The sequence below is a fragment of the Lithobates pipiens genome, unplaced genomic scaffold (genome assembly GCF_037356315.1).
Source record: "Lithobates pipiens isolate NorthernLeopardFrog02 unplaced genomic scaffold, aLitPip1_a1.2 Scaffold_16, whole genome shotgun sequence".
Classification (NCBI taxonomy): domain Eukaryota; kingdom Metazoa; phylum Chordata; class Amphibia; order Anura; family Ranidae; genus Lithobates; species Lithobates pipiens.
The window spans coordinates 546,157,232-546,216,196 of NW_027507748.1; the positions used below are offsets into that span (position 1 = coordinate 546,157,232).

Genomic DNA, 58,965 nt, shown 5'->3' on the forward strand with positions numbered 1-58,965 from the left:
ACACCATGTGCATCTTCAAAATTTGGCTTTTACTAATTCCTAAAAAAAGTGTTTTTAATAAGGCAACAACAATTGAGAAAATGGTTGTATTTTGAAGAATGTTTAAATTCTCCCCAACACATCAATCATGTTCTTCATTTGTTGCTCCATAAAATTTAGCTTGTTTCTTATGATGTCGATTTCACGATTCCATGTCATGATGTCCTGGATTAGTAGTTGTGCACTTGCATATGTGAAATGTTGAGTTGGTGTTCCACAACCAGCAAATCACCTAAAAAATTTAGGAAAAACGTCTTATAAATATGCAGGCATACATATATTACCTGAAGCTGGGGTGTCAGACACTCACCTGTTGTGGTGACAAGTTTGTGAAGTTCCTCCACCTCTCCTTCCTCCAGATCCTCTGGGTGTGGTGTTTGGAGTTCCCCTTCTTTCTCAGGTGGGGGATTCCTGGTGTTCTCTGTTGAGAGGTGTCCTCCCAGTCTTTGGTCCCCTATGAGAAGGAAACAAAAGGTATACTTTAGCACACAGATATTTAGGCATGACCAAATGTACTTAACCTGTATCTGCCCAAAACATTGTATTTAATGAGCAAACAATGTTTCCTACGACCGATTACTATACCCACTAATCTGAAACTTGCCATTTTAAAATGACCTACAGTAAAGAATATCACATGGCGCAGCATGCAAGTAATAATAAAGAATTGTGACACCTAACAACTACTTACTTTTTCTAAGCACTCTCTTGATCCTCCTATACTGATCCAGCTCCCTCAGTTTCAGGTCTGACCAACGTTTCCTTATTTGCTCCTTTGTTCGTCGTACCCAAAATTGGTGTGCAGAGACTCTTCACAACTTTCGTCATTATTTTGGCCTTTCTCACATTGGGGTTGGTGTACGGTCCATTATTGCCATCATAGTCGTTCCTCCTCAAGATGTCCACCATCTCAAGAAAGGACATATTTGTAGCCTTAAATTGTCGCCTCCGGGATCGGGACGTTTCGGCCTCAGGGCTTTCCTCCTCCTCGTTACTCCAATCACACACCTGCTGTGTCTCTGCTATGTCACTCCTACTGCGCGCTGAAGAGAAGGGGCGGGGAATACACTAGAAAGAACGTCAGGGGCGGAGGCGACGCATGCGCAATGTATATAAAAAGTTAAATGCTTGTGTCGCACGTACGATCGTTGTGCTGAGGAAGGAGGACGAACATTCTAACGAAGGTAAAATCTTAACTTTGGTACATCAGTACCCTATACTGCTTCAAGATTGTGAGGCCTATATCAGGATAAGATTATGAGAGTTTAGGCTGACATTGGTGTTCTTGTGTATTGTCTTTACAGAAAATATGAATCACTTTAAGGACCCACAATTTATGGCCAGTTTCACTGACAAGCAGTGGCGGCCCGTCCATAGGGGGCGCCCGGGCGCCGCCCCCCCTGTGTGGTAAAAAAAAAAAAAAAAATGTAAAAAAAAAAAAAAAAGTTTTAAAACTGGCCCTTTAAAAAAAAAAAAAAAGTTCTTTAAGGAAGTGCTCGAGCGCCGGTCACACTGCACGCCGGGAAACGCCACGCCAATGCAATCATGAGATTGCAGGCGTGGCGCTTCATTTGCGGGCGTTTAGCCCGCCTCAGGGCGCTTTCTGAAGCGCTGAGTAGCTTCCGCCCGGCGCTGTAGTATGTGTTACTACGGCCGGGCGGGCAGTTTGATTGACATCTGAGTTGACTCAGATGTCACTTCCTGTCTTCTCTCTCCCATCTCACCTGAGAGAGGAAACAGGAAGTAAGACGAGTAGAGCGGTGTGAGGAGCGGCTGCGGAGAGCACACAGTCAGGTAAGTGGTGTGTGTGTGTGTCAGTGTGTGTGTGTCAGTGTGTGTCAGTCAAGGAATAGGTGGCCTCTCCCATGTGGCAGTGCTTAGATCTGTAGGGACAATCACCAGGTCCAAACCCTGTCATATCAGCCAGCACTGGAGTTTAGACAACCCAGGATGCTCTATTAGGGAGGTGGAGAAGTTGCGTAGATCAGTAAGTGTAAAAGCCTGGGGCATAGGCTATCTGCTGAGGTTGATTGGGCAAAGTGACAGTGTCTCATTTAATGTCTTCTAATTAATACCTTTGTGCTAGGCTTCTGCACTAGCCTTCTGTAATCTCATGGACTGCAGAATTCTGAAAGAGAGAATAAGAGGCAGTACTGCAATGGGGGTGGGGGTGTTCAGCCCAACTCTACTAAGGACTGGTAAGCTGCAATAAATAAATTGTTTGTTCTGGGTTTAGATATCCTTTAATGGCTTATATTCAGGGATGGTAACAGATTTGCTTAAGACTATAGAAAAGGCAGAATACTCTAACAATGAAATAATAATATCTAACTGTTACAATGTGATGCCAGAACACCCACGCAGATAAATCAGATGTAATAACGGGGCCTTTAACTATGTAAATTCATACTATAATCTTGGAAATTTCTGGGTGTGGCTTATGAGAAGTGGGAGGGGCCAACCGTGGATGGGCGGGGTCTTGCGCCCCCCCATCCTAAAACTTCACCAGCCGCCACTGCTGACAAGTACAGGGAGATGTGGAATTTGTGGAAGGTGAAACACAGTTTATATTATAATAAACAAGCTAGGAAGTCAACGCTGGAGAAACTTCTTGAATTTGTGAAGACTCGGGTCCCCGATGCAACCATCCAGTTCTTGGAAAAGAAAATTGGGATCTTGAGGAACATGTATAAGTAGGAGAATAATAAGATCCAGAAATCACTCCGATCAGGAGCATCAGCAGAGAATGTGTATATCACCAGGCTGTGCTACTTCAACAAACTGCAGTTTCTGGATGACCAGACTGAAGCCAGGGAATCACTTTTGACCCTTCCCTGCAGCCTTCCCTCCACCCTTCCCTCAACCCCAGCAGAGGCTGATGAGGAACAACCTGGGCCTTCCATCCTGGAAGAAGTGGATGCACCCAGCTGGAGCCAGGTATATTATTTTTAGATATATTTATTGTCCTAATATTAATGATGTGAACTAGATGTGATAATTGCTTAAAAATGAAGGATTTTATCAAAAAAATCTAAAAATGCTGGTGGTCAGAATGATAGTCATGAGCTGAAAATTGTGTGTGATTGATGAAGCAAAAACTAAAACTATGTTCCTTTTTTATACACAGGATGAGCTCAGCCAGGAGAAGGGTCTGGAATGTGGCAGTCAGGAGGAGGCCGTGCCCAGTGTCCGCCAGGAGGTGGGCGGGTCCAGTGTCCGCCAGGAGGAGGCCACGCCCAGTGGCAGCCAGGAGGTGAGTGGGCCCAGTAGGAACCTCACCCAATCACAGGTGTCTCCCCTCTGCCTTACCACCAAAAGGCCCAGGAAGGGGACGATGATGGAGGAGGCAGCACTGGGCCTCATTAGGGAAGCAAGTGATGTCCTCAGGAGCCCCCCCCAATGCTGAAGAGACCTATGGCTGCTATCTAGCCACCAGGTTGCTAGAATAGGGGAAGGGCCCAAGCCTCCTCTGTAAGGGAATTATTTTTCAGGCCCTTCAGAAGGGGTTGTGGGGCCAGCCGACTAAGAACAGCCACATATATGAGCAAGCCCATCCTCCTCCTGCCACAAGTCCACCACCAGAGGCACAGCCTCCAAGGAAGGCTGCAGGGAAGGGTGCAGGGAAGGCTGCAGGGAAATGTGGAGGGAAGACTGCAGCGAAGAGAAGAAAGTGATGACCTGAGTTCAGTCTGGTCTGACAGAAGACGTAGGCTGGTGTAGTACCACAGCATGGGGACAGATATGTCATCTGCTGTTGGTCCTAATCTCTGGGATTCCTGGACCAGATTGGGCTCCAAATTATATGGACTCCTCAAGCTTCCAATTTTCTTTTCCACAGACTTGATGTGTGCCCTGGGGGCCAAAAGGCTTCGCAAATTCCAAAAGTTTCTCCAGCATTGCCTTCCCCTTTATTTTGTTACCCAGAATAAATGGATATTTTATTTTCAGAAAATACTTTCCTCTGTGTTTTTCTACAAAAAGGACAGTTAGTTTGTGAGAAGGCAGGTACATTTCAAAAAGACAATGTCAAATTAACAAGGGACACCAACCTTGTTGAGGTTAATAAAAAATACTAGATGATAATGTTATTTTGGTAACTTGACACTCAAAAAAAAATTATATGGAGATCACTAGAAAATAATTTTTACTTAATCCTAAAAAACATCTTGATGAAATACAAAACAATAAAAGATGACTATAAAAAATAATTGTAAACATTATTGTGGAGATCTGGCTTTTAAATAATACAATATTATCCATGAGATCAGAATAAATAAGGAAGAAAGAAGTTTGTGAGAACTCTGTGTGAATATGAGCAGCAAAACAACTTCATTCTTCTAGTATTATAAAGAAGAAAAGAATGTGCTGCTTTAAAAGATCACAGAATTAGCAGTGTGAGGAATGTGCTAGCTCCAATACGAACGCTTCCATCTCGTACTTTCTTCAGAGCATGCGTCGTTTTTGGTCCGTTGGAACAGCATACAGACGAGCGGTTTTCCTGATAGGAATTAGTTTCCTCAGAAATATTTAGAACATATTCTATTTCTAGGTCCATCATAATTAAGAAAAAAAAAAAAACAGTCCGATGAGGCATACACACGATCGGAATATATGATGAAAAGCTTCCGTCTGACTTTTTCTGTCGGACATTCCGCTCGTGTAAACGTGGTATAAAGCCCCATATACGCTATAAGATTTTCTGCTGATTTTTGTCTTCAGATTTACCAAAACCATGTAGTGCAATGGCCTGCCTGATTGCATACACATTGAAACTCCTAAGGTTTGACCTCATATAATATGGTTTTGGTAAATTTGAAGGAAAAAATCAACAGAAAATCTGATAGCGTGTATGGGGCCTGAGAGAGGGGGCTTTTTGCTTGAATGGGGAGGACTGTTTCCTGGGAGATCTCTTTTATCGGGGCTTGTTCTGGTCATCTCTGCTGCTTACCGGAGCTATCGTTAGTGGCAGTGAGGTTTGTGTCCTTCCTCCTGACAGACATAAAGCTGAGTAAGGGAACGCTGCCCCCCACTCGGCTCCATAACATTGAATGGCAGAAGCGACGCCAAACACCACTTCCGCCTAATGGTCTTAAAGGGGAAATATATATAGTATTCAGCGGCTGGCCCAGGCTGGTAGAAAGGGTTAAATGTTACAAGCTCAGTTTCTGGCTTTTGCTCCTAACCAGCCCACCTGTGCTATAAAAAAGGGGACGGCTGAGGTCCAAGGGTTCCTGGGTTACAGTGGGTTTCATATTACCTGTGAGGGGAATTGTTTGGTGTCCCTAAAGATACTGAGGTTTTTCGCAAGACATCCAGCCATGGACAATGCCATTATGGACTCTCCTCTCACTGAGGTATGCCTAGACCACTACAATATTCTAGTTAGAGATAGGGGAAGGATGTTGACAATATTGAACTGTTCTGCCATGTTTCATCAGCAAAAGTTACATTAACCATTATGAGCCTGGTCTGAAGATATTCAAATAGGTTCATGTGGGTACTGGCGTAAAAAGAACCAAGGTCTGTAAAGCTCTATGGGGTATGAAGTAACACCACTACAAAGGGTTAACAAGACGAGGAGAGGAGAGTAGCTGCTATGGGTAACCGAGGGAAGAATCAAGCTACAAGCAACCAATTGTTAGGAGTGGTACCTGGTAAGGTGACAGGTCCTCTGGTTTTGAGAGGGTTGCTGTCTGGCTCCCTCCCTAGTGGTTGGTATCTAATAGCAACCCGATCCGAACACGCGTTACAGAGATCTATGCTGTGATCACGAGGTACAGGAAGAAAGGAATTAAAGGGGTTGTAAACCCTCAAGGTTTTTCACCTTAATGCAGTCTATGCATTAAGGTGAAAAACCTCCTGAGCCCCCCTTTTACTTACCTGAACCTGGTCTTTCCAGCAATGGGGACGAGCACACCAGCTTCAGCCGGTTTCTCGGGTCCTGATTGGATATATTGATAGCAGTGCAGCCATTGGCTCCCGCTACTGTCAATCAAATCCAATGACATGGGAGCTGGGGGGCTGGGCCGAGTCCTGCTCTCTGTGTCAATGGGCACAGCAACAGGACACAAGAGTGTGCCCGCATGGCTGTCCCGAGGGAGAACGGCACTCGAGAAGAGGAACAGGCAGGAGCGCCGTTGAGGGACCCTAGAAAAGGCAGATCTGTTGGACTCTGTGCAAAACCAATGGCACAGAGGAGGGAAGTATGACATGTATGTTTTTTTTTTTAATGAACCTTTACATATCCTTTAGACCCCTTTCACACTGGGTCGTTTTCCAGGCGCTATTGCGCTAAAAAAAGCACCTGCAAACCGACCTGAAACAGCCGCTGCTGTCTCTTCAGTGTGAACGTCCTGAGGACTTTCACACTGGAGCGGTGAGCTGGCAGGACAGTAAAAAAAAGTCCTGCTAGCAGCATCTTTGGAGCAGTGTATACACCGCTCCTGCCCATTGAAATGGGGCAGCGCAGCTATACCGCCAGCAAAGTGCCTCTGCAGAGGTGCATTGCGGTGGTTTTTAATTCTTTTTCAGCCACTAGCGGGGGGTAGAACCCTCTGCTAGTGGCCAAATAGCACCGCAAATCCGACGGTAAAGCGCCGTGTGAATGGGGCCTTAGTGATCACGCATGAGGTCTGCACTAGACAGGACCCCATTGTAACAGAGGTATGGTGGACTAGTGGAGTGGGCGCAGGATCTGCACTTCCCTCCTAATGCAACATACAAGATACAGTGTGTAGTGACATAGGACAAGTCACTTTTCAGAGGAACTCTGCACTTTATTACTGCACACAGTGAAGGCTGAACTCTAACTTGGGGAACTGCGTTAATGTTAGATTCTTCACATGACCGCAGTCTCCACCTGGTCCCGGACATTGATGAGCACGCTCTGCGTTGAGGGTTCACCCACATGCATGGGCGCTGATGACCCAACCCACAATTAGAGATTCAATCCAGTGGTGGCTGATGCTCATCACAATTAGAGATACAATTCAGGGGCGGCAAACAAACGCCAAATCAGCCACCCCCCCCAAGCCCACCACTTTTTTTAAGCCAATTAGAGCCTTCAAAACCCCATTGAAATCCATGTAGATTAGGGGGGCGGACGCATAGATGGGGGTGGTGCCTGTGTGCCCCCCTATGGATGGGCCGCAACTGATGCAATCGATCATTTACAATCCCAGAATTACAAGTGTATCCTAACTATTGATTGAAGTACAATTCCCTGTGTATTGCATATTGATTGTGGCTTGTCAACTATAGATAGATTATTTCTTAGAAGAGATCAATTGGAAAACCACCCTATTCAAATCTAAAAAAACAAAGCACCCTAACTAAAAGAACTTCAGGACTGGATACATAGATGGAGCTGCTAGTGATGGAATGCACAGTATAGATGTACACAGCGCCATCTGCAGGGTTATGTCGTACATAGCAGGCACGGAGTACAGCGCATGTTCAGTACAGGGAAGCGCTGTCTGTCTAGGAGGGGGCGTACACTCCATTGGGCTCACTATAGAGGAAGTCCTCCCCTCCTCGGTCAGGTTCTATCATGCTTTCCCGGCTACTGAAGGAACATCAGGCTAAGCAGAATGAGCGGAAGGAGCTGCAAGGTACGAGAAACCGCCTATATCATCCATAGCAGGGCCTCGGTACAGTCCCACACTGCACAGCGCCTTCACTATAGAGGGACAGGAGGGCGACTCGGGGTTTGCAGGACTCTGATTGGTGGATTCTCCTGTCAGTAACTGCTGTGTTGCCGGAAGTGGAAGTGGAAGTAGAATATTAGAGAACAGGAATGATGAATGTAAATAGTGGTTGTCACCCCTCCCTGTACTCCACTCATTACTTCTCAGCTAACATTGTATGTGTGTGTGTGTGTGTGTGTGTGTGTGTGTGTTGGTGCTACTTCATGTACATGCTCTAGACCTGGAGCTGCAGTGACAGCAACATTGATGGCTCCTCTGCTGTGACTCCATAATAACAAAGAGGGAGAGCAAACCTTACCAGATCCCCAAAACATACCTTGGCTGTAGAGTGGCCATTGCTTTGGACGCCAAAGCTGCTGATCTGGAATAAGGGTGTTGCAGATCCATTTAAACTGAGCAGTGGGCTCTAAGCTTATACCCGCACCAGCCACTTTATTAGGTACACCTTGCTAGTACCGGCCTGGGCCCCCCTTTTACATTCAGAACTGTCTTAAAGGGGTTGTAAATCCTCAAGGTTCTTTACCCTAAGGTATTCTATGCATGAAGGTGAAAAACCTTCTGTCACTCAGCATTAGGGATGAGCTCCGGCGTGTTCGACACACTCCACGTGCAGAGCCCGCCAGGAAGTCGGCACGGCACTGCGCTAATCACAGGCAGTGAGACATTTCCCGATCTCTGCAGCCGCACATTGTGCCAACAGGTTCTGCACATGGGGTGTACGAACACACCCGAGCCCATCCTTACTAAGCAACCCGAACCCCTGTTCTACTTACCTGAGCCCTGTGTTTCTCACAACGGGAATGAGCACACCAGGTCTGGCCAGTGTCTCATGTCCTGATTGGATAGATTGATAGCAGTGCAGCCATTGTCTCCTGCTGCTGTCAGTCAAATCCAATGACGCAGAATCCTGCTTTTCTGTGTCAATAGACGCAGAAGCAGGACACGGGGGCACGCCCCCAGGGGTGTCCCGGAGGCATAGTGCTTCTCCGATGGGGCACTCGAGAAGAGGAGGAGCCAGGAGGTACCCTGGAAGAGCAGAATCAGGGCACTTTTCAGGGTGAAAAACCAACCGCACAGAGGAGGTAAGTATTTTTATTTTTTTTGTAAACTCTGAACCTTCACAACCACTTTAACCACTTCAGCCCCGAACCATTTTGCTGGTCAAAGACCAGACCACTTTTTGCGATTCGACACTGCGTCGCTTTAACTGACAATTGCGCGGTCATGCGACGTGGCTCCCAAACAAAATTGACATCCTTTTTTTTCCCATAAATCGAGCTTTCTTTTGGTGGTATTTATCACCCCTGCAGTTTTTATTTTTTGCGCTATAAACAAAAATAGAGCGTCAATTTTGAAAAAAACGCATTATTTTTAACTTTTTGTTATAATAAATATCCCCAAAAATATATATAAAAATTTTTTTTCCCTCAGTTTAGGCCAATACGTATTCTTCTACATATTTTTGGTTAAAAAAAAACGCAATAAGCGATCATTGATTGGTTTGCGCAAAAGTTATAGCGTTTACAAAATAGAGCATAGTTTTATGGCATTTTTATTAATACATTTTTTCTCAAGTCATCTTCCAGGACGGCACACCTGAGAGATGAGAGGCTCCTCCCTACAGGAAACACAATCAATCGACAGCTGTTTTAAGTCCCCACCCTTCCCCTTGATCCTCAGTTTTTTGATTGTGTTTCTCCCTACACAGCGAAACTGTTTGTTTTTTCCAAATGACCCGAAGCCTGGGGCTGGTGGTCTCCCCCTGGGAGCCGGACCACAAGCCTGGGAAGCCTCTGGGTCTGGTAGGATATTCTTGTCCTTCCTGGGGGGTTCCCCTATCTTTTCCTCAGGTCGGGCAGCAGAAATTGGAAGAGCCCCCCTGAGAGCTGAAGGACCCTGGGTACAGTGGTGTACCCAGAACTTCAGGGGCCATTATCCTGTCTCCCCCTCCTTACCTGTACAGGTGGCTGTTCAGACGGGGGTGCTGGCCATCGGTTCTTTCCAGGGGGATCTTGTCCCCGACTCCTGGGTCCCCGGTAGCTCGCGTGGGCTGCCGGAGAGGGCGTGGCAACAAGCACCGCGTCATTTTCAAACTTCGGGAAAATGGCAGCGGCGTTCTTACCCAGGAGGGAAGGCTGTGAGTCAGTAGGAGCAGGCGCCCACATCCTCCTTTCTCTAGAGCGAGGAGGCACCAGTTTACTACGGTGGATGTCTGCCTTAACCACCTCAGACATGAAGATGGGAATGAGGAATGGAAGGCATTGCCCCCCCCCCCCCCCCATGTATATAGACTGACTGGTACAGTGCAGGACACAGCCTAACCTGGCACCTCCCTATGGGGACAGCAGTTGGGGGGGGGGAGCACTTTGGCGGCTATCCTCCTTGCGTGTGGACCATAAGGATGGAAAAGCAAGCCCGCTGGCTGTGGCAAAAAGAGGAAGACGACAACGGTGAGTACTTTACTTTCCTTTTGCCGTGGGAATTTAGCTGCAAAATCCCCAATTCCAGCCAGAGGGTTCCTGGGCATTTGAGATCTCACCTGGGGTCTGGATTCAAATGGCCCTTAAGCTTCTGCTAAAAACACCAGCTGCAGCCCCTCTTACATCAGAGAAGCTGTATGGTGGACAGGTGGTGCAGAGGAACGAGTGTGCCTAAACCACTTCAGATGAGAAAGAGGTAGGTAGGCCATTGCTCCCCCTTCCCCGTGTATATACTGACTGGTGCAGTGCAGAACTTGGGGTCGGGATACAAATAGCGCAGACGCCACTGCTAAAACCACCAGCCACAGCTCCCTCTTACAGCAGAGACACTGTGGTTATCGCAGCAGTAGGTTGCCAGCCTCTCCCTACATGCCCAGTTGTGGTACATTTAGTAGGGATGAATATAGCGTACAGAGGGGACCTGGTAGATACAAAGTTACTTACAGGCCAGGTATACCACTGAACAGGTTAATAATTGGGCAGTGGTTGGTGGATTCAGAAGCTCCCCTGGTCAGCAGGTGCACTAGGTTACCGGCCCTATTAGCCCAGCTGCTAGGAATCTGAAGTTGCTTCACAATGTTTAAAAGCTGACCTAACATTCAAGGATGGGCAGAGACCAAGCTTCTGTGTGGCACAGTAGGGGTTCCCTTGTCACAGATCCTCCTTTTGGGGGTTGCCTGCTATAGTTAACTTTCATAAGCTCCAACCTCCCACTCCACCTTTACACTGTGTTTATATTATAGTGTAGGAGGTTAGAAGAAACTTTTTTTTTTTTTTTATTGGTTTGGGCTATAATCCATTCAGTGGCAGATCTAAAGGTGATTCACCATAGATCGCTCCCTACATCCTTTTAATTGAGGATTTTCTGTGCAAACCTATGCAAGAGCTACATAATTGATTGTTTGAAGCCTGCAAATAGCTATTTACCTCCCAGGCTAAACTGGTAACCACTTCTTCTAGAGAGGTCTTAAATTGGTCTCTAGGGCTGGGCTCATTGAGACTTTAGTTGCTAATCAGCACCACCTGGATATGTGCTGGCTAGCGTTTGCTCAGTCTATGGAGGTAAGGTAGGACAACAACTACTAATAGTAGGGTGTCCAACCATTTTAGGATCTGTTCCTTCTCTGGTGGTGAAGGTTTAGTATCTACAGCCCAGGCTATGCCTATGAAATAAATTGCCAGTTGGTTATTTCATAAAGGGATAGACCATGACTCCTCATTGGCTGCACACCAGTAGACCTCAGTAGTGAAGGTTTGTGCTTGCTGGGATGTTTTTGTGGCACAGCAGAAATACACATTGAGATTTGTGACATCTCTGCTTAATAAGGACTATATTGCTGTACATCAGAAATGCACTGCACTGAAGCTTGTTTGCTGTCCTTTATATACTAAAGGTACTGCTTTGTTTGGCTACAGATCAGAAAAATACAACAGTGAAGGTGGTCTGTACTTTCTGGTTTTGTGTTGCACAGCAGAAATGCACATCATTGTGTCTGGTGACATCTCTGCTCATAATGGTTATATTGCTGCACATCAGACATACACAAGATTGAGGTCTGTCTGTGGGGCTTTGTGTCCTGTTTTACTGCCTTGTTGGTTACTTATCAGAAAGGCAGCAGTGAAGTCTGATGGTCCTGATTTGCGTGGCGCTGTGCTGATTCAGACAGTGCTATTAACAGCAATGGCTGCCGAGTTTAAACATGCGATTTGACATGTTGAGTCGCATGACAAATCATTTCAATATGGATGTGCTATCTCTATTCATAGTGTTTTATTGTTGCACATCAGATTTGTACAGCATTAAGGTCTGTGAGGTTTTTGTGTCCTGTATTACTGCCTTATCAGAAAGGCAGCAGTGAAAATTGATGGTTCGAATTTGTTGGGCTACATAGTAGAAATACAAATTGAACCCCTGCCAGGTGTAGTACATATACTGCCTTTGGTAATCCGTGTAGCACCACAAGGTGGTGTTGTGCTGATTTTAGCCAATGCGATTTGACATGTTGAGTCGCAAGGCCAAATCGCTTCAATATGCATGTGCTATCTCTATTCAGAATTGTTATATTGTTGCACATCAGACATATACAAGATTGAAGGTTGTCTGTCCTTTTATGTCTTGCATATACTGCCTTATTGGCTGCATATCAGAAAGGACACAGCAGTGAAGATTGCTTGTCTTTTTCTGATTTTGTTTTTGCTGCTCAGCTGAGAGACACATTGAGGATGGTGGCCTCTCTGCTCAGTATTGGTATATTACTACACATCAGACATACACAAAGATTGAATGTTTGTGTCCTGTATGTCCTATATTTACTGCCTTATCGTTTGTATATCAGGCTAAGCAGTGTTTCTCATGGATCTACCTTTCTGCATCTTAGGGATACACAGCAGGGGTTTGTTGGCTGCAATCCTCCAGGGAGTCACAGCATTGGGGACCCCTTACTTGTTCGACCTGAAAATTGCTATTTGTTTTTTTTTTTTCCCTGCGACCTGTGTAATCTTGAGGTCTGTGGATCCAGGAATCAGGGACTGCTGGTGTCGCACAGACACAAATGGTACCCATTGGAAGCCATAGTATATGACTTCTCATGCGTCTTGCAGTCCCAAGTCGCAGGTTGGGTCGCACGGGTGTGGGAACCCTAAACTTATCTGTCCCTTCTGATTGAGGTTTTGCTACACAGCAGGAATACTCATCATGGCGTTATTGTTTTATTTTGCAGCGGACCAGAAAGATTGCAGCTGTAAAGGCTATCTGTCTTTTTCCTCAGTGTCTGCTTTTATGTTGTTGCACAGCAGAAATACTCAAGATTGAAGCTTGTTGGTGCTTTCTGTTTCAGAAAAACACAATGCTGCAGGTTGCTCGTGTCCTTTCTCAGTGTTGGTTCTATCTGAACTACACTACAGAAGTGCATGACAGAAAGGATTGTCTTGTGTTCCATATTTTTCCCTGTGGCATAGCAGAAATGCACAACACGGGAGTTGGTGTTCATATTAATCTTATAACTGTATTTGGTGGTTTGTCAGAAATACACAACATAGAAGTTTGGGTCTTTCTGTCTTTATAGCCTTGTTTTGCTGTACATAGGTAAAGCACAACAGTAAAGGGGGTTCCTGTCCTTTCCGTATTTATATATCAGTTATGACCTAGCTAGCTGCACTAAAGAAATACGCAGCATTTAGGGTTTGCTTGAGTCTTAATGTTTTTACGTCTTGGCAGCACATCAGAAAACCAGACTATGAGGACTGTTTGTCTACGTTGAGGTTCAGATTTGGGTCTCTTCCCATATTTGATATATTGGTTTAGCTAGTCACACTCAGGCACACAACATTGTTGTCTATGCTTGTGTCCTTTCTGTCTAAATCTATTGTGCCGTGCCCACAATCTATGATCATTTTATTTGTGATATTAATAATGCATGTATCACCTTTTGTATTTCAGCCTTCTTTTCCATGGAGGGGCCAGGAGTTCGGGCTGCAGCTGCCACATGTCAGAAAACCTTGACCACTTGCATTCAGGGATGCCAGAACCATTTCCTAGGGTTGAAGCCCTGTAGGGTTATGGGACACTGGAGGAAGGGGATAATGAATCGCCCTGTTTAGTAAGAACTTGGAGAGTTCTGTTCAGAGGAGTATTAGGGCCTGAGGATGAAGTATAAAGATGTATACCCGATCGAATAGGTTTCGGCTCGGTGCATGGCCTTCATTTTGCCCTTTTAGCAAAACTAGACATAGCAATATGGGTAGTCTACTCCTGCTAGGGACTTTAATCTCCTGAAGAAGGCTCTCAGGCGTAAGTAAGGACATAGATTGGGCATGCCTTAAACCCAGGGTTCAAGCTTCTGTTAATCTATTTTCCCTTAAGTAGGCTTCCCTTTAGTCTTTTGCTGACATAAAGATAAAAGGGAAGCAGTTTTATTTCCCTCAACAGGATAGTGTTAAGACAGGCCCTCTTATTGATTAATGTAGTGTCCTTGTCTTACACAGGTCTCTTATTTATCTTTTTAGTGGTTCTAAGTAGCACCTACAGGCATAATAGGCCATGGTTGTTAGATGTGTGAGATAGGCAACATTGCTAACCTACAAGTTTAACATGTTTTCTGATTCCATTTTTAAGAGCCCATTTCACCTAGATACTGCATCTGAAGCGGAAAAGGCAGGAACATCTGTGGAGCAGACCTGCAGATCAGCCGCATGATCCAGCTAAGATGCCTTCATCAAGCATATGAGCGTATGGAATGGAGGTAAAGCTCACTGCAGAGCCAAGGTTCGCCAAGAGGGTTTTGCAGTGGCCCCACCCTAAGGTAGGCCTGAGGTACTTGTTTATCCTCTCAGGTGTGCCGTCCTGGAAGATGACTTGAGAAAAGTACCAGTTACTTACCGGTAACTGTCTTTCTGGGAAATCTTCCAGGACGGCAGGCCTACTTCCCGCCCGTTGGAGGAGGGAAAATTCTAGAACACTAGAAGGTGAGTACCTATGAGGAATGATTTCCCTTGTGAACCTGGTTCAGGAGTTACTTCTCTACAAACTGAGGATCAAGGGGAAGGGTGGGGACTTAAAACAGCTGTCGATTGATTGTGTTTCCTGTAGGGAGGAGCCTCTCATCTCTCAGGTGTGCCGTCCTGGAAGATTTCCCAGAAAGACAGTTACCGGTAAGTAACTGGTACTTTTTTACTAGTAATGGCGGCGATCAGCGATTTTTTTTTTTTTTTTTTTTTTTTTTTGCAACATTATGGCAGACACATCGGACATTTTTGACACATTTTTGGGACCATTGTTATTTATACAGCAATCACTGCTATATAAATGCAGTGATTCCTGTGTAAATGACACTGGCAGTGAAGGGGTTAACCAGTGGGTGGCAGTGTAGGGGTTAAGTGTTCCTAGGGGTGTGTTACTAACTGTGGGGGGCTGGGCTTTCATTTAGTGAGCAGAGATCAGCGTCACTAGTTGCTAGGCAGAACCGGGAAATGCTGTTTACAATGGCATTTCTCCGTTCAGCCGCCCCGTGAGACAATCGCGGGTATGCCCGCGGCGGTGCACTCGCGATGGCAGAGCGGCAAATTTAAAGGGACGTACAGGTATGCCCGTTTGCCTGCCCGTGCCTTTCTGCCGCCGTACAACGGCGTGCGCCGGTCAGGAACCGGTTAAGTCTTCGTAGCATAAATTCAACAAGGTGTTGGAAAACTTCCTCCAGAAATTTTGGTTAATATCGACATGATAGCATCACGCAGTTGCTGTAGATTTGTTGGCTGCACATCAATGATACAAATCTCCCATTCCACCACATCCCAAAGGTGCTCTATTGGATTGAGATCTGGTGACTCTGGAGGTAATTGGAGTACAGTGATCTCATTTTCATGTTCAAGAACCCAGTGGTGAGATGATCTGGGCTTTGTGACATGGTGCATTATCCTGCTGGAAGGAGTCATCAGAAGATGGGTACACTGTAGTCATAAAGTCAAAAACTGACACTCACTGGATAATTTCTCTTTTTTTCGGACCATTCTCTGTAAACCCTAGAGATGGTTGTGTGTGAAAATCCCAGTAGATCAGCAGTTTTTGAAATACTCAGAGCAGTCCATGTGGCACCAACAACCATGCCATGTTCAAAGTCACTTAAATCCTGTTTTGACAGACAGATCTGTATGTATTTAATTATGTAATAAACTTTTTTTATGCTTTATCTTGGACTCATTTGCTGCAATTCAAAACCCCTCTAGGGAAATTTCTATAGTCTATATGCTAGTCACTTAAAGTGGAGGGCCACCCTGAAAAAAAAAAAAAAAATACATAAAAAATGTGAAAAAAATCAGAAAAAAAAATGAAGAAAATTATTTTTTTTAACTTACCATAAATGCCTGTTGCTAGGCACATCGTCCTAATTTGCCTCTTCCTCCTCCGCGGAGATCTTCTGTCTTCTCTCTCTTCTCTCCTCCGTGCGGCGTCTTCTGGGTAATGGGTCGCACTGTGTTCTGGGAACTGTGTGTCCCAGAACACAGCACGCACCATTCACAAAGTGCTGCGCGACTCGTGCATGCGCAGTAGGAAATGGGCAGTGAAGCCGCAAGGCTCCACTGCCTGTTTCCCTTAGCCAAAATGGCGGCTCCGGGATCCGAGAGCCGAGGGACGGGTCAGCCTCGGGCGGCCGACATCGCGGGCGCCCTGGACAGGTAAGTGTGCTTATTAAAAGTCAGCAGCTACAGTGTTTGCAGCTGCTCACTTTTAAATTTTTATTTTTTTTTAAAACCGGCCCTCCTCTTTAAATCCTTTCTTCCCCATTCTGATGATCTTCAGCAGGACATCTTCACCACGTCGAGTAGCTACCATGTGATGGGAGCTTTGTGTTAATAGTTTGGAGATGGCCCCTTTTCTGTGCCAACATGGCCACACACCAGTGCACAAATAAGGTCCATAAAGACAAGGATGAGTGAGTTTGGGGTGGAGGAACTTGACTGGCCTGCACAGAGTCCTGACCTCAAACCGATAGAGCAACCTTGGGATGAATTAGAGCAGAGATTGTGAGCCAAGCCTTCTCGTCCATTATCCAGTAAAAAGAAAATCGAATTTCTTCATAAATTTATGCCAACATGTATTCTGCTACATATTTTTGGTAAAAAAATCCCAATAAGTGTATATTGCTCGGTTTGCGCAAAAATGATAGCGTCTACAAAATAGTGGATAGATTTACTTGTAATGGAGGTGATCAGCGATTTTAAGTGGGACTGTGACACTGCGGCGGACAAATCGGGCACCTAGCTGACACTTTTTTTTTTTTTTTTTTTTGGGAACCAGTGACATTGGTGATCAGTGCTAAAAATATACACTGACGCTGTATAAATGACACTGGCAGGGAGGAGGTTAACATCAGGGGCGATGAAAGGGTTATCTGTGTTCCCTCAGTGTGTTTCTAATTGTGTGGGGGGATGGGCTCACTGTATGGACACTCTGATCCGTGTTCCTGATTATTAGGGACACTAGATCAGAGTGTCCATGCCTGACAGCACGGCGGTCTGCTTGTTTACATCGTCAGACCACTGTTCTGTCTCTGCGGGGAGCAATCCGCGCCCCCTAGTGGCTATTGCCAAAATCGCGTACAGGTACGTTATTTTGTGCAATAGAGCCACCTTGCCGCAGTATATGTACAGCAGGCAGTTGGGAAGTGGTTACATGTCTCTGGCCATATTTTGCATAACAATATTTTGTATAACAATTGCAGACAAGCAATTTATGTAGTGAATGAACCATGAATTTAAACTATGTATTATGGGATTTTTTAACAGAAAAAAAAAGAAGGGAAGCCATTGCAGCAGCTACAACTCTGACTGAAGCTTTGGTAGACCATCTAAATGTAGGGTGAGTAAATGTTTTATTTTTTTATTATTATTATTATTATTGAGAGCTTCAAATCAAACAAATGTCAGAATGATGGCTATACATTTCATGATACTTCACGTGCAAAATACGCATGCATGTGTAGACACACCTCCTATATACAATAAACACCTTTGCTATAGGTAACCTCCACCCGTTAGCCAAGCAAACAAAAAGCGCTTGCACTAAATCATGTGCTTCCTAACTGGGAGCTGTGGAATTTTAGCAGCTGTATTAAAAGGCTTTAAATGTAAAAATAAAGCCACTACAAAACTTCAAAAGAACATCTACGAGGTAAATGAATGAATCAATTCACCCATAGAAAAAACAGCGCATATTACTCTATAAAAGAAAAGTTGTTCTGGTGCGATCTCTTATTCTACGGAGAACATATATGTATACTCAAATTATATATAAATAAATCATACAAAATTGTTATATAAATAAATCATACAAAATTGTTATTGTCCGTAATAGCTATCAATATGTCCAGTTTATGCTATATACTCAAGGTAATAGATAATTTGGTTTCAGTTCTTTTCTTACTGGGACTACCTTGAGTATATAGCATAAACTGGACATATTGATAGCTATTACGGACAATAACAATTTTGTATGATTTATTTATATAACAATTTTGTATGATTTATTTATATATAATTTGAGTATACATATATGTTCTCCGTAGAATAAGAGATCGCACCAGAACAACTTTTCTTTTATAGAGTAATATGCGCTGTTTTGTCTATGGGTGAATTGATTCATTCATTTACCTCGTAGATGTTCTTTTGAAGTTTTGTAGTGGCTTTATTTTTACACCTCCTATATACACTATTGTGTAAAAGTTTTAAGTAGGCGTGAATATGCTTTCAGAAATAGAAGTGATTGTAGTTTATTTAACAAAATGGAAAGTAAAGGAACAGAAGAGAAGTCTAAATCCAAATCAATATTTGCTGTGACCACGCTTTGCCTTCAAAACAGCATCAATTCTTCTAGGTACACTTGCACATAGTTTTTGAAGCAACTCGGCTGGTAGGTTGTTCCAAACATCTTGGAGAACTAATCGCAGATCTTCTGTGGGGTCATTGTCAGACAGGCGCTTAATGTGGATTAGTGGCCCTGGTGCTTTGAGCAGCTTGCAGCGGCACTGTCATTCTGCCTCAGAGCCCCCATCATTATACAGAGGACTAGGCACTCTACCAACAACCCCCAGTCACCTCTCTTTCCGCTCTCAGTGCATCCATCCCCTAAACCTAATATCTCAAACTGCATCAATCATAGTGCATCCCTCTCTTGCTCGCCTCCAAACTCTCACTCCACTGTGTCCATCACCTATTGACTGACAGGCACGCCTGTGCCCACCGATGTAGTCTCGCCCATGCCCACCAATGCAGCCTGCCCAACTGCGTCCATCATGCAGGGGAACAGAGGAGAGGATGAGTCTGGATGATGAGAGTGCCGAGGAACATCGCAGCTTTCATCTCAATTCCCGTGTGTTCCCGCCGTTCAGCGCCACATATAGCCTCGCCCCCTGGCCGGGGAACTTTGATGCACATCACTCATGATTGGAGGGGTGATCTATCTATCAAAGTCCTGGGACCAGGGGACGGGGCTGTGTGTGACAGCGAGTGTGGGGAACATACTGCTATTGAAATGAAGACAAAAGCAGGAATTTTGGGGCAAATTTCAGCCTTGGCTGTCTTTTTTTATTTTTTTATTTTTTTTCAGCGACCCCTGGCGTCTCGCTCATTAGTGAGTACCTTCGTTCAGGGGGTACGACATGTAGTCCCTCCGGTGTGTCCACTGTTACCCCCATGGGATTTGAACCTGGTGTTATTGACGCTTCAAAAACCGCCATTTGAAAATATTCGGAACTGGCGGCTTTGTCTTGCAAGTTGCCCTATCTGGTTATCCACAAGGATAAGGTGGTGTTGCGTCTGCAACCGTCTTTTCTACCAAAGGTGGTCTCGGCTTTTCATATCAATGAGGACATTGTATTACCATCTGTGTCCTAAGCTGAAGCACCCTAAGGAGGTGGCCCTTCACGCTCTGGACCTGGGCTCTGAAGGTGTATTTGTCTGCCACAGCTCCCTTTTCGGAAGTCGGACTCACTGTTTGTTTTCGGTGGCTGGTCCCAAGAAAGGCATGGCGGTCTCGTCGGCCACCATTTCCAGGAAATTAGACACATTGTAGTACAAGCCTATGCCTTGAAGGGGCAGGTGCCCCCCTTTCCGGTCACGGCCCACTCCACAAGGGCAATCAGAACGTCTTGGGCCTTCCGACACGAAGCGTCTGTCACTCAGGTGTGTAAGGCGGCAACCTGTTCGTCTGTCCATACGTTTACCAAGTTCTACAAGGTAGACGTCAGTGCATCGGCTGATACCTGTTTTGGTCGCAAAGTTTTGCAGGAGGCCGTATAGTTGCAATTGAATATGCAATCTATATATCCTTTTGCCTGATTTTCCGAAAAAACATAGTACCGTTTAGTTAATGCGCTGTTGCATTACATTCCGCAGTTTTTGATGCGGTTATGGATAGTCACTCCTATTGAGGGTACCCTGGTTTTTTGTGGTGTTTTTTTCCATGCACTGTTGTTGTTTGTGGGTAAAGTTTCACTAGTTCCCACTTGCCATGGTGGATGAAGTTTCTATGCTGTTTTTCCCACCCATCGTTTGGCGCTGCTTGGGGACGTCCCAATGGCTAAAAGAGTAGCTGTGTTGGTCGGTGAATATAACAGAAAATAGGATTTTTGTGCTCTTAAAATCCTTTTCTCTGTGATTCACAGACCGACACAGCACCCACCCCTTCTTTTTATCTTTACGTTATACTGCTTATTGACATACTGAGGTCTGCCTGGGTCTGCCTGGCAGACTGGAGGGTTGTTGCCCAAGGGACTGCCCCCTGGGCGGAACTAAGAGTTCTGAGTGTTGTGTTACAACTAATGCCTAGTATCTCCTAGTAATAGGGCAAACAACCCAATGGCTAAGAGAGGAGCTGTCGGTCGGTGAATCACAAAGAAAAGGATTTTACGGTGAGTACAAAAATCCTATTTTTTAGATTCCCTTTGGCAGTCACCATTGGTCTATCACCTGGTCCCATGAGGTACTGTCATGTGTCCCTGGGGGGGTCTCGGTGCACCCAGACAGCATGCGGCTGTATACTACCTCCGCTCCCATGACAGACTAGTTTTCTGGCCTTGGCTCAATACTCACCAATTTATGTGTGTGAATACATATGGAATTATATTCATTACAATGTTTTTCCTTCATGTGGTTTCTGTCATTGAGATGTATTATGCATTTGTTTTATGACTAATAAATATGTACCCCCATTAAGTTTACCACCACAATGTCTACAGCCTAATCTAAAGCTCCAAAATTCCCACTTTTGTTTTTTTGTCTTTGTACTAAGGATGGAGGCACACCGCATATGTGCTTCATCTAAAGTCCCAAATCCCCCCCCTCCAAGCTATTGAAATGAAAGCCGCTCTTCCCCACGCTCTGATGATCTGGCTGCCTTCTCTCCTCTCTTCCCCCTCCGTCAGTGCTGGGAGGACTGCCACACAACCCACCCGCTGGCAGTGCTCACCCCCACCATAGCCCGCAAAATGCGAGCAGGCAAGTGGAATTTTTGAGGGATATATATGTGTGAGATATATATACATACAATCTATCCATCTATCTATCTATCTCACAAGTGAGTACACCCTCACATTTTTGTAAATATTTTGGAAATGTCCAAACTCAGCCAAAAGTGTCAATATTTTGTGTGGCCACCATTATTTTCCAGCACTGCTTTAACTCTCTTGGACGTGGAGTTCACCAGAGCTTCACAGGTTGCCACTGGAGTCCCCCTCCACTCCTCCATGATGACATCACAGAGCTTGTGGATGTTAGAGACCTTGTGCTCCTCCACCTTCCGTTTTGAGGATGGCCCACAGATGCTCAATAGGGTTTAGGTTTGGACACATGCTTGGCAAGTCCATCACATTTTACCCTCAGCTTCTTTAGCAAGGCCGTGGTCGTCTTGGAGGTTTGTTTGGGGTCATTATGTTGGAATACTGCCCTGTGGCCCAGTCTCCAAAGGGAGGGGATCACGCTCTGCTTCAGTAGGTCACAGTACATGTTGGCATTCATGGTTCCCTCAATGAACTGTAGCTCCCCAGTGCCGGCAGCACTCATGCACTCATGCAGCCCCAGACCATGACACTCCCACCACCATGCTTGACTGTAGGCACGACACGCTTGTCTTTGTATTCCTCACCAGGTTTCCGCCACACACGCTTGATGCTATCTGAACCAAATACGTTTATCTTGGTCTCATCAGACCACAGGACATGGTTTCAGTAATCCATGTCCTCAGTCTGCTTGGCTTCAGCTTTCTTGTGCATCATCTTTAGAAGAGGCTTCCTTCTGGAATGACAGCCATGCTGACCAATTTGATGCAGTGTGCGGCGTATGGTCTGAGCCCTGACAGGCTGAGCCCCCTCACCCCGTTCTGAGTGCAACCTGTCATGTTAAACTTTATGTAGAGCAACAATTTTTTTATTTTTTATTTTTTTTGAAATCCTCAGAGTTCTTTGCCATGAGGTGCCATGTTGAACTTCCAGTGACTAGTATGAGAGAGTGAGAGCGATAACACCAAATTTAACACACCTGCTCCCCATTCACACCCAAGACCTTGTAACACTAACTAATCACACAACAGGAAAAATGGCTAATTGGGCCCAAATTGGACATTTTTACTTGGCGTGTACTCACTTTCGTTGCCAGCGGTTTAGACATTAATGGCTGCGTGTTGAGTTATTTTGAGGGGACAGCAAATTTACAGTTATACAAGCTGTACACTCACTACTTTACATTGTAGCAAAGTCATTTCTTCAGTGTTGTCACATGAAAAGATATAATAAAATATTTACAAAAATGTGAAGGGTGTTCTATTCAGCATTATGACACTGGAATTATATTTCCCACAATGAGGCTACAGTTGATTTATTGAATACCTGTCATAACAAAATATGGGGCCTGTCACCGTTGAGCGCCTTTTTAATTTTCTATGCTTCAGTGTATGAAGTACATACTGGCCTATCTAGCAGGAGAGTCCATCACTTATTGATGGACAGTGGCATCATCTCTTTTGTGTCCTTGCTCTGAGTTCTTTAGCTGTCCATGTGAAACCTCAGATCCTGCCATTAAGTCTGTAATCACAGCTCAGGAGTAAACTAGCAATCTCAAATCCTAGAGTATCAGAATCGCACTTGTCGCCTGTTGGCTGGAGCAGGTAAATATGAAATATTTGGATGAGTTCATGAACCATATCTGATTATTTAAAACTACATTCACCAACCTAAGGCTGATCTCCAGCTTTCAGTGATGTTTAAATAGTTTGTTTGGCCCACGTGGGTCTAAATGATCTATTTACCGTACTTCACTACCGTAAGTTGCTCACAGAGCTGTATGTAGCCTTGGGTATATAATAATTCTGAGTAAAATAGCAAGAGTTTTATTTGGACAAAGTTTCAAATCATGTAAACAGTGCAAAAAGACACATAATTGTTGCAGACACAGACATATATCTATCTATACAATTTTTGTGTATATATCCTCATCAGCCCTACTACAGCCAGGTGATGAGAAGCTTGCTGTGACTTCGACACAAATGCGTTTCAAGGGTCGTTGCCTGCTTCCTCGGGAAGAGAACTACAGTGTCAGGTCACCTAGAGCCCAGGTGACAGGTGCACACCGTAGGGTTGGGGATGCACCGCAAGGCTGTGGACCCTACGGCTGACGGCTGCAGACGGGGGACAGATCCCACTGGGGTAAGAGCGTAAGATTCCCCGGGGCGCGGAGTCTAAGAGCCAGCTGGTGTTCACCAGAGCTTCGAGTGGTGAAGATGGTCTTGGCTGCAACTGGCTCCAGGTCGCGACCCCCAGGGTCCCCCAGCTCACACCCACAGTAGGTAACAGGAGGATAGGGATGGTGAGGGACAAAGCCAAGGTCGGGGCCACAAGCAGAACAGAATAGTCGGGTACACGCCAATAGGTCAGGGTCACAGGCAAGCAGGGATGGTCAGAACACGCCAAGGTCGGTAACGGAAATCAGAAGCAGAGCACACGACAGGAAACAGGAAGCTAATACACAAAGGTTGATCAGCAGGATAGGCTAGCAGTGCAAAGGTTAATATAGTGTAGTCTGATGGGGGCTAGGGTGGAGCCATTCCAGAGGAAGGAAATAAAAGCAGTCAGGTGAAGCTCGGCTGGTCTCTAGAAATGAACACATGCAGACAGGTAAGGAGAACAACTCTAATGCATAACCATGACATACAGCCAAGCTCTAAAATGGAAAATATACAGTCATCAACTTCAATACTGTGACTATGTGCTCTACATACCACCAGAATATCTAAAATAAAGAAGATGTATGGTAATATTCTTAGGTGATGTGTTGGGTATATTGATGTATAGGCAGAAAGACATCTCGTGGTAGTGCAAGATTACACAAACTGTCCAAAGGGTGGCGTGGGGCTCTTTAAATTCCCAACCTCACCCCCTTGGGAATTTTAAAGGGCCCCACACCACTCTTTGGACAGTTTGTCACACATCACCTAAGCATACTACCATATAACTACTTTATTTTAGATATTCACCTACTTAAACACCAATATTGACAAAGTTGGCCTATGATGCCTTATGGATTAAAGCCCATGTGGGCCCATTCCATCTATCAAGGGAGTGGTAACAGCTCGTCGTAGGATGACTAATATGATTTAACCCGTTTTATGTATCTGCTTGTATATTCTGAGGTATGTAGAGCACTCAATTGTTGTGTATACCCTATATATAATAGTCATAGTATTGCAGTTGATTACTGTATATTTTCCATTTTAGAGCTTGTCTGTAGTTCTCTTCCTGACAAAGCGGGCAAGAACCCGTGAAATGCATCTGTGTCGCAGTCGCAACAAGCTACTCATGACCAGGCTGTAGTAGGGCTGATGAGGAAATCTATATAGAGTACTATAACAATTTTTGTATTTATGTCTGTGCGTGCAATAATTATGTGTCTTTTTGCAGTGTTTACATGATTTGAAACTTTTGTACAAATAAAACTCCTGTGTCATGTGACATGGGCACTGATGGGTGGCACTGATGAGGCATGGATAGTGTCAGTAGTATTTTATTTTAATTTTTTTTTGCAGTTTTATGTTGTACAATTTTTATTTTCTTTATTTTTTTGGGGGGGTGTGTGGGTTTTTTTTTTTTTTTTTTTTTTTTTTTTTTTTTTTTTGTGGGACTGCGACAATGCAGTAGACAGATCAGACACTTTTGGCCCTTTTTTGGGACCAGTGACTTAATCACAGTGATCAGAGCTAAAAATAACCACTGATTACTGTATAAATGACACTGGCAGGGAAGGGGTTAACACTAGGGGGCAATCAACGGGTTAAGTGTTCCCTAGGGAGCTATTTCTATTTCTCTCTGTGGAGCAATTGCGGCCGCCGGCTACGCACATTGGCTCTGGCAATGTGCGCCCGCTAAAGCCTTTAAAGGGACCGCCATATCAGTACAGCAATTCGCGCAGCTGTGCCAACCTGCCACAGTATATTTGTGGTGGCTGGTTGGCAAGAGGTTAAACTAATACTAAGCACCTTTTTGATTTTATGACCGTGTTCAGTCTTTTGGGGTAGGAGTCTATCCACATGGCCTTGGGAATCTTTGGCCACTCTTCCTCGCAGGAGCGCTCAAAATCTGACTATGGGGGCATCTCCGGTGCACAGCCCTCTTCAGGTCACCCCGCAGATTTTCAAAAAAGGGGCCATTTGGGGGTATTTGTACTGTTCTGGCATTTTAGGGTTTCAAGAAATTGGAGAGGCAGTCACTAAATCAGGTTTGATTAATTTAATATATAGATAGAGAGAGTTGTAGACTCTCTAACTTTCATACAGCATAGACTAAATAATGAGCACTGATTTATTTTTATTTTATATTTTTAACAAATACATGTAGCAGACTACATTTTGGCATAAATTTATCAAGAAATATTTGTTTGCAAAATTTTATAACAGAACCTAAGAAACCTAAAAAACTTTTTGGTATTTTTTTTTTTTTTTTTTTTTGCTTATATAGCAAAAAATAAACCCAACAGTTCGCAAATGGCAGTGTGAACTGCCTGCGATGGAGATGTGATGCGCACTGGAATCTTGCTGGTTCCCGCATCGCAATGGTGTGAGCCGGGGCTTAATTTGTATAATTTTCGAAACTTTCACCAACTTGAATCAACATTGTTACTGTTGGAAAGAATAGCATGATTGCCAATAAACTGACAATACTGTCTGTATGCATTATACTTAGCTACGCAGCAGGTGGCGCTGTAGCATTATAGTGTTCTAGTATTCTATGATGGAGCGAAAAAAAAAAAAAAAAACCCTTTAAGGCACACCTAATTAAAGTGAAAGTATTACAGTAATATTGGTATTATTAAATACATTGAGTAATAAGAAACATACGAAAAAGAAATGTATTGTACTTCTATGACATGATCATCATCTACTAGCATAACTAGCATAACGGATATGATCCTCTTGAACCCAACGCATTTCAGAGTACAGGTATCTCCTTCTTCAGGGATGTATATTGAAGAGGAAAATATATCTATAATATAATTTAATATAAAAATAAGTATATACCAACATGAAAATATACATGCATATTTGTAAATGACAGTTGTACAGAGAATTTTAAGATGCTTGCATATATTATGGTCATATGGTGGATTGACATTCCATCATATTACAATTAAAAACAAAGAATCCATCAAAAGGACTGCGTTTGCTGATTTTCTGCTTCAATATCTCAACCGTCAAAGGAAGTCTTAAAACTGCATAATGTGTCTATCCCAAAGGGCTCCCAAACCTCCCTAGGCCCCACAGAAGGGGAATGGCCAGGGGAACTCGCTGAGGTCAATGCGAAAAGATCCGGTGATAAAGACGTATATAATTCTAGGGCCGCGTACACACGCGCGGACTGTTCGCCCAACTTTGTCCGTCCAACAGTTTCGGCAAACAGTCCGCTCAAACTTAGCATGGACGGACATGGCCACACACGACGGACGAACAGTTTGCTGAAACCGTGCGCGATGACGTGAACGGCACGTACGACGGGACGAAAAATACGACGTCCTATACACTGCATTATAGCTTTCGGCGTGAAAATCCTTTCTGAACAAGCCTACACACGGGCGGACTGTTCGCTCAAACAAGGTTTCAGCGGACAGTTTTTCGGAATTTCCGAAAAACCTTGTCCGTCCAACTGTCCGCTGAAACTGTCCGCTGAAAGCCCACACACGAGCGGACTGTCCGCCCAAACACTGTTCAGCGGACAAAGTTGGGCGAACAGTCCGCCCGTGTGTACGCGGCCTAGGATATAAGGAATGTGGCCTGAATACTTGACTGAAAATTGTAGAAAATACTTGTATATCAATGCAAACAAATATATCTTTCACTAATTTTTATTATAAGCATTTTTATATGTACCTGAGATGTTGCGGGAGAAAGACAGACTGTGTTGTAGGAGAGCTTATCTCAACTAAAAGGACATGGCAGCTTAAGGGATAGTTAGTTGGATGTAAGGCTGTTTTTCAAGATGATTTATTATGGTAAAAAATTGTAAGTTAGGCAGTCAAAGTGATTTTTCATATACGGTAAAGTTTCACTAAACCGTATATTTGAAAAAATATATATGTATGTTGTGAGTGTTCTAACTCACACACTATTGAAAAGAGTCAAGTTAGTTAAGTATATACTACAGTTTATATTGTTAATAGGACAACGGGTAATAACCTCTCAAAAAAAGTTTTAGTCTGTTTATAACAAAGTGAAGGTTCCAATGCATACTACCCCAAAAATAATTTTAGTAAAATAGATGTAAATGGCCATAGTTACCTTTTTTTAAACAGTCAGAGTAGACACAGCACGTCCTGCCATCCAGCAAACAAATGTGGCGGATACAGCAGGTGCTCAGGATTGTGTATTTCAATACTCCTCCCCCCCCTCCAGTCAGCTGGCGCCGATAATTTTGACAGCTAATATCTCTAGAGGGAGGAGGAGGAGGAAATTAGTCTCTGCACCGGCCCTCTGAGCCACAGTTGCTCCGCCTCGTCCCCAGTGCGTATGAGCAAAGTGGCGTCACGTCGGAACGACGTCACGCGTGTGCCACCCACCGACACAGATGGCTTCACCATTGGACTGTGCATGTCCGCCGGAGTAGCAAGATGGAGGCCAGACGAATATGTAGATACATCTGTAACCTCACAGAGCCCGCTATGGGTTCCATATCCCGGACTGCTTAGTGTGCCGGGCGGTCCATTGGCCTTTCTGTGGGGCAGGGAAGCGGGAGTAAGACTGCAAAGGGGAGATGCATTTGTAAATTAAATATCAAATGTTAAAGGCAAATGCAACATGTATCTACACATACATGCATATATACATTATTATAAATACATGATGTAAACAAACTTCTAAATGGCATGGATATTAAGGTAATTTGATATTAAAGAGATCTAAGCAGAAAGCAGATGCACATAAATCAAAACGGCATTAGAATTTTTTACAGCAGAGAAATATTATATTACAGGGTATTAAATTGAGCGAGTAAGGGGAAAACAAAACACACTTAAGCTATATCTGAAACTATGTTGTATCCCAGATATCACACAGTTGGAGACCTTTCCTCTAAATATATAGTCCAGGTTACCAATGTATCATTTTATTTTTCCATTCCTCCCAATGAGAACCCCTCAAGAAATGGTTTGAAACAGCCTTATCAGCCCTGGTGGCTGTGTGGCTTTCAAATTATGGATCCACCACAGCTCCATTTGGAGAAGGACTTTGTTCCAATCCCCTCCCCTGGAGCTGGGATGTATCCGCTTCAGAATCAAGAATTTACTATTTGGAAATTTACCGCCATGTACAGTATTATCTTGGCGTGTCGACCAAGAAGGAGATCTGGGTTGCATACCTGCATACTTGTATGCCTGTGTGCCCGCCTCCAGAATTTGAGTTTCCTATTTCCAATATAGAAGCAACTGCAATATATACCACTCCAATGGTTTTGCAGTTTGCAAAATGTTTTGGATGAAACATTTTGCCCATTTGGAAGGATAGGATTTTTTTTTATTTTTTTTTGAGTGAGCATACATTTACAATAATTACAGGTCCCACACATGTAAGTTTCTTTGTACTTACAATGTGTTTTATTTTTTTTTTTTTTTTTTTTTTTTGCTTCTCCCTTTTTAAACTCCCTGACGATCCTATCTCTAACCAATGTAGTTCTTTTGAAAGTAAAGAGGTGTCGCAGGGACAAATTGTCCTAGTGAGGGGTCAAGTGATGGCATATCCCTGTATTTTTCTACAATTGTTTTAATTTTATCCAGTTGATTAGTGAATCTTGTAATGATTCTTAGAGGGTTAGCATTGTATTTTGATTTTTGTGAATAGAGTAGTTATTTATTTATTTTATTTTTATTTTTTTTCTGGGTTGTAGTGATGCTTGTTTATAAGATCTTTTTTAAAGAGACATGAGTATAGACTCTTAACAATAGTCTATCTCGTAATTTTGCCACCTATATTTTAGACCTTATTATCTGAACATTTCTGTCTTATCCTTAGATTCAATACCATATAGTCAGTATCTATCAGAGCCTTTGGGTGGAAGCTTAAAGCATGCATTATCGTATTGCCGGCTGTAGACTTTCTGTATAATTTGCTGCAGAGGGTGCCTCCCTCTCCTCTGTATATTTCCACATCCAAAAATGTAATACATTCCCTATCATAGGAAATTCTGAATCCTAGGTTCAACTTGTTTTTGTTCGTTCTAGATAGGCACCGTTTGAGAATATCCGGTGATCCATCCCAGATGATGAAAACCTTGTCAATGTATCGATACCAACCCAGGATATGATCCGTATACATTGACACACCGACTCATCTGCCAGAAACATTTTCTTCCACTCCTCCAGATACAGGTTGGCATACGATGGGTCACAACAAGTCCCCATCGTAACTCCCTGCACCTGGAGGTAGTGGGAGCCATTAAAAGTTAAAGAAATTATGTCCAAAGATAAATTCAAACAGAGAATTTGTTTTATAGCTGCCAAGCCTTTTTCATGGGGAATTGAACTATACAATGTTTCAACTTCTATTGTGACTTGCGGTGCATAGTCAGGAATGCATAAGTTGTCAAGGATTTGTAAAAAAAAAATTAACTGTATCTTTTACGTAAGAAGGTAAGGATTTGACATATGGTCTCAAAAATTCATCTATCAACTTGTTGGCATTTTCACTAATTGCACCCAACCCCACGAAAAAATGGGTCTTCTGGGTGGGTTTGTTGCATCTTTTGTGAATTATCCGGAGTGCACAAAAAGTGGGGACTCAAGGGAAGTTGTTCCTAATGAAGTCCCATATATATTTTTTGTTATTGTGCTATTCAGATAGGCAGTGTCCACTAGTACATAGAATTCCTTGTTATATTTTTATAGACACTTTATGCAGTTTTTAAGACTTCCTTTGACGGTTGAGATATTGAAGCAGAAAGTCAGCAAACACAGTGCTTTTGACGGTTTCTTTGTTTTTAATTGTAATATGATGGAATGTCAACCCACCACATCACCATAATAATATGTAAGTGTATCTTCCAATTCTCTGTACAATTGTCCTTTACAAATATATACATGTATATTTTCATGTTGATATATACTTACTACTTTTTAAATTATATTATAGATATATTTTCCTCTTCAATATACACCCCTGAAGGAGGAGATATCTGTACTCCTAAACGCGTTGGGTGCAAGAGGATCATATATGTTATGCTAGTAGATGGTGATAATGTCATAGAAGTACAATACATCCCCTTTTCATGTTTATTTTTACTCAATGTATTTAATATTATTTTAACTGGAATACTTCTAAATACTTTAATTAGGTGTGCCTTAAAAGTCCAGTTAAAGGTTTTTGTTTTTTTCGCTCTGACTTTAATACTGGATGTGGCACCAAAAACACATAAAATTGCTGTCCTATATCTTTTTTTAGTATTCTATAATATAACCGGATGTACCATCTATCCAAGTTCAGTGCACTTGTTTATGGTTGGTTCCTGTTTCATATTTCTCATGCTGTAAGACATGCATTCCTAATCCTCCATAAAAGCAAAGCTATTGCTGAAAACAAGAAGCTTCCAGCACATTATTTCAATACTCTGCACAACAGGTTATGGGCCCAGGCATTGGAGAGGATTCCCCAGAGCACCCAGGCATCCCCAGCAGCACCCAGGCACTGGAAAGAGAACTCTGCAAATCGGTGAGTACTGTATAGAAGCTACTGAAAGATGGCAAGTGGTTCAGATGTGAAGTTTGCAATAGCAAAGCTGAACAATGCCAATTACCAGCTGTGGAAGTTTAAACTAGAAATGTTTCTCAGCAAAGATGACTTGTAACAAGTGCTGAATACAGACAGACCCACGAATGGAGAGATGTAGGACTGGGACAGGAAAGACAAACAGGCAAAGGTGACTATAAGCTTATTGGTGGAAGATAATCAGCCTTTCCAAATAACAGAGAAAATGGCCAAAGGTATGTGGACTTCATTATAGAAACTGCATGAGTGTTCAAGTCTAAACAGCAAGTTATTTCTGCTAAGAAAGCTATATATAAGATAAGACTAGAAGAAGGCCAGCAAATGTGTGATCACGTGAAATATATGCTAGAGATCATATAGCAGCTACGCATTGGAGAGGACATCAAAAATAACCATACTGTTGCCCTGCTCCTCTGCAGCCTTCCAGAGACATATACTGCTCTTATCAATGCTTTAATAACCAGACCCGAGCAGGAGCTGACTGTAATATGTCAAAAGGAAATTAATCGATAAATATGACAGAAGGAAAGAAATGATGAAAAAAAGCTCTTAAGATGTACAAAGGCACAATGCACAACAAATAAACTAGAGCCTGTTTTTGCTGTGAAAGGACCTGTCACTTTAAAAAAGGACTGTTCTATCTGGAAAGCTGAGCAGCGAAAGTTACAGCTATCCACAAATGAGTCAAAGCAATCACAAAGGAAACTGCAGGCACATCATTGAGTGGCACCTTTTTAAAATAACACAGAGCGGCAAGCCACACGGCTGGTTCATAGACTCAGGTGCAACAAGCCACATAACTTTAAAAAAAAAAAAGAAAATAAAATTTGTTGGGACTTTAAATGAGGAATAAAGGGGCCATTTAAGTCCCCTCCTCCATCCCGGTTCAGTGTATAAATAAGAGAGCATAGATAGCGGGACTTTTCCATGAAGCACACAGGAGCAATGAAATAAATTAGATCAAAAATAGTTTTAATTCATTGGAATTGTCATAAAGTATTCATAACAATTGATTCCATGCATTTTGCTATATATTAATATTTTTATATTTTTTACATGTATACAATTCATTAGAAAATATTGCACATTGAACATTCCAACAAGGAGTTGGTACACATTATGAGATACAAGCAATAATTGGAACATCATTTTGTGAAATGGAGTTAATGGCTGTACAGATATCGCAAAAAAAACACTAAAATTACAATTAAAATAGAAAAAAAAGGAAAAAGAAACAAATGAAGGAAAGACCATCAAAGGGATTCATACGTATGTACACGTGGTTGTTGTTAGCTCTACACGTTTCAAGGCCTTATAGCCTATCATCGGGAGCAAAACCGTGGAAAAAGATCTATAAATCGGGAAAAGAAGGGGAATAAATGATATTTGGATAATTAAAAAAAAATAAAAAATTCAAAAGGGCCAACCCCGTACAGGGAGAATACCCCTGAACTTAATTAGCCCTATTACTTACATGAGGGTCCTCGCAGTGGTGGCACAGGCAGTGAGATCCCCAGACCAGTCAAACAGGGCCCCGTCCAGGAGCTGAGGGGACGTAGTACGGTAAGCAGCAACCCAAAATAGACAGCGCCCCATGTGGGTCAGGATGTGTACTAATGATGTGATAAGTGGGAAAACCCCCTATGTTGAAGAACTGGTGAAAAAAGCAAAAAACTGCAAAAAATACATAAATGGTGAAACATTTTTTATCAGGGCTAAGGAAAAAGCAAACTAAGGGTTACAGAATCTTACACCCAAAGACTGACAGTGACAATAAGCAGTAGTGTTTATTTTGAGCAAATCACCAGAAACACTGATCCCTGAAAGCTGTGAAGTGAATATTCCCAACAAACCAGAGGAAAAGGTCAACCAAAGCAAACCTGTGCTGAAGGCAGAAGAAGAGGTGTAACTCTGTGCCTAAATCAAGTTCCCCACCAGATCCTGCCAAACTGCCTGAAGTCAGAAGATCCACTCGAACTACAAAGGGGATACCACCCTGCAAGCTGTCATACACTGCCAAAACATACAGCATGCTTAAACCAACATCCAAGCCAATAAATGGAGAGGCAGCAGAAGAAGAATTGAGGTAATTTCAAGAAAATAAAACCTGGACACTTGCAGAGCTCCCTCCTAACCACAAAACTATAGGAAGTGAATGGACTTTCAAAGTAAAGTCAGGCACAGAAGGGAATATATACATAGACTAGTTTCCAAAGATTACTCCCAGAAATTCAGTGAAGATTGCGATAAAACGTTCACTCCTGTCGTAAAACACTCCAACATCAGAGCACTTCTTAGCATTACAGCCAGGAAGGGCATTCAAGTCCAAACGCCTAGACCAGGGATATGCAATTAGTGGACTTCCAGCTGTTGCAAAACTACAAGTCCCATCATGCCTCTGCCTCTGGGTGTCATGCTTGTGGCTGTCAGAGTCTTGCTATACCTCATGGCAATTGGAGTTCTGCAACAGCTGGAGGTCCGATAATTGCATATCACTGACCTAGACGTTAAAACTGCTTTCCTATATAGAGACATTTAAGGAAGATCTCAACATGGAGCAACCACCAGGGTTTGAGCAAGGAGACAACCTTGTGTGAAAACTTTAGAAGAGCATCTACGGTCTTAAGCAATCTGCAAGGAGGTGGAATGAGAAGGTGAACAAAGTACTTACCAGAGAGGAATTCTCAAGCTGTAAAGCAGACCCATGTCTCTAATCCAGGAATTGAGGAGATGGATATACAGTTTGAGAATCTATGTTGATGACATTCTAATCCTCTTCTTGTTCAAAACGGGTTATAATCAGTTCACGAGCTGAAAGAAAATTTCGACTTTTAAAGAGCTAGGGAACATTCTCTATTTAGATTCCCATATAGTAGCTAGAGAAGAAGATGGAAGTTATCTTCTCAACCAATCTCAGAAAATGTTGGAACAATTCCATGTGCTAGATGCAAAGGAAGTAAACTCCTATGGAACTAGGCTATCAAAAGAGCAATGAAGCAGAAAACTTGCTACCCAACAATGACATGTATCGCAGAGCAGTCGGTAAACTGCTATATGTGGCCACTGTGACAAGACCAGACATAGCTGTAGCAGTGTTATGGTTACCAGCAACATCCAATCCAAAACTGGTAGGATGCGTGGATGCTGATTGGGCCGGGGACTGCACAGACCACAAATCCAAAGTGGATTCATCTTTCAGTATGGGGAAGGAAACTAAAGTTGGTCTAGTTGAAAGCAAGCAATTGTTGTTTTATCTTCAACTGAAGCAGCGTTCATTGCAGCAGTACATGCGTGTCAAGAAGCAGTATGGATTTGTTAACTTTTTGTGGACATTGGGATAGATATGTCAAGACCATATCCCATTTTTGAAGACAACCAGGGATATATAAAGCTTACACAATCTGGGTCAAACCTAGGACCAAACACATTTATGTCAAGTATCGCCTACTGAGGGACAATTTGGGGTGCACATCTTCACTAGTCTCATGATTTGATCATGATTATCCGGTCAATGATTAGATTCCGCAATGCATCAAGATTACTGCGCTTGGTTCTATATATTTGATAGAGATACATACACACACATATATATATATATTATAATATATTGTGCCCCTGCAGAGGCTTTTCCGGATAGAACCTACAACTGGTTTGTACCATAATCCTAGAGCAAGGCGTACTGGCCAAATGCTTCAAGATATTTATGGGCAGTATTCTCTTCTGTGGAGACCAAGTCCACTGAACTGTAGCCACCATCAAACCAAATGGCAAAACCTGGCATCCGTGGTTATCTTCCAATACTTGAAAGGAAGAATTTAACCTTTCTAGATTCCGAACCATCAACCACCAATCTTTATCTGTGCAACACCCCGGAAATAGAGCCCCCCCCCCCCCCCCAACAATCCAATGCCTGGATCTTCAAGTTCCAGACAAAGAAAATGATCCTCTCCTGGACCTGGAGTAGGACTGTACATAATGTGCTTCGACTTAGATACAGCTTCCTTCTGCAAAATGTATCGAACAAAAATCTGGACCAACTGCTTCCTGAGCATAGATTATTGAGGTATACTGAGATTGAAACCTCCTGCGTCTTTAGCAAGTCCAGCACTGGAGCTAGGAGCTTTGTGAACCTCAGAAGCTGTGGCCAGCCCGAAGGATGGCCACAAAAAAAGGAAACTGATGACTTTCCACTGCAATTACAGAAATCTTTGAGTCTGGAAACAACCCGAAGCTGTGTGTTTCCTGATGTCTATGGGCCCTACAATCTACCTCTTGAAGAGAGGTCATCACTAAACAGACCAAGCCTATCTGAATCAGAAGGATGCCCAGCAGATTGAGATCTAAAGATAAACCTCATGTCCTTTTTCAGTTTTGAAGCTGCTAACATTTAAAGCCCATAACTTTTGCTCCAAGACCCAATGCAAGGCAAAGACTGACCCAACTAAGGAAGAAGTGAACCAACGCAGAGACTGCTATAAAATCTTATGGTCTGAGATAGTCTCAAACACAGCAACCTCAGATGTCTTCCTCACTTAGGAGGGAAACCTGGGCAGTCTCCCATCCAAGTACTATCCAGACTTGATCCGAGATCAGGTGCCACAGTGGCTCAGATCACCCTGATGCCATTGGTCCAACAGGAGATGTGAACATTGCCAGAACCTGAGGGCGGTGTACCTGTACCTTCTAAGTCATTTAGCTAGTCTAACAGATACATCATAAAGTGACTGTATTAGACAAAATAATACTCCGTTCCACAAGGGTGCAGGCCTAGACAATGTTGGTCTACTGCTATACAAACCTATAGGTATGTAAGCATGCAGGTATACAAGTATTCTTGCCATACATGCATTTATTTATGCAGCTCAAGGCAATAAGCATATGTCTGTACCCCTAGACCAACAAGCACATGTGCTTGTTTGCCTAGGACTAAATACATGTATGTATACAGTTTAATGTAAAAAAAAAATATATATATATATATATATATATATATATATATATATATATATATATATATATATATATATATATATGCAGTTTAATGCAAGTAAGCACATATGTATGCAGTCTATGACAACATGGCAGCCTGCGTTTAAGCAGTATGCATTTATGGAGGTATGCGTTTATGGAAGCATGTGGGTATGTGCTTATTAGGACCGAAACAACTATTTTCATAATCGATTAATCGGCCAGCCAATTAGTTGGTCTGCAAATAGAATGCATTATTTGTAAACTGTTTTTTTTGTTATCTATAGTCTATTTTTGATCCTAAATGGGAACAGATTTTGGAATGATGGATTCAATTGCTTAATGAACTACATCTGTGTTACTATGTGAAACTCCATATATAAATTTGTGTAGTGGTTGTATCCTGTGTGGATTTTACAAAGAATGTTTATCGCGTGAAATGCGTCAACCTGTTTCTCCCCTGCCTGTATGCCCATCGTCTTTTATGCTTTTATTGATCTTCTTAATAAAATTGAATTGCACCGTTTGTGGGAGTGCAGCCATCTGATTTCTTTGTTTATCCTGATTTCTGCAGCAGTGACAGGGTGTGCACCCTACTTTAAAGATTGCTTACTTGGATTGCAGTCTTGTTGGCTCACCTGGAGCAGCAGAAATTGTTACTCTTACTCAGCTGCTAATATTAACTCTAAAACTTTATTGCAAAGCACTGCATAGTCCATATACTAAGACCCCTTTCACACTGGGGCGCTTTGCAGGCATTACAGCGCTAAAAATGGCGACAGCAAAGCGCCCTGAAACAGCCACTGCTGTCTCTCCAATGTGAAAGCCCTGAGGGCTTTCGCGCTGGAGTGGTGCACTGGCAGGATGCTTAAAGTCTTGCTAGCAGCATCTTTGCAGCGGTGAAGGACCGGTTTATACACTGCTCCTTCACCGCTCCTGCCCATTGAAATCAATGGGGCAGTGTGGCTATACTGCCGGCAAAGCGGTGCTGCAGCAGTGCTTTGTGGGTGGTTATAACCCTTTCTCGGCCACTAACGGAGCGGTGTTGACAAAAAAAAAAAAATAGCACTGCTAAAACGACGGTAAAGCGGTACTAAAAATAATGCCACTTTACCGCTGATGCCCGGGCATGGGCAGTGTGAAAGGGGCCTAAGGCAAATACCTTCCTAACTAATGCAGAGTCTCCAAAAAAAGGAATGCGGAGCTCAGTTGTGGTGGGATACAGAGAGCCACACTGATATTTACAGCTTATAACAACTTGTCTTTCCAAGATATAACTATGAGTTCCTCCCTTCCTGTCCCTTTTTTAAAGGGACCCTGTCCTGCTTGTCATACCTCCTGTCTGAGCATTTTATTGCAAACGCTTGGACTTATTATTGCTTATTCTAATTGTCCGAGGAGAGGCTAAGCTGTAAATACAATGCTGGAGATCATGTATGTTAAATATCGCTACGTCTGTAAATGAGTGCTTTTACTGTATACTACTTAGTTTTTAGAGGTTTGTAGTAGTCCTTCATATTGCATACAAGGTCATTTCCTGGCTCGCTTTATAGTGATGGTGTTGAAAAACCATTCTTTCTTTAGAGCGAGTCCCATCTAGGCTTTCACAGCCAGTAGCTACACCCTCTAATTCAGTAAATGGAATGACCGCATCTTCCTGATGTCGCAGTCTTCTGCAGAATCTTCCAATGGGTGAGGCATAACAGGAAGGAGATTATAGCAGTACAGATTAAACTGCTTTACTGAGTGTTCCTGGAAAGAGCTGGATAGGGCGTAACATGATTTTAACACTCGGGTCATATATTTAATAATTTGCTCAAAGAAGCCTATTTCCTGTATTGATATTCCAGCATCCAAATGAATATTGCATTTTACAGTACACATAAACTATGACACGTTACCCGGCATTAAGGCCGTTTTCACACATGTGGACAATTCATTTCATCAATTCAGTCACGTCAAAACGGATGAATTATGTATCACGTTTTCATCAGTGCTCATCAGTTTTTCGTGTGTGTGTGTGTGTGTGTGTGTGTGTGGTTTGTTTGTTTTTTTTTGTTTTGTTTTTTTCTCCATCCACTACCAATGCAAAAAACGGATGAAAAAACTGACCATTTGTGAGTTTACATCTGTTTTTCATCCGATCCGTATTTTTTAACAGAAGAAAAATAGAGCTTTGATCAGTTTAAAAAAATGGATGATTGCGGATGTAAACTGATCACCCATTTACATCCGTTTTTCCTTTAGAGATGCATTGATGTCTATTTTTCATCTGTCAGTGGATGGATGAAAAAACGGACAGCATGTGTGAAGGTTTGGTTCGCGCTTGTGCGATGCGAGAACCCTGGGAATCCACTGTAGATTCCCACATCACACCCAACTCGCACGACAGTTCACACTGCCATATGCGAACTGCCAGGAGTGTAAATACATTGGTAATAACACCCCCATTTCAGCTCGCATATAGCACCGCGAACTGTCAGTTGGGATATGAATCTGAGTCTGGTGCATACCAAAAAAGGGTCATGTGCGAGTTACGGCCAAATGCGATACAATATCAGCCATACTATCTGTATGGCTGAAATTGCATTGCACGGACATTGCATGTGATTTGCAGTGCGGTGCGAATCACATACAATCGTGCAGAAGTGTGAACCGGCACTAATAGTCAATTCACTGTCCATGTCAATTATACAAGTGCAAGTGTAATTTCAGTATAAAATATTGAAATGGTAAATACATTTTAAAAGTGATGGTTGTGTATCAGGGTGTTATACTGCACATACAGTTGCTTAAAGCTGTCTGTTGCTTCAGTAGACAGATGTTTCCTTGCTTCCTGCTAGGGCTGGGAAAATTAAACATTAATTCCTCAGTTTAACCGTTTAATTGCTAATTTTTTTAAAAAAAATTTTGATCGTTCAAAATTCTTTTGATCGGTACTCACCTCTCCACTGCCTTCAGGGAGTTTCGTCTGAGATCTGGTGACGTCACGGACATCAATGTCACTGGACTCCTCCCCCCTTCCCCAAGTGCCTCCGTCTGCTAATGAAGGGATGGGGGAGAGGAGTCTGGTGACGTCACCGGACAGCCTGGACAGTGATGATAAATATGGAAGTGGTTAACTGGGATCATTCAGTGAGCTAATTGTAGGCAAATTTGATAACCTCAATTTTTTTTAACATTGTTGTAAAAAAAACAACAAAATGTAAACACTCTGGTATGTCTGCGTGACTGGCTAAAGTGATGCCTACTATAAAGTAACTGACCGTCAATATACTAGATAAGTTTTATAATTTAACCACTTGAGCCCCGGACCATTTTTCAGCTAAAGGACCAGGCCCCTTTTTGCGATTCGTCGCTGTAACTGACAATTGCGCGGTCGTGCGACGTGGCTCCCCAACAAAATTGGCGTCCTTTTTTTTTTTTTTTTTTTTCACAGACAGAGCTTTCATTTGGTGGTATTTGATCAACTCTGTTTTTTTTTTTTATTGTGACTGCGACATTATAGCGGACACATCGGACATTTTTGACACATTTTTGGGACTATTGTCATTTTATACAGCAATCGCTGCTATACAATGCAGTGATTCCTGTGTAAATGACACTGACATTGAAGGGGTTAACCAGTGGGTGGCAGTGTAGAGGTTAAGTGTTCCTAGGGGTGTGTTACTAACTGTGGGAGGCTGGGCTTTCATTTAGTGAACACTGATCTCTGCTCCAATCACATGGAGCAGAGATCAGCGTCACTAGTTGTAAACAGCATCTCCCCATTCTGCCTAGCATCGGCATTTCTCCGTTCAGCCGCCCCGTGAGACACGTGACTCGATCGCCGCAGTTAAGTGTGACCTAATGTGACCTAATGTGTGTTTTGTTGTGTTTTTTGTGTTTTTTTTTTTTTTTTTTTTATTACTGTAGGGAGGTATGGCTTGGCGTGTGATGTCACTGATCGTCGTTCCCTATGACAGGGAACAGACAATCAGTGACGGGCAACTAGGAATCACGGGGAAAGGTTTGTTTTACACTTACCTCTCCCCATTCTTCAGCTCTGTGAACCGATCGCGGGACACCGGCGGCGATCGGGTCCCGCGGCCATGGTCACGGAGCTCATGACTGGGTCGTACCTGTAGGTGCTTGTGTCCAGCCGTGCCATTCTGCCGACATATATCGGTGTGAGGCAGTCCTTGAGTGGTTAAAGTTAAACTAAGTTTTTCTTAAAGTTTAATTAAAAAAATTACTTATGTCAGTGCTACAGTTTGAATTTAAAATGTATTTGTGTGAACTGTGAAGTTAAGTCATGGATTGTGGAAAATAACTAGTGTCGGGTGATTGTATATAGTGTATACCACATTTACCACTGACTAATGCAGAGTTGCAATGCAAGGAGATCAGCTAAAAGTAGTTTGATCTGTATGTGCGTTATAATTAATCTAAATTAGTCTATTAATTGATTTAAAAATAAAAAATTGGTTAATCGAGCACGAAAATTTTAATCAGTAATAGCCCTACTTCCTGCACATTACTACCTCATTCAGCATTGGACTTCCATTGAGAATTCAGCAGGATTTGCCTGATCCCCTCTGCTGCCCATTAACCATTTGGCGCCCAAGGTACGTCATATGACGGCCTCGGTTTTGTGGTGTTATATCTGAATGATGCCTGAGGCTACAGACATCATTCAGATATCGGCATTTTCAGCCGGCGATTCCCTGCACCATAAGAACAATCACAGCGGCTGTTCTGCCTCTGGATCGTTTTTATGGGTGGCGGGAGGGGACGCTCCCGCTGCCCTCTGGTGCTTCTACCGACTCACTGCTTCCATCGGTGAGTTGGCCACAGGATCCGCCGGCCCCCAGATAATGATCATAGAGATTTCCGGTGGACCAGATGGTCGCCGGAGTCTCTATGATCGTTCGGAGGCCGTGTGCGATGTTATGACATCACGCCCGGCCTCTGCATTCAAAATAACGGCGCCGCCTCAGCTGGGAAGCCAGGATCTATTTTTTATTTTTATTTTAGGCTTTCCAGCCTAGAGGTGAGATGTGGGGTCTTATTGACCCCACATCTCACTGTAAATAGGTCCGATCATGCCATATTCCTATTACAAGTGATGTTTACATTCCTTGTAATAGGAATAAAACTAATCAAAATTATTATTTATTTATTTTTTTAAGTGTCAAACTAAAAAAATAAAAGTAAAATTAACAATAAAAAAAAAAATTAAAACGCCCCTGTCCCGTGAGCTCGTACGCAGAAGCGAACGCATACGTAAGTCCAGCCCACATATGAAAACAGTGTTCAAACCACACATGTGAGGTATCGCCGCGAATGTTAGGGCGAGAGCAATAATTCTAGCCCTAGACCAACTCTGTAACTCAAAACATGTAACCAGTATAAAAATGTACAGCGCCGCCTAGGGGGATTTTTAAATACCAAAGTTTGGCACCATTCCACGAGCGCGTGCAATTTTGAAGCATGACATGTTGGGTATCTATTTACTCGGCATATCTTCATCTTTCACATTATGCAAAAAATTTATTTATTTGTTTGTTTTTTTTAAAGCATGACACTTTTTTTTTTTTCTGAAAAACGTGTTTGAAAAATTGCTGCGCAATTACTGTGCGATATAAAAAGTTGCAACGACCGCCATTGTATTCTCTAGGGTCTTTGCTAAAAAAAACATATATAATGTTTGGGGGTTCTATGTAATTTTCTAGCAAAAAAAAGATGAACTTTACATGTAGGAGAGAAATGTCAGAATTGGCCTGGGTGCGAAGTGGTTAAGGAAACTTTATGATAGTTGCAGGTGGGAAAGAAGTCCAGCAGAGGGAGCCCTTGTATTCCCAGAGACATAGGAGGCTGCTGGGTATATGCTGATACTTGAAGGTTACTATACTATCTATATAGGTGTGTATTACATCATTACATTATGTGTAATTTTTTCTTGTATTTCTTATTTGTTTAGGGTGGCACAGGCATATGTTAATCAAAGAAAGCTTGACCATGAAGTGAAGACTCTGCAGATACAGGCTGCACAGTTTGCAAAGCAGACAACACAGTGGATTGGTCTGGTGGAAAACTTCAATCAGGCTCTGAAGGTGAGTTCTCACGTGATGAAACATTTAGATAACCCTTGTAGTTTACAGGATTTAAAGAGAAACTGTAATGGTTCTGGATCAGTTTTATTGTAATTCTTTAACCACCTCAAGACCAGAAACTTTCACACCCGTTCCTGCCCAGCCCATTTTTCAGTTTCAGCTCTGTCACGCTTTGACAATTACTGAGGCATGTAACCCTGTACCCAAATTACATTTCTATCATGTTTTGAGACATGAGAGCTTTCTTGTGGTGGTATTCAGTCACCACTATTGCTATATAAAGGGAAAAATTACATTTATTTTTCCAAACAAAATATGCCAAAAATTTCAACTTATATATATATATATATATATATATGTGTGTGTGTGTGTGTGTGTGTATATAATATACATACACACACACACACACACACACACACACATATTTATAGATGTGTATGTGTAGATATAGATATATATTGATAGATGTAAAATATCCACATAGTGGCGTCACCACGCAATTGGAGCAGGACGGGCTCTGTTTGTGTGTTTGTGCCGGCTGGCATTCTTTTACGCATTAATACTAATTTTTAAATGCAAGTGCAATACTTTGTTTTAATACATTTGGAAATTTAGACTATATTACACTATGGCAATTTTCCTCTTTTTCTGAGCATCCATTTTGAGTGTATATGGACACTTTAGCGGGACCATCTGATCAGTACCATCTGATTACCGTTTCCATTGTGGTCATCTGCAAGCTTAAAGGCCTGGGCTGGGTTACAGCCATCTGCCTTTTAAGCTTGCCGTCTGGTAAGCGGAATCTGCAGCTACAGTGGTCGGGCACTCTTTTTGTCTGTGTGTACACTGTGGTGGTTTCAAATTTTCAAGTGGTTAAAAATCGATTTCCCTTGTTTACCAGTTTCTGTGGCTTCATTACATTGAGACTCTGTAGCGCAGCTTCTCACATTTTTAGATATATAAAATAGTTTTGTAGACTCTCACACAGACCTAAATAATATCCACTGATTTGGGTTATTTTACCAAGAAAATTTAGCAGAATACATTTTGACCTAAATTTATGAAGAAAGATTATTTAGTTGCAAAATGTTATAATTGAAATCTAAGAGGAACTTCTTCTTCCCCTGAATTGTAGCGACAAATCTTTTGTGTATTGCTGCGGATGAGAGCGGGCTAGGTGCATCCATTGGCCTTGTACTCTTTAATTGAGAAAAAAGCACATGCGCCAATTTTTTAATGTGGATAAAAAGCCAGTTACTCACAAGAGTAAGTACCTAATGAGCTTACAGCACTGCTCATAAGCATTACTGGAATGGGGCATCTAGATGTCTTCTACGGCTGGGTTCGCGGAGGGATGTCACCGGTGGATTCCGGCGCTTCCTGAAACTGTGGAACACAAGGTGAGCCGATCGTGATGTCACTTTCTGGATGTGCTCCTTCAGGCCTTGTCAGCACCATTTTGGAAAAGGGCTTATAAGGATAAAGTGGCAGCTGCAGGGTCACTATAACATCAGCACTGAATCATATGAGTAAAAGCACAATATCAAACAATACAAATCAGGATATACAGACGGTATATATAAATGCAAAATGTATAATATCAAGTATGTACACAAAATAGTCAATAAATAAGCATAAAAGTATTAGCTGTCAAAAGGACTAATTAGAAACTTTTGGAAGACTTTAAAAAAAACAACCTCTTCCCGAGGGATGTACCTTAAACGCTAAAGAGTATATATACCCAGTAAGTGGGTGTTTGGTATATGGTAAGTATATGGTCAACATACATATAGAGTGTGTGTGTGTGTGTGTATATATGTGTGTGTGTGTGTATATATATATATATATATATATATATATATATATATATATATATATATATATATATATATATATATATATATATATATATATATATATATATATATATATATATATATATATAATTATAATAATAATAATGATGCACCAATACCATTTTTTTAACACTGAGTATGAGTGCCGATACCAATTACCGATACTTAACGCCCTGGTACAGGGGACAGCCAGAGACTGCAGATATGGTACAGGAGACAGCCAGGGAGGTCAGGAGGATACAGTAAGGGGTCAGGACGGCACACACCAGAGAGGGCAGGAGGCTACAGTACGGGGTGAAGAGGGCACACACCAGGGAGGTCAGGAAGATACAGTATGAGGTCAAGAGGGCACACACCAGGGAGGTCAGGAGGATACAGTATGAGGTCAAGAGGGCACACACCAGGGGAGGGTCAGGAGGGCACACACTGTGGGGGGGGGTGTCAGAAGGGAACACACTGGGGGGGGGGGAGATCAGGAGGGAACACATCTTGGGGGGGGAGTCGGGAGGGAACACATCAGGGGGCAGTCTCATTGCTTTAATGAGCCCAATTTCTCACTGTGCCAAATGAATAGGCCCTTGTACACATGATCGGAGATTCCGACGGAATGTGTCCGATCGGAGCGTTTTGTCAGATATTCCGACTGTGTGTGGTCTGCATCGGACTGTTTCCGTCGGACCAAATTTTCCAACTTGCCGGAAATATTTTCTGACAAAATGCTCCAATCGGACATACTCATGATCACGATCATGTGTAGAGAATTCCGATCGGACAAAGTGCCACGCATGCTCAGATCAAATTCCTACATCAAAGCTATTGGCTACTAGCCTGAACGTAGTCCCGTCATAACGAAATAACGTCATCACGTTCTGAACGATTAGATTTTCGGACTTCATCCGACCGTGTGTATACAACCGTTTCGGATAAAATCCGACGCATTTGGTTTTCGGAATCTCCGACCGTGTGTACAAGGGCTAAGAGATGCAATCCCCTTTGTCATTTAACAGCTCCTCTATGCTAAGCTGCATTAACTCAGCAGACTTGGCATAGAGGTGCCTGTAAATGAATCCACGGTGTGCTGCTAGTTGAGCTTACCTCCAGGATGTTCTCATTCCCTCTGCTCAGCTGCTCACACCTCCCGCTGGCGTGATCTCGGGGGGCAGGCACATCTCCCATCACCCCACCCAAGCAGCAGAAGCCAGGAGGCTACCATCTACTCAAGCAGCAGCCTGCAGGAGAGAGGCTGCAAAACTGCTGGGGGAGGTACAGGGGGCGGAGTGTCCAGTCCCGATGCATCTGGACAGTAATTCCTAATGCTGATAGAGGCTGTATGTCGTCCTGACCGCCGCTCTGAATTCTGAATTCATGGGGCACACTCAGCCTCAGTCAGGAACATTTTCTCGGGGGGAGCAATTGCACCATTTCCCCTGGACGTCACTTCTGGTATCAGAGCATTTTCGAGAGTACCAATACTCGCAAAAATGGCTAATATCGGTGCATCCCTAATAATATCTATCTATCTATCTATCTATCTATCTATCTATCTATCTCTATATATATGTGTGTGTGTGTGTGTGTGTGTGTATATGTATATATATAATGTATATGTGAACCAATGCTGAGCTATATGAAGACAATTTTTTAAGGAAAATACTTACTTTGGCTGTATCTGTCAAGACCTGTGTGAGAAACATAATTAAATAAATTAGGCCACATGCACACAGGGTTTTTAGCAGCGTCAGACTTTTAATTTTTTTTCCCAAAAAAAAAAAAAAACAGGACCAGCGCGTTCTGAGGACCGTCGTTAGAGCTGGTAAAAGCTGCTAAACGTGGCTTAACGCTGGATAGTGCTGAGGATCTTGGAGGACCCTCGCCAAAATGGGGGGGGGGGGAATTGAAGTGGGATTCAATACCAGACCCTTATCCGAGCACGCAGGTAAGGAAATAAATGAGGGGGGCTGGGTGAGCACCTTATCTCCATGAAGATAGGGATAAAGGCCTCGTTTAACAAGGGGCCCCCAGGTCCAACCCCCCCCCCCCCCACCTTATGTGAATGAGTATGTAGCACATTGTACCCATACCCATTCAACCAAAAAAAGTGTCAAAAATAAAAACAGTACACAGGTTTTTGACAAAGTAATTTATTAAAGCAGCTCTGGTGTCATTTCTTCTCCCTTCAGCGATGTCTTCGTCCTCCTGGTTCTTCTTCCTCTGTTGATGTCTTCTCCCGCTGTGGGTTCCCCTCTCTCCGCTGTCTTCTCCCGCTGTGGGTTCCCCTCTCTCTGCTGTCTTCTCCTGCCCCCACCCCCCTTTTCCTGACCTGCTCAGATAAGGGTCTAGTATGGATTGGGGGGGGGGGGGACACCATGCCTTTTTTTTTTTTCTCCCGTGGGGGGTTGCCTTTAAAACCAATACCAGACCGAAGGATCTGGTATGCTCTTGAGGGTGAACCCCATGCCAGTTTTTTTTTTTTTATGTTGTTTTTTTTTCCCTTTTTTTTTTTTTTTGGTGAGGGTACCGACTTGTGGTGTGACTTTATTCATAATCATTGGTTCCCTATGTGAGCCCATTGATTTGAATAAGAGGCAGAGAAAGGCTGCTAAAAGCTAGCACGGCTAAACGTGCATTACAGAATGCTACTAAAAGCACATTTTTACAGCTGCTTTTTCCTGGTGTTGGTAGTGGCTTTCAGCTCGTTTTTTTTTCTAATGCCCTGTGTGCATAGGGTCTTATTGTGAGAAGATTGGGGGGGGGGGGGGAGTAGATGTGGTCTGTCAGAGTTAGAAACATGATCTTATTTGTTTGGCTCTCCATACAAATAAAGGGACAACAATTATGGCTAAACATAATGCAGGAGGATGGAAGCGGAATTGTTGGGGACTCAAATCAAAATCTATCTCCTCGTTTAGGCCTCTGGGCACCGAGGGTATCGAGTGTAAATCCAGAAAGTTTCCCTCTGGCAGTGGTGTTTTGAAATGTATGTTAATACATTAACCTCTTCGGATTCCTCCTCTGTTGTGACCGAAACCCTGGCAGACAGCCAAAGTAAGCATTTTCCTTAAATTGTCTTCATATACCTTATATCCGGGTACTATTCATATGTATCCAAAATCCATTACCCTGACCATTTATTATGATCTTGGATATATCTTTTCAAGCGGGTAAACTTATCATTGTGTCCTTCAGTATTGGTTCCTCATGACAAGAAGATATAATATCACCTATAGCATTCCCCATTCCTATAAGACAAGCAAGCCTAGCCTACTAGTATGTGGCTGCCCCAGGAATGCCATGTTCAGTGGCCAGGAAGTACAGGAGGTTGAGGAAAGGAAGAACAAAAGAGTTCCTGTGGTTCCAGGATTGCAGTTGTCCAGAAGAAATGGTTAGGGCTGGTGTCTCATTGAACATAGTCCATCAGACTGGTCAGTTCTAGCAGCAGGCAGAGACATGATCAGCAAACGGACAAGGATTCGGTCCAGGTAGCAGGCAGAAATCTCAAACAGGCCAGTGTTAGTACAGGTGGCAGGCAGAGGCAACACTGCACTTGTGTGGCAGTGATCAGAAATACTGTTGCTGGCTTCACTAGTCTGGTGACAGTGAAACTTGCATAGCAGCTGTCGGGAACACTGTTAACTATACTGGTCAGGTGACACTGGGACTGGTGTGGCAGCAATTGGGGACACTGTTGCTTGCATACACTGGTCTGATGATACTGTGACTGGTGTGGCAGTGATCGGGAAAATTGTAGCTTGCTGCACTGATCTGGTGTGGTTGCAGTCAGGAACACGGATTCTAGTTACGCTGGACTGGCAGCACTGTGGCTGGTGGTGAGTGATCAGAGAACCGTGGCTGGCTGCACTGTTAGGGCTCATTCACATGTGAGCTTTGGGGTGGGCGTGGTAATACCTCCATGGTTGAGCCACGGTTTTACCACCCCTCAACTGCTACTCCCCTTAGCTGCAGTGACAGTGGCTGGGGGTGTGCACATGCTGCAGCTGCGATACTTTGCTTCACGGCTGTGTCAAGAATTATACCTCCTGTATGCCCTCCAATCAGGACACATTCAAGTGATTAGAGGTGCTTGTGTGGGGTCCAAGGTGGTGAGGAGAAAATATAACTTTCTCACTGCCTTTCAAAAAAAATTCTCTCTGAAAAGCGATCTGAACACAGATGATTCTTCAGTCCTTATGGTGCCACTGGGACTGGTGTGGCGGCATTCAGGGACACTGGAACTAGTGTGACGGTGATTGGGGACAATATGACTGGTGCAGCAGTGATGAGGGGCACTGGGTGATGGATTGGGGACACTGGTGTGGCAGTGATTAGAGAAACTGACTGGCAACACTGGCCTAGTGACATTGTACTCCAGAGGCGCTGATCAGAGACTATGGCTAGTGGCCGTGACATACACTGATATCAGAGCAGCCAGACATTGTACATAATCGCTGCCACAGCAATACAATGCCACTGTAGTGACACTGTACTACTCTGGGGTTCCCCTTAAAATCTGTACCAGACCCGAAAGGGCCCACACTGTTTTTTATTTTGTTTTTTTCTTAATGTTTATTTCTGGCAATTTAGTTAAGTTTCCTCCGTTGTTAAGGACGCAGCAGCCAGCTTGCCAACCCACTCCTTAGCAACCAGCTATACACTGTTGTCAAGGATGCCGGCAGACTGCTGGCTAAGAAAGATGCTAGAAACTGGTGCTTAACAGTAGTTGACAGCGTTTAGGAGCTGTCAGCTTTTTTTTTTTTTCTGGCAAATCGCTCCCAAAAACGCAAAGCATTTTTGTTGACTCCTAGAAGCTGAAGCTTGAAAACGGAAAATTGTATACTCACCTTTCCGTAATTTTCCTTTCCTGTTGCATCTCATGGCAGCATACACCTATGGGTTGTGGCTCCGCCCCCGCAACCTGATAGGACCGTTTGACTATTAAATCTTGAGAGGGCCTCTGCCTCAGTATTATCAATATATAGATACCTCACCTCAGATGGGTGGGCATCTGTATGCTGCCATGAGATGCAACAGGAAAGGAAAATTATGGAAAGGTGAGTATACAATTTTCCGTTTTCCTGTCGCATCATGGCAGCATACACCTATGGGGAATAACTCGCAAAACTGGGTGGGTATGCGCAGAAGAAGTTTATTTACAAGGAATGGAGGAATTGGACTGAATAATTGCTCTCCCGAACTCCACCGTGGACAGCCTAGCAGAGTCCACTTTGTAGTGGGATATAAAAGTGCTTTTTGAAGACCATGTGGCTGCCCTGCAGATAATTTCTGAGGAGACTCTGCAGAGGGCTGCCCAGGAGGTCGCCATCGCCCTTGTAGAATGCGCCCTTAAGCCCTCGATAGTGCGGGAAGTTGCTGCCTGTCCTCTTCTAGAGTTGTGAGGAATGACTAGGAGATTTTCCACTTTCCTTTCCTGAGGCCACTGGTTCTTGAGAGGTAAGCCAGTATGTTGGATTTTACATCAAGTGGATGTGGGTTCCCCTGCTCTGTGGAAAGAGTGGCAAGGCATATTTCCTGATTAATGAAAGGAGGAAGCCACTTTCGGGATGAAGCGATCTGACTGTTTCAGAATTACCTTGTCTGGGTAGATGGTTAGGTATGGTTCCTTTTGCCATTAGTGCATGCATTTCCGACACCCTCTTGGCTGATGTAATCGCTATCAGGAAGGTGACTTTGAGGGTTAGATCCCAAAGAGAAGCTCCCTCAACTGGAAAGAATGGATCACGGGATAGGAAATCCAGCACTACTGAAAGATCCCAAGTTGGAAAGGAGGGTTTCCTGGGAGGTCTTAATCTTAGACAGGCCTTCTGAAATTGAGAAATAAGAGGCTCTTGAGCCCATTTCACCCCCGTTATGGCTGATAGAGCTGATACGTGCACCTTCAGGGTATTTGATCCAAGACCTTTGTCGAGACCTAGCTGTAGGAACTCTAGGATCTGAGCAACTGTTGGGGATGAAGGGTCCCAGGCTTGTTGTGCGATCGAGCGGAACTTATCCCAGATTCTCTTGTAGGTGTTATTAGTGGTAACCCTTCTGGCTTGAAGAAGGGTGTTTATCACTTTGTGGGAACAGCCGTGAGCTATGAACCTAGCCCTTTCAGTCTCCAGGCTGTTAGGTGAAATATCTCTGGGCATGGATGGAAGAGTTGACCTTGAGAGAGTAGGTCCGCTGTCACGGGAAGCGGCAATAGTTCTGCTGTATTCAACTGAAGCAGGGTCGTGAACCATGGCCTCCTCGGCCAAAAAGGCAGGACTGCTATTACTGTGGAACTTGAGTTCCTGAGTCTGAGTAGAAGCCTCGGTATGATTGGTGTTGGTGGAAACACATAACCTAGGCGGAAGTTCCAGTTGTGTTGTAAACAATCCGTGCCTTCTGCCAAAGGAAAGGGAATCCTCGCCAGGTACCTCTGACACTTCGTGTTGTTCGGAGTTGCTGCCAGATCGATATCTGGAACCCCCCTAATTTTTGTTATCAGAGAAAAAGCTTGACGGCTTAGAAAAGCCATCAAAGTTGGATACGAATTCTCGGCTCAAGGTGCCTGCTATCTGATTCTGGACACCTGGCACGTATGTTGCCCTGAGACTGGCTAAATTCAACTGTGCCCATTGGAAGACTGGTTGGACTTCTTGCAACATGGAGCGACTCCTGGTGCCTCCCTGCCTGTTGATATAGGCCACTGCCACTCGATTGTCCATCCTTAGTAGAACTTCTTTCCCCTCCAGGAATGGGCTGAATGCTAGTAGTGCCTGGAACGCTGCTTTCATCTCCAATATGTTGGAGACCACATCGTGTGTCTTGAACAGCCAACGACCTTGGACTGCATAGTGGCAGTAGTGTGCTCCCCATCCTTCCATGCTGGCATCCGAGGTGATTACCTCTTGAGAGGGAAGGACTATGCGTTTGCACCTCTTCAGATTGTGATAGGGATTGCTTCACCTCCTTCCGAATTACTATTGGCTGGGCCATTGACACGCCATATTTGAAGAGGCCTGGCATTCCACTGGGCCCATTGAACCATCGGAATAGTTGCTGAAAAAGACCCTAGAATACTGAGACATTCCCTGGCGGGAATGGTTGTGGCCACGAGTAGTCTCTTTGCTTTCCCGATCAGGATGGGAATTTTTTCCTCCGGGAGCTCTACTGTATTGAGTCGGGTATCCAATTCTGCGCCTAAAAAGATCATTCTCTGCGTGGGACTTAGACGGCTCTTCCCCCAGTTTATTAGCCACCCAAATTTTTGCAGGGTGGAGATTAAGATTACGCGATGAAGTAGGAGGGAATCTCGGTTGTCGGCAAGCAGAAGGATATCGCCTAGATAGTGGTGCACTCTCAGGCCTTGTTCCCTTAATAGGGCTATTAATGGGAGCAAGACTTTTGTAAATGTTCTCGAGCAGTGGATATTCCAAACGGGAGACTTTGAAATTGGAAATGCTGATGACCTACCACAAAGCGGAGACATTTCTGAAATGAGGTGTGAATGGGAACATGCAAGTAGGCGTCTTGTAAATCGATGGAGAGCATCCAATCTCCTATGTTGATGGCCTGGAGAATTGTCTGCAGGCTCTCCATTTTGAATGCTTCCACCTGGATTCGGTGATTGAGATTTTTTTAAGTCCATGACAGGACGTAAGTCCCCTGTTTTTTTCTTTTTTTATCAGGAATAGAGGAGAATAGAATCCTTTTCCTCTCTGTGGCAGTGGAACTTCCCTTATGGCTTATTTCTGGATGAGGCCCTGAACATATTCGTTCAGTAGCAACCTCTTTTGGTGAGATGACGGTAACCTTGTTACCCGGAAATGGTCCCTTGGATGCTTTCGGAACCTCCATTTGTGGCCGAACTGGACAGTCGCCACTGTCCATGGATCCTTTATTGCCTCCGCCCATACCTGCCTGAACAACCTGAGCCTGGCTCCTACTACAGCGGGTTGGGCAGGCGCACCTTCAAAAAGACTTTTGATCCCCTGTAGTAGGGGTCTTTGCTTTCTGGGCTTGAGGAAGGATGCTTGAGGGTTCTTCCAGTTCCTCCTATATTCTCTGCCAGGTCTGTAGGATTTTGCCTCCCTATATTTGTCTGGAAGATTTCGTCTGGAGGCTGGCGGTCTTCGCTGTTTAGATCTTCTGTCTGAAGGGATCAGACCCGATTTTCCCCCCGGTAACTTTTGAAATCGCTGAGTCTAGTTTCTCCCCAAAGAGATTTACTCCGTCAAAGGGAATCTTGCACCAATTTGACTTAGAGGATGGATCTGCTGACCAGGGTTTTAGCCAAAGTGCCCTTCTGGCCATTACTGAGCTCAGCATTGCCCTTGATGTAGATTTAATTATGTCTACAGAGGCTTCTGCGACAAAATCGCCTGCGAGAGACAGTTCCTGGAGGGCTGAGATTACTTTCTCTTGTTCCACTCCCTCTGATACCAGCCTCTCAGCATTAGCGGACCAGTTGGAAATGGCCCTACCGATAGCTGCTAGAGCCACAGCTGGTCTGCATGCACCTCCCGCCGATAGGTAAGATCTTTTAAGATCTAAGTCAATTTTCCTATACAGCACATCTTTAAATGTAACAGCATCTTCGATTGGAAGTGTCACATGTCTGGCAAGACGCATCAGAGAAGAATCCACCACTGGCAGGGTCACTAATGGAGTGACACTAGGCTCCTTCAGGGGGTAAAGCTTTGCTAACCTGTTAGTTAGGCTGATCTTCTTTTCCAGCTTCTGCCATTCTTCCTTAATCAAATCCTCCAGTTCCTCAATAAATGGGAAGGTCTCAGGATCTTTTTTGAGATTTGGAAAATATTTCCTCACTTTTTGAGGAGTTTGTTTTTCTTCCACCCAATCGATCACTTCCTTTACTGATTTAATGAAGGGTTCGACCAGTGCAAAGTCAAAGCCGGTAGATGTGTCAATGTCATCGTTATCTGACAAAGGATCTGACATCTTTGAAGAGGAAGGAGCAGCAGGTGTGGTACCTTGCAAAGGTCTGCTAGTTTCTGGCCCTGCGATTTGGAGGGGCGATTCAATAGCTGGATTACTAGGTTCTAATTCTCTGTCTTTAGTTGCTTCATTAAAGCATGAACGACAGGCCAGCTTATCTGGCAGTGCTATTGCGCCTCAAATCCAGCATGAATTCCCAGATGGACGGAGACTCCGAGCACGAGAAGAATGTCTGCGCATGGGGGATCTTCTGTGGTAGGAGTGGCCATGTCGAGAGTAGGACCTTGATTGACTCCTCCTGTGACCTCCACTCTCTCTGCGCCTTGAACGGCTTCTGCCATGGTCTCGGTTTTGTCTATGACTTGAGCGACTTCTTCTTGAGCGCCTTGAGTGCGATGATCTGGATGACCTGATAGGGCTGTCAAATTAGACAGCGTTAGTGACAGGCTCTCTTTTTCCTCTTCGTACTTACCAAGTTGACTCCACTTACCTATTAGGCTGGCGATGGTCTGCTGGGGCAGCGGCCTCCATGAAGAGTGATTCCTAAAAACGAACAGAAGTCAGTGTGCAAAAAGGCAGGTAGGGAGATATGCAGAGTTGCAAGAAAAGAAAAAACCCCAAGAAATGAAGAGACTGACCTTAAGATCCGAAGGAAACCAGACGGAAAAACGATCGTAAAACTCTCAAACGATCTTATTAGAAATGCAGCAGCAGCCACAGTACACAATGAAAAAATTATGTTTTTTAAATTCAGCGCCACCGCCGTCCGCAGCGCCGACGTCATCCCGCGCATGCACAGAAATGTCCAGCGACGTCTGGTGCCATCTTGGAAACTGGCAAACAGATAGAACAGCGAGGTACTGGCCGCCAACGCATGCGCTGAAGAGTCCAAACATCGGCGCCCGAAGAGGGAGGAGAGAGGAACTACAGAGCTAAGCAAGGAAAAAGAACAGAACATACTGAAAAAATACAGGTTAGAGGCCGCTGCATGATAAATCTATTTAAGATTTGTAAAGATAAGAATGGTACCCCTGAGACCATCAGAGTGGGGATTCCTCCATTAAGCTCATTTAGAGGCTGTACAGGTAGGACTTCCACCCAGGAGAGGCTTGAACCTGGCTGGGGCGATAGCAGTAAGGGGTGATGTCCGGTCTTCTCAGGTGAGGAAAAAAAGGAGAATACTGAGGCAGAGGCCCTCTCAAGATTTAATAGTCAAACGGTCCTATCAGGTTGCGGGGGCGGAGCCACAACCCATAGGTGTATGCTGCCATGATGCGACAGGAAAAAACATTTAGAGCCCTTTCACGCCAGGGCATTTTGCAGGCGCTATAGCGTTAGAAATAGCGCCTGCAAAACGCCCTAAAGAAGCTGCACCATTGTGTATAGTGTGAAAGCCCCGAGGGCTTTCACACTACAGCGGTGCGCTGGCAGGACGTCAGAAAAAAGTCCTGCCAGCAGCTTCTTTGGAGCGGTGTGTTTACCGCTCCTCCACCGCTGCTGCCCATTGAAATCAATGGGGCAGCGCTGTAATGTCGCCGGCAAAACGCCGCTATTGCGGCGTATTGCCGGCGGTTTTAACCCTTTCGCGCCCGCTAGCGGGGGTAAAAGCGCCCCGCTAGCGGGCGAAATGCGCCGCAAATCCGGCGGTAAAACGCCGCTAAAAATAGCGGCGTCTTACCGCCGACGCAAGGTGCGGTGTGGTGTGAAACGGGTCTTAGCCTAAAATAGTGTGCATGGACACACATGATAACACTATTTGCTTCTAGTGGCAGAAATAAAAGGCTCAAAGGAGGTACTAGGTGCTTTAAAAATAAGCTAGTGTGCATGGGGCCTAAATGTTTCCTGTGGTACAGGAAGATAAATAGTCCACTCACACATTTCAACAGATCCTTTTAATTACATGGATGGATGGTTATCTTGTGATAATATTGTTACCTAACGTTAGTTCTTTAAAAAATGACAATTAACACGAAGTATACCTGCTACTCTATAGTAAGTAACAAAAAACAAACTATAAATACATTTTTGAACAAAATTGTACACAAAGATGATGCCACATGCTTTTTATGGTGGCATTTATATCGGATAAATCAAAGCTGTCCTATCCAGACCAACCATATTGTATATGTGTTTTTTTTTGTTTTTTTTCCCTGTAGGAGATTGGTGATGTGGAGAACTGGGCTCGAAGCATTGAAAAGGACATGAGAATAATTGCTACTGCTTTGGAGTATATGTATAAAGGCCAGCTACAACCCTCTGCCTCCTGAGCTTCCACAGTGAATTCTGGGAATCCGGATATGAGACGTTAACCTCGCAAGTGTTTCTTGAATTCGAAAAGTCCTGAAATATTGGCTTTTCCTTGGTGAAAGTGAGGATTATAGACCAACACCGTGCAGTGTACAGAATCATTATTTTGGCTGCCTGCAGTTATTACTTATAATGCTAACTAGGTTTCATAATGCCTCCTAAATACGGTACAGGGCACTCACTGAAGCAGATATACAGCTTGGAATTTGGGTTCTTTTTGATGGAATTGACAGTTTAAAATGGACATCTGAGGTTTATCCCAGTTGCATCTCATGACCATTAAAGATTGTCTTTTATACATCGCAACAAGATTTTTAATGTATTAACAAACGTGCATAAGATTCTTTAACTTTAAATGTAATCTCTTTCCCTTGTATAATTAAAAAAAGACTTTAAATGCTTTTGAAGCTTGAAAATAATAAACAACCTTGCTATATATTGTGCAATATCCATGCTCTGTAAAGGAATTTTTTCACGTTGTACAAAATGTAAGAAATTTTAAGTCTCACATTTTAAGGTTTGTGCACACGGGCTTGGTTGAATCCTTCAACCGTTTCGCAGCCAGAGGTGTTTTTTTTTTATTTATTTTTTTGTTTTTTTGCATTTTTCTGCACGTTTGAAAAAATAATTTTAGACCTGAGGATTTCATAAAACCTCCATTATCTATTTTCTGAAAGCTGACACCCTAGAGAATAAATGGTGTTCATTCCAAACTTTGTCTCACAATTTTAGTGCAACAGTTCGTGAAATGCAAAATTTCAGTAATAAATACACTAAAGTTAATTTTATGGCACACAAACAATATATTGCCTAACTTTTTTTGGTAAAAATCTAAAAGATGAAGTTGCGGCAAGTAAATGGATACACAGCATGTCAAACCTTAAAATTTGTGAAACCGCAACAAACTTTGGTACGCAACTGTATATGCTCCATAGGCAATGCTTTAAGAGCCTCTGCAGGTCATTGGTTTGGAGTTAACTGTAAATAATGGGTCTATAATTATTGATCTCACTCAGGCGTTTTGCATATGTAATTATAGCACAATCAACGATTTCACGTGTAAACTTCCCTGATGCATGCTTTTACGTTTGATGTGTGCCAAAAGTCCCCTATGTGATGCATTTTTGGTGACGGGTTCTCTTTATTGAGACATCTTTTCAGTCCTCCAATGAAACAAATGAAAGAAAATTGCACTGCATTAGTTTCTTCCCCAGCCAGTGTTTTTTTACATATTGCTTCCAGGTCAGTAACAGGAAGAGGAGATCAGCAAACAAATGGGGTAGATGTTACTGGGGTGTGTGGACTATGAGTGTGGTTTGTCTTTTGCAGGTGACAGACGGGGCTTTATTTATTCACAGATTTCTGTGAATAAACAATGCGGCTGTACAGGTGGAGCTTTGCACAACCGTGTGAAATTCAAAAGTGACAATGACTGTGGGGTAGATGAACTCCTGCATGCTGTTGCAGGAGGGGGTAGGGGGATCCCATTTAAAGCATGTTACACCCTGAATACTGGTGTAACATGATGCAAAGGGTGAAGTTGGCCTTTAAGTCTTTTGCTGCCACTGCTATAATTGATGGCAGTACAGGCTTTTAGGCACACACACACACACACACACACACACAAACAAAAGCAAATTTAAGGAAATTAAACTAATGCAAAAATATATATAATATAATTTTTTTTTCTAGAAAAAGTATGTTTATTGTACAAACCAGTAAATGCATATCAATTGTACAACCCAGCAAGTAAGGCATAGTATATTGGTATAGAAAAGAGATATGTGGGGGAAAAAAAGTATCACAATAGATAACAACCTATGACAAAAAAAATACACTTTTTTTTATATGCAATATGAACATATAAAAGGTAAATATACCCATAATAGTGTCAAAAGATAAAGGGGGGGAACACATGACTTTTTTTTGTGACAAAAATACTATGGAGCTCCAATACCTGGACAGAATCAAGTACAAAGATCCTCACCGTCCCTAATGGGGACCTATCCTATCCCTGAAGAAGTCTGTTCCTCATCAGCTGGTGCGGTGCAAGTCCTGGGACATCTAGCTATGACTGCCACATAAGGAATTCGAACATTCTATTCTATGTTGATATGTTAGCTTTTCACGTATGAGCATTGTATTCACTTGTTCCACTCATTGCTTTCCTGGTAGGCACATGAGAAACAATCCAATATCGGGGCAATCCGTTTACAAGCGGTATATAACAAGTGTAACACTGCAGTGTGGGCATATGGAGTCAGGGGGCACCCAACAGGCAAATAATGGGATCTCTCAAAATCTTAAACATAAACACTTGTGATATTGTGTCAAAGACCTCAGTCCAATAACGGAAAAGCTTGGGGCATCCTCAAAGCATGTGAATGAGATATCCATAATTTTGTTCACATTTTGGGCACTCCTACTCCCCCTGTCTGTGCAGTTGGACCAGCATTCTATAAGCTCATGTACAGTAGTAAATCTATATGAGAGGGTTTTTGAGAGGCCAACACTGAGACTAAAAAGGCAGATGACAAAGTTCCCAGGTCCTTACCATCAATTGCACCTAGGTCTTTCTCATATCCCTTTCTAAAATCATTTAATCCTCTTGCCTACATTCACATGCATATGTAAACTTCTGTGTGATGTACACCTATGTATGAAAACAATGATTATGCAACAAAAGCATGGTGTCACCATGCACACCAGTGAGAGCAATAATTCTAGGGTCTTCATTTATGGTTAACAGTGATGACCTTTTAAAGGGTACCAAAGTTTGTCACTGTCACCGGCATGCACAATTTAAAGGCTTGACTTGTTCAGTATCTATTAACTCGCCACAACCTCATCTTTCATAATTTACAAAAAAATAAAAAATCGGTAATATAGTGTGTGTGCACTAAATGTAACTTTTAGTGTATATTATTTAAACTGGTTTTATTAAAAAAAATAATCAGTTGCAGTAACATGTGACATAAAAAAATTGCAACTACCACCATTTTGCTCTCCAGTGTCCCTGCTTTCAGTAAATATATAATTGTATGCTAATCTTCAGGCCTACAAAAAAAAACCGAAAATGCAAAAAACAGCTTTGGCAGCAAGAGGTCCATTTTATAAATGTTAACCACTAATAATGTTAGAAGTACTTACTGTTGCTTTATACAAGCTGCTTGCAGATTTCAAGTAGTTGCTAAAGGCTGCTGTAAGCTTGTTTAACCACTTGCCATGGGCCATAGCCGAATGACGGCTACAGCGTGGACGGGCGTCCTCCCAGAATTGTGATCCTGCATGCCCCCTGGGACGTGCACCCAGGATTCTGTGACCGTCGGGTCTCCCAGACCCAGCGTGTCACAGATTGGGGTAAAGGGCCAATGACAGTGGCCCATTACCATGTGATTATGATGTCCAATGAAGGTGTGATCACTTGTAAACAAACTGGAGCTTGTTTGGTTCTGCTTCTCCCATCTTCTCACGCCAATTTGTACAGTGTGTGAGGAGAGGGGGAGAGCCGGGTGCAGCAGGGCTATGGGCAGGATCTGAAGTTCCCACAGCGCTGATCTGTGCTTATCCATGCTCCATCCATAGCTCATACATGTCTCATCCATCCATCCATGCCGATTCATTCTCATCTGTGCCACATCCATTTCACGTATGAGGTGTGACCAGAACTGTGTGGACAGCAACAGAGGAACAAAACGCATGCAAGCTGAAAATATTATGATTTATTAAAGATAATTGAAAATATATAAATACAACCACCTCCAATATCACACAGTGCACAACAACCAATAA

The 58,965-nt window shown here is 43.3% G+C and overlaps 1 protein-coding gene across 2 annotated transcripts; it reads left to right on the forward strand.

Annotated features, from left to right (window-relative positions):
* Positions 1–7,484: 7,484 nt before the first annotated feature.
* BLOC1S1 (biogenesis of lysosomal organelles complex 1 subunit 1) lies at positions 7,485–55,621 on the forward strand. Of its 2 annotated transcripts, XM_077483365.1 has the most exons (5): positions 7,485–7,649; positions 17,507–17,579; positions 30,861–30,950; positions 41,938–42,070; positions 55,023–55,621. In XM_077483365.1, exons 1-5 carry the CDS (start codon positions 7,589–7,591, stop codon positions 55,131–55,133), a joined length of 468 nt encoding a protein of 155 aa, XP_077339491.1. In that variant the 5' UTR covers positions 7,485–7,588; the 3' UTR covers positions 55,134–55,621. The 2 variants fall into 2 exon arrangements, with proteins under 2 accessions (XP_077339491.1, XP_077339492.1); XM_077483366.1 differs by lacking the exon at positions 30,861–30,950 and having other exon boundaries at positions 7,486–7,649.
* The last annotated feature ends 3,344 nt before the right edge of the window (positions 55,622–58,965 follow it).

What these genes read in the sequence shown, in the direction of transcription:
- BLOC1S1 (XM_077483365.1), top strand. Translation starts at nt 7,589, where the DNA reads ATGCTTTCCCGGCTACTGAAGGAACATCAGGCTAAGCAGAATGAGCGG. An exon ending in TGAGCGGAAGGAGCTGCAAG is followed by an intron (nt 7,650 to 17,506) that starts GTACGAGAAACC and finishes ATTTTTTAACAG; the next exon opens with AAAAAAAAAGAAGGGAAGCC. An exon ending in AAAGAGAACTCTGCAAATCG is followed by an intron (nt 30,951 to 41,937) that starts GTGAGTACTGTA and finishes TTATTTGTTTAG; the next exon opens with GGTGGCACAGGCATATGTTA.